The sequence below is a fragment of the Palaemon carinicauda genome, chromosome 22 (genome assembly GCF_036898095.1).
Source record: "Palaemon carinicauda isolate YSFRI2023 chromosome 22, ASM3689809v2, whole genome shotgun sequence".
In the NCBI taxonomy this organism is placed as follows: Eukaryota; Metazoa; Arthropoda; class Malacostraca; order Decapoda; family Palaemonidae; genus Palaemon; species Palaemon carinicauda.
The window spans coordinates 72,683,911-72,744,858 of NC_090746.1; the positions used below are offsets into that span (position 1 = coordinate 72,683,911).

General features: G+C 41.8%; 2 protein-coding genes across 3 annotated transcripts in view; one reads left to right on the forward strand and one right to left on the reverse strand.

Moving 5' to 3' along the window:
- LOC137616543 (transmembrane protein 69-like) overlaps positions 1-10,169 on the reverse strand; it is a 99,216-nt gene extending 89,047 nt beyond the window's left edge. The window contains exons 1-2 of the mRNA XM_068346387.1: positions 10,032-10,169; positions 9,720-9,827 (exon numbers count right to left, since the gene is read on the reverse strand). Of these exons, the coding sequence (XP_068202488.1) occupies positions 9,720-9,822 (103 nt within the window). The 5' untranslated portion in view covers positions 9,823-9,827; positions 10,032-10,169. The remainder of the gene's footprint in view (positions 1-9,719; positions 9,828-10,031) is intronic.
- Positions 10,170-25,455: 15,286 nt separating this feature from the next.
- Positions 25,456-53,354, forward strand: LOC137616544 (organic cation transporter protein-like). Of its 2 annotated transcripts, none has more exons than XM_068346390.1 (13): positions 25,456-25,575; positions 32,009-32,106; positions 32,563-32,746; positions 42,244-42,355; positions 42,496-42,599; positions 46,619-46,773; positions 47,688-47,856; positions 49,981-50,128; positions 50,741-50,826; positions 51,075-51,334; positions 51,458-51,642; positions 52,162-52,307; positions 53,127-53,354. In XM_068346390.1, the coding sequence occupies exons 2-13, from the start codon at positions 32,025-32,027 to the stop codon at positions 53,164-53,166; spliced, it is 1,671 nt and encodes a 556-aa protein (XP_068202491.1). In that variant the 5' UTR covers positions 25,456-25,575; positions 32,009-32,024; the 3' UTR covers positions 53,167-53,354. The 2 variants fall into 2 exon arrangements, with proteins under 2 accessions (XP_068202491.1, XP_068202489.1); XM_068346388.1 differs by having other exon boundaries at positions 25,457-25,604.
- The last annotated feature ends 7,594 nt before the right edge of the window (positions 53,355-60,948 follow it).

Genomic DNA, 60,948 nt, shown 5'->3' on the forward strand with positions numbered 1-60,948 from the left:
GGGAGATGAGAGGCCCTTACGACGAGGCGGACGGTGAGCCTTACGACGAAGGAGGCCAACAGCAACAGAAGAATCCTCTGAAGAGGAGTCTCTATGAGTGTACTCTCTCGCGAACGAAAGAGAAACACTTCGAAGAAGAGACTGGTCAGCCAGTGACCTAAAAGGAGCAATCCTCCGAAGAGGGGCTCCTGCAGTTGCCCAGCCCCTTGAGCGAAACTGCAGGTGTGACCGCTCAGCACCAAGAGCATAGTCGCATGAAAAGAAGGCAAGAGAAGAACCCCCCAAAAGGGAAAAAACTCAAGCCTGGACAGGAAAAACTTCCCTCGGAAGGAAAGTTACCCACCCAAGGAGGCAAGCCTCCTGAGTTCTAAAATGAACTGGAGAGCTGTCAATCGTCACGGGAGTACTTCCAGTAGAAGGAGACACGCCCCTGACGAAAATCCAAAGGGGAGGTAGCAACAGCCGAATCCCCAGGCCTCCACAAGACAGCTCACACCGTAGCCATATTACAGAAACGAACTAGATCGGTAACTGTAAAAAAATAAAAACAAAAAATCAAAAATTTTAAGTAATTTTTATTTTTCCTAACATACTTACCGAGAACTACTTTCTTAGGAGTCGCTGGTGATCTCCTCTCCATCGACCAGAGTTTTGAGTAAGTTACCCCCCCACTCCGCGCTCTAAGTAGCCTTACCCCCGGCATCAAGGAATGTGCCCCGAGGGTAGGATTAAGGTAGTTCGCTTGCTTGCTGGGTCACCTTCCTCATTAAGTTCTATTGAATTATCATAATGCTAGCAAGGGAAGAGAGGCACTCGGGGAAGGAAGGGAGGGCCATTACCCGAAAGTAGTTCTCGGTAAGTATGTTAGGAAAAATAAAAATTACTTAAAATTTTTGATTTGTTCCAACACGAATACTTACCTCGAACTACTTTCTTAGGAGACTTACACTTTAGGAGGAGGGAGTGCTATTCTGACCCACTGACCCGGCCGTGGAGGCCAAGAGGCCTCTGGATAACGGGACCTACTAGAGAGCGGAAGCGAAGGTAACTATACAAAAGTTCACGTTAGTGTCTAAGTACTCACCCTTAGAAAAACTTCTTTTGACGTTCCTTCTCGAAGCGTAGTCGTGAAGAATGTGTTATTTTCTGGGAACAGACGGTACTCCCCGAAGAGGCAAGTAAGCAACTGGGTAGGAGGTAGGAAACCGCACTTGTGCCTACCGGTCGCTAGTCTTGAATGCGCCTGGGGTTTTACCGTTACACCGCTTGGAGGGCGGAGATGACTGTTCCAATGGAGAACCCGTCCAAGGATTTTCTTGAGTAGTCCTTGAGGTAGTGGGCAGTAAAGGTTGACTGGTTCGACCAAGTACCTGCTCGCAGGATTTGCCCTACTGCCATGTTTTTCTCAAAGGCTAAGGAGGTGCTCAGGCCCCTGATGTCATGAGGTCTGGGAGTGCCTGGCACTGCCATGCCATCCTCCTTGTAGGTTCTGGCGATAACCTGTCTCAACCAGAAGGAGATGGTGTTTTTGGAAACTTGTTTCTTATTAATACCTGTGGAAACGAAGAGGCTCTTGATGCCTGGTCGGAGATGCACTGTCCTTTCCAGGTATTTCCTAATTGTTCGCACTGGGCACAATTTTAAGTCTTCTGCATTGCCTGTCTTAGGGATGGCAGGAATTGAGAAACCTTCAAACCTCGGGTCCCAGACTGCTGGGTTCTGAGTCTTGGCCACAAAAGAAGGCACGAACTTGAAGGATACTTCTTTCCACCCCTTTGAGTGAGAGACGTCGTATGACAGTCCATGGATCTCTCCCACTCTCTTAGCGGACGCCAAGGCCAGCAAGAAGACGGCCTTGAGGGTGAGATCTTTGTCTACGATATCCTTCAAGGGTTCAAAGGGGGGACGACACAGCATCTTCAGGACCTTGGCTAAGTCCCACTGGGGCACCCTCCTCGCCTGAGGGGGGCAAGACTGCTCGAAGCTTTTGACAAGCATCGCTATGTGTCTCTAGGCCCCCAGGTCGATGCCCTTCAGGAGGAAGACTTGGCCTAAGGCAGCTCGAACCCCTTTTATGGCTGGAATTGACATTCCTACTTTGTCCCTAAGAAACACCAGAAAATCTGCTATGTCTGGGACAGAGGCCTTAAGAGGTCTAATGTGCCTCTCAGAGCACCACTTCGTGAAGGAGGCCCATTTTGCCTGGTATATCGCGGCTGACGACTTTCTCAGGTATAGAGACATTCTCTTAGCCGTGGGGGGAGAATAACCTTCCTTCTTCAGGAGCCGCTGGATAGTCTCCAGGCGTGAAGACGAAGGGAGAGTGGGTTGTCGTGGAGCTTGAGAAAGTGAGGCTGGTGCAAAAGGTCTGACCTGGCGGGTAGAGGCCACGGCGGTTGACTCGTTAGGTCTTTTAGGTCTGCGAACCACTCCCTCTGCGGCCACCAGGGCGCTACCAAAGTCATCTTTAGGTTTCGGGCGGCCCTTACTCTGTTGAGCACCTGTCTTATCAACGTGAAAGGGGGAAAAGCGTACACATCCGGATTGTCCCACTTGTGCTGAAAGGCGTCTTCTAAGGCTGCTTTCGGGTCTGGTACAGGGGAGCAAAAGACTGGGAGTTGGGCGTTGAGTTTCGTTGCAAAGAGGTCCATCACCGGGGAACCCCAACGCTGAATGATGAGCCTGGCTACTTCTGGGAGAAGGGACCACTCTGTCCCTACTATCTGGCCCATTCTGCTGAGGCCGTCGGCCAGAACGTTTTTCTTCCCGGGAATGAACCTTGCTAACAACACCACATGATTTTCCTCTGCCCAATTCAGAATCTCTATGGTGAGATCGCACAACTCCCTCGATTTCAAGCCTCCCTGCTTCTTTATGTATGCTACTACCGTAGCGTTGTCGCACATCAACGCCACGGTGTTTCCCTTTAGCAGACTTGCGAAGTGTAAGCACGCCTTCTGGACTGCTTTTAACTCCAGGATATTGATGTGGAGTTGCTTTTCCCCTTCCAACCAGGTACCTCGTGCCGTTCCGTCGAGGAGATGGGCTCCCCATCCTTGGTTGGAGGCGTCTGTGAACAGAAGTAATTCTGGAGGGCTGGTCCCGAAGGGCATCCCCTTGAGGGAGTTCGACTGGCAGTGCCACCATTCCAGGGAGGGTCTCGTGTCTGGAAGGACTGGAATTAGCACTTGTTGTGAGTCCGTCTGGCACCAGAGGTTCTTGAGATTCCATTGGATGGATCTGAGCTTTATCCTCCCTTGGGGAACTAGTTTCTCCAATGAGACCAGGTGGCCTATCAGCCTCTGCCAGTCTTTCGCTCTCCTGGGTTGTTCTGACAGGAACGGCTGAATGATGTGCCTGAAGTTCCTTATCCTGTCCTCCGAAGGGAAAACTTTTCCTTGAATGGTGTCCAATGTCATCCCCAAGTAGTTCATTCTGGTGGACGGGGATAGATTTGACTTCTTTGGGTTGATTACAATCCCCAGATCTCTGCAAAACTGGAGGAGACTTCTCCCTTGTTCCTCCAAGAGGGCCTTTGAGGCGGAAAGGAGCAACCAGTTGTCCAGGTATCTGATAAGGCGGATGCCTCGTTCGTGAGCCCACACTGAGACAGTCGTGAAGACACTCGTGAACACCTGGGGCACTGTTGACAGACCGAAGCAAAGAGTCCTGAATTGCAGGATCTGGGAACCCCATTTCACCCGGAGGAACTTCCGACTCGAGGGGTGGATCGGAATTTGGAAGTATGCGTCCTTGAGGTCGACGGTCATCATAAAATCCTTCTCCCTCAAGGACAGCAGGACTGACTTTGGAGTGTCCATCTTGAAGTCCGTCTTCTTGACGAATTTGTTGAGAGCTGACAGATCTATAACCGGTCTCCACCCCCCCCCCCCCGTCGCTTTCTCTACCAGGAACAGGCGACTGTAGAAACCTGGCCCGGGGAGAGGAACTTCTTCCATGGCGCCCTTTTCTAACATGGAGGATACCTCCTCTTGAAGGGCTTTAACGGATCTTTGGGAGCTAGCCATTCCGTCTGGTTGGCCGGAATAAGAGGGGGTGGATTCGTCAGGAACGGGAGTCTGTAGCCCTCCTTTAGGACGGACACTGTCCAAGGCTCTGCCCCTTGAGCCTTCCATGCTTGCCAATGTTGTCTGAGGCATCCCCCAACCCGAGGCTTGGGCGGGGATAGGGGGCCTCCCACTCTACCTTCTTCTAGAGGGGCGGCCTGATCTGCCTCTCCTAGAAGCGGAGTAACCCGACCTGAAGGAGCTTGAGGGCACTGTAGCTCCCCTGCGGGAGGGTTGCGGCGTTGAGGACCAGGAGGAAGAGGGGGCCTCTCTCCTCGTAGCGCTGGAAGAGGCTTGGGGCGTCGCGGCGCTATCCGAGACGGACCTCTTGTATGGAGGTCTCCTCGAAGTTGCCGGTCTGGTGACGTTGGCCTCCTTCTTTTTCGAGACCTTTTCCATTATGGTCTCTTTTAGAGGAAACAGAGACTCTCCCCACAGGGGCAGGCTGCGAATGGCTCGCGCCTCCCTGTCCGGTACCTTCCGAGACACTTTCGTAAAAACAGTGTCTCGCTTACGGAGAACCCAGTTGGCTGTAAGGGCGAGAGACTGATAGGTTAGTAACTTGAGGGTTTTACCCCCGGAGGTAATGAGGTCCCTCATTAGGCCTTGCTGATCAGGGTCCTCGGGGTCGAAGGAGGCTTGAACACCCACCAACGTGGAAGCCCACCAGTCCAGCCAAGAGGAGACGTTAACTAAGTCTCGCGACATCTCCTCCATCATGGAGGCCTCTGCTGGTGAGAAACAGACTGGGGCCGAAGAGGCTCTATCGTCTGAGACGCCTTGTCTCAGAATGTCCACGGCCGTTTCCACTTTACAAGGACCTGGGCGACGTCCTTCGGGCACATAGACCTTCCCTTGGGCTTTGAGGCCCTGGAGCAATTTAGAGGCACTCTGGGTCTTGGGAGCCTCGGCATTGCTGGCCACTACTTTGTCAATGTACTCTTGCCCTAGAACTAGATCTCGGGCCAGAGGGAGTGCTAGGGATGACTTAGGTTGGGAGGGAGTTTGCATGATTCTCAGCAGGCTTGACCTCCAGGAATCTCCATCTGTAGCTGCAGGTTCTGCTATTTCGTGGTGCCTTCTGATCAGGCTAACCACTCTCCTGTAGGCGGAGTCCTCTGTCGGGGAGCCCTCCCCTCCGTCAGCCGAGGTCTCGGCCTGGGGCGGGGGAGCCGGTTTACCGGACACGCAGACTGGACGCCTAGCCCTTGGGGCCAGGGGCGCCGTCCTGCCGAGGTACTGGACCTCATCTGCGGGTAAGACCGCACCAGGGGCTCGGGATAGTGTAGGCACCTCTGGTTCAGCGGGGACTCTCGTACGCCCGAAGGCTCTGGGTGCTGAGGGCGCGGTTCCCGTGGGCTGACCCGACAGCGGGAACCGTTCCTTCCGACCTGAAGGCCGCACCAGCTGGGCTGGTTCGGCCCGGCTGCCTGGTAAGAAGCGCGTTTCCCCCTGCTGGGCGGGGTGAACCGGAGGCCTCGAGGACTTATGCTTTATCGAGAGGTCTTTCCTGCGAGCCAGGTCGCGAGGGTCAAGGCTGTGCTTGGAGGGCGGCCGCCTTGGGGACCGCTCACTGGACTGGTGGTCTGGGGAACGAAGCACCTTCGATTCCCGCGACGTTACGTAGATCCAGGCGCCACCGGGAGATACACCTCTCCTATACTTACAGCTCGGGGAGCGGGAGCGCTTTCTGCTATAACGAGAGCGCGACCTCGACCGGGAACACTCGCTCCTGGACCGCTCCCTCCGACGGCAGTGTTTCACCCTGACCTCTTCCTTTGACGAGGAATAGACGTCCGATGAGCCAGACGACACTGTGTTCACCACGTGTCGGCTGGTAGCGGGGACTGCGGGGGACTTCTTCGGGCGTTGAATGCCAGAGGTCGAGGGTTGGAGGAAGTCATCGGGGACTTCCGTGGGGAGGGTTGGGAACGACTCAAACCGTTCCATGCCCGGGAGCCAGGGATCCAGGGTCACATCCATCCTCAGGGGTGACCTACCCGGCGTCTTCGGGAGCCTCCAACCAAAGGCATCGTTACCTGAAGGTCGAACTTTCCTCTGGTTGTCTCCCCCTAAAGAGGAACCAGAAGCACAGGCCCACGAGAGCGGCGGTGACACCGAGACCGCGTTACTACCCCACAAGGGGTCATAGGAGGAAGCGTGCCCCCCGAGCACAAGGGCCGACTCTCCGGACGCACTACTGGGACCTTCACTAGCCCTAGAGGGGCCCGCTATTGGCACTGCACTAACACTGGGCTCCTGGGAAAGGACGCCTTGTTCATCCACCACACTAGACTTACCTCGTCCCCTACTCTGTGTAGGGGATGGCGAAACCGAGGCCCCGTCGGACCGCTCACTGGGTGACGGTATCGGCGAGGAAACACTAATTTTCCTGGGGAAACGTTTCGCTGATTTCCTCTTTTTGGTACCGTAGCGTACCCACTGTATATCGCTCCAGTCTACACACTCGGGGCACGTGTCTGCTGACGAGCAAACTTTTCCCCTACAGGAGGAACAAAGGGAGTGAGGATCCACTTCGGGCTTGGAGAGGAACGCTTCACACAATTTCCCAGCTCTAGGCTCAGGACAACGGCGAATTTGCTCCATAACGCACACAACGCACGACACAAGCACTAAGAGAATCAATTAAAACACTGGGTAAGCACACGGTTGAAAGGTGAACGCACAGGAACACTTGGGAAAAGCACACTGGAAAACGCAAGTTGCCACGCTGGGAACACGTGGGACACAGAACGCACACAAAGGATCGACAGAGATACGAGAGCGAGGGTGTGAACGCCTCGCGACCAGAGAACTTAATGAGGAAGGTGACCCAGCAAGCAAGCGACCTACCTTAATCCTACCCTCGGGGCACATTCCTTGATGTCGGGGGTAAAGCTTCTTAGAGCGCGGAGTGGGGGGGTAACTTACTCAAAACTCTGGTCGATGGAGAGGAGATCACCAGTGACTCCTAAGAAAGTAGTTCGAGGTAAGTATTCGTGTTGGAACAAACATTAGTACACATTCATTCCCCCGGGAAGGCTCCGAAGAGGAATCCCGAGGGAAAGGAAACAAGAATTACACAACAGGCACGTGCCCTCAAACCACTTACACTCACGGAAGGAGAGCTGTAACCAAAACAGAATTATAACAATTATAATTATGAAACTATGTAATTTAAAAATGAATGAACACTAAAGAAAGAACGAAAACCCCGAAAGGAATCGTTCTACAAGCTGAAAAATTAACAACTACAATTAGATTCATAAACTAATTGAGACAAAACGTACGGCGTAGCAACCCCCCCACACGGGAAGGAAGCTACAAGGGCGTAGTAACACGTAGTAAAAGGGTGAACGACCTCAAGAGAGAGAGAGAGAGAAAGACCGAAGTCAAACTCGATCGCAACCCATAAAATTACGCCGTGGTGGCCTAACTGCCGAGGACTCTACGGAGATATCGTACACTACACACACAACTCTGAAAAGGAAACTTACTGAATTCTATACTCAAATATATATACAAACATGAAAACATGTTTACATATATATTGAGTAAAAGAAAAGTAAGCGATTAAGTAAAGACAAAACAAACAATGGCTGCCAAGCGAGGACCAAGACAGAAATGTCTGTCCCAGTCCGAGCCAAAAGTGAAAGTGAGCATTCACCTGTGTGTGAGGGGGGGGGAGGGGTAGCTAGCTAACACTCCCCTACCCCCCCGCTAACTAGCGCGGGGGTAATACACCCTCGTTAAATTCTAATGGCTCGCCATTTCAGCTGCGCTAAAAGGTAAACCCAATGTAAATAGCGTGGTTTGTATTTCGGTTACGGAACAAACAGAGTAAGTTTCGAGAGAATTTCCAATAGTTCCAGCCAGCAATGGCGGCAGAGAAGATCTGAAGGGTTTGGTATAGTTCTACCTGAATACCGCGAGGGCGCCAGTGTACACCTGGCATATCTGCAATAGCCGCGAGATTTTGAATTTTCTGCCGGGCGTCTAGGGACTTTAGCCATTCTTATATAACCAGCGGGTAAGCTTTATATTTAAAAAGGGTTACTTCTAGATTCGTTTTCTATGACCAGATAGTCAAAAGAAATTTGCCTTGATTACGTCATGCTTCACTGCTAGGAACTGCTGTGCATAATGCAAAACGCTTGATCAAAGCACACAGTCACAACACTTCCATTCGGGAAGGAGGTCTGACGTGCCTTCCTTCTCTGCGATCAGACTCCACATCGCCCGCTCAGTACCCTTATAGTACTTAGTGCTTGTGTCTTTGACATTCATTGTTGCATACTATCATTATTTGTGAGTTTACGAGTGTCCACCTTACAACAATTATGTCGAATATGATGCATTCCAGATCTGAAAAAGATGGTCACCCCTGTAGTACATTTATGAACCGGGTAGAAGTAGATCTACACCTGGTTTGCTCTTCATGTAAGGGTAAAGATGTTCTGTGGAATCACCATGTGAGAACATACCTTTATAAGCGGAACAGTTAAAACTTCATATACCCCACAACAATTACAGTAACTGTATCACAATATTATCTCCAGCACAAGACACAAAGAGAATGAGGATACTCCCTTGAAAAAATTTCATAGGAATTACTAACAAATACAGAATAACAACTAATCTCTGAAATCAAACTAAAAATACACAATCTGGAGGGGGTTAAAACACCAACCCAACAATGTAAAGGCAACAAATGAACTGAAAAGACAAGGGATAGGCAGCGTACCCACACTGAGGTAGTTGCCCTTAACTACTAAATATGACAAATTTGTAGATAATTTGTAATTTTTCCCTAACTAATACAAACCTCCCGTCATTTATACAGCATATGGACATACCTCTCGTCAAAGCTGGAAGGTAGCCAATTAGACTTTTGGTGCGAGGTGGCAATCCTACCCATAACTTGGGTACGGGGTGGCTAGTGGTACCAGCCACCTGAATATAACTCATGGAATAATGAACTAGCCACTTTTTCTTTTTGGCTTACAGAGAGTGAACGCCTTCTCTCTCTCCTCCTCAAGGTTGCCATAGACATTGACAAATACTGTTTTGTGCTCATTTTACGCTTGCTTTCTCTTTTTCAATTGTGATTGTTCTTGGTTGACGATATCATGGGAACGTGCCCCTGTTCCAATCATACTTGCGGGATATTCATGTCATACTTTATTCAAAGGTAAGGAAATGGGAACATTTTTAGTTTTAGGATAAATGTCGATACAGTATCAAACCAAGCTTCAATAGGAGAAGCACTATGAATATCGGGAGAGTTTTGTAGAGATAATAAAGGAGCTTTCTTTCACATGACCCAAATGTTGTTTTACCTTGGTGTTTTGCAAATAAATGTTATTTTATAGACTAAGTTATCTTTCATATCATGATAACTGAAAGAGGTTATTTTGCACTTACTGTAGAAATGGTAAGATTACTCTATTAAGTGTAGTTTTTCACACATTAACTATCAAACTTACAAGGGGGTAAAAGAGATCTGGCTAACCACAATCAGTTATCAAATTTGTAACAAGTTTCCACAAACTAAATTCTACTATTTTGAATGATGGTCTCATTTCAGGCACAAGCACGGATTGCCATATTACTTTATGTACAGCTATGAATATACTCTAGTTGGAAACGCACCTTTAAAACGACCGAGTAGTGGTTTACATCTTACAGATAGACTACCGAGGCTACCCTCTAGACTCCTGGGACAGTTCCTCAGTATCAACTGTAAAGGAATCATTTCACCTGAAAAGTAAAAAAAAAAAAAATTAATACGGCCTATTATACCTATCATACCTAAACCGAACACATCAGGAGACCTTAGGCCTAGCCCTAGGATCAACCGGTATCTTATATTGAAACAACTAAAAGAAACTTATAAAATGTCATTGCATGTGTAAAAATAAACTTTAAAATATATTTTCAAGCATTATAACATTTAACAACTACCTGTATTACGTTATAGGTGACTCAATTTCCATCTATGATTACCGTCCGAACTTGGATTTCGGAATCAGGCAGATCAGTCTTATGTTTACTTTTTAGCTAACTTCTTCAACCGATATACTTTATTAGATGGGCGGATTGATCGGCCATCTTGGTTAGTCTCTCTCTCTCTCTCTCTCTCTCTCTCTCTCTCTCTCTCTCTCTCTCTCTCTCTCTCTCTCTCTCTCTCTCTCTCTCTCTCTCTCTCTCTCTCTCTCTCTCTCTCAAATGATTTCTACATTGAAGAAAACAATAATTCACCCCTATAACAAATTATTCCTATATTGAAGGAATATATGTATACTTCACTCTAAATTTTGCATATATATTGTTTCTAACATATTTTTTAATCACTTGCCCATGGTTGGCACTGAATAAACCCATGTACAGTACAATAAATCAACAACAACATTCATGATTTGATACACCATCAGCATAACGTCAAATCAACCAACAAACAGCCCGTCACCGTGGCCTCATCTACCTGCAGAGGCAATGAAAGCAACAGATCTGACTGTTTTGATATATCTTTTAATTCATTCATTCACACCGTCAGCGATAATGCCAAGTAACTGTGTAGTAATTGGCTTTTATAACGTATGAAAAACTAAACGCTTTAATATAAAACATCACCTTTCCCCAAAAGCAAAGCCTTAAATAGACCATTGGATACATGTCGTGCAGACAGAATTACGCTGTATGCTACTGTTTGCTTGATTGATTTCAAACCATAGGTGGCCCTGCTGCAAGATCTCATAGGCAAATGGAGGCAGTCAATTTACCATCAGTTCGATGAAGGGGATAAGCAGATAAGCATAAAGTAGCCTACTATTATGAATAATATCAAAGGTAGAAGATTTAGGGTATGCTGTGGTAGCAGCGCACATAGGTTCTACAACTTTCCGTAGTTGGAAACAGTTTAACATTGACCCTCTTGAAAATGGGATACATTTCAAAAATCCTAAGGCAGAAAGATAATTTTTTGTGTTCTCAGATGTTCCTCATTTAATCAAAATAGTTAGAAACAATTTTATTGTCATTTTTTTTTCCTCAAGACTGGAGATGATTTGATGGGATTAAAGAAAAAATATGTCTTGTCTGACAATGTTTGTGCAGAGAGATTTGCTATATTCTTCAATGAAAAAATTGATAAAATCTATAGAGGTTTCCCCCAAAATCACTTGGAAGGACAGTCAGCTATGCCAGTGAAGGAGGGAAAGAAGTTAATAAAATTTAAGGAAATAAATAAGTGCGACTTGTTAAAGGTTATGAGAGAGATGAAGAATACATATTGTGGAAACGACCCTTTCCCAAACAGTTCAATAAGTGAAGCTCCAAACAAGCAAGTTGTATATAATATTTACCTGAACATAATTAACCTAAGTATATCACAATCCTGTTTTCCTAGCTGTGAAAAAACTGCGTTGATCAAACCAATTTACAAAGGAAAAGGTGATGTAAACGAGCTAAATTCATATAGGCCCATTTCAAATTTATCCTACATGTCAAAACTTATTAAAAAAGTCATAAGTGAGCAATTATGAGCGCATATTGATGAGTTAGAGGTATTCCCGGAAAATCAATCGGCCTACAGAGCTAATCATTCTACAGAAACTACCTTATGCTCAATAATGAATGATATGATAGGTCTTCTTGATGAGGGAAAGTGTGGAATTTTGTTGATTCACAAAGCACTTACAAGTGATAAGCCTAAATATCTTCGTGATTGCTTGGTCCCCTACCCTGAAGCTACCAGCGCCGCTGTAAGAGTTAGACATGCTGATGACCCACATAGATTATTCGAAATTAGTGTGAATCATGCAATAGGAGGAAGAACGTTCAGTTATGCTGCACCGAGACTCTTTAACGACCTTCCACTCGATGTCAAGAATAGCAATAATGTGGCAGCTTTCAAGAAAAACCTGAAGACTTATCTTTTTAGAAAGTGTTATAATAGTGACCTGAAAACTATTAAGCCTGAATACAAATGCTAGCGAAATAACTGATAATGATACAGAGCAAAATATTAACTGGAAAGAAATTATTTTTCACACACCAAGGCCCGCCTGAACAGACCTTTAGTGTCTGATGGAGGGCGAGAAATAAACCCGTAAAAGTAAGAGCGTATTTCAGATGATGGTATACGAGAAATGCTTACTAAAATCAAACAGAATACGGACTTGCATATAAGATCAATTAATAGCATTTAAATGTAACCGGTCAACAAAGACAGCGCGTTAAATTGGCAGTTCAAATGTTATTTGGGCCGTGTGCCAACTCATTAAAATTGTAAGGACAGTGAGACAAACGTCACCAACATCAACTGATAGTTTATTCAAACATGCGTGGGAATATAATACAGGGTGCGGACGGAAAGGTAGCATGGCGTAGGCGCCAATTCAGCTTGAACTTCCCGCCAAAATATATGTGTTTTCTCACATGAACAAATACACGAATTGCAAGTAAACAGAAACATGTAATGAAATAATACATATGTCAAATTGTAGCTCTGAGGGAGCGGAATACATATATATAGGAAGCCACGGTGTGGCGAAAGGAGAATTTAAATAAATAGACAATTTGTTGAATTTCTGGACGACGGAGGGAGCGGTGTCCTTACAAGTACTCCCCTCCCCCCCAAGACATCGGGCGGCGTAGAGGGCTGATGATTAATCTTCGTATCGTTTTGGGCGTCGGAGGGTTCCTCTTGTTTTTGAACGGAGGGGCGCGTCGGCGGTCGGCATAAGGATCTCTTCCTCTCGTCGTCGTTTGTTGATTTTTCTTTCATTGGGCGCCTTGTTTTGCGGTGGCACTCTGGATCTGCCAGGTCCGGCGGAGGCAGTGTCGCTCCCTTCGAGAAACGCTGGTTTCACGCGGTCTATTGAGACCCAGTCTTCTTGGCTATGCACTTCGAGAAGGAAGGCTTTCGTCGTCTTCTTAATTACTCGGTAGGGGCCTTGATAAGGTCTGGTTAGTGGTTGTCGATGGGCGTCGACACGGACGAAAACATACCCGCAGTCATCCAGGTTCTTTGGCTTGAAATGCTTAGTTCTGTCCTGGTAAATTTTGAGACATGGCCTGAATTTCCTGGTGATGTCCCTAAGATGATCCAGCTGCGTGTCGTCGGTTGATGTGGGAAAGAATTCACCGGGAACTGCGAGCGCCTCCCCGTAAACCTTTTCGGTGGGTGAAGGCTCGCCATCTGCGCGAGGGGCGGTGCGAAGGCCGAGAAGTACCCAAGGAAGTCGTGATTTCCAGTCCCCGTCAGTGCAGCTCGCCATCAGGGATGCCTTGAGGGCGCGATGAGTTTGTTCGACCATGCCGTTTGCCGCGGGGTTTTATGCCGTGGTGCTGTGGAGTGTCGTCCCCATCAGGTTTGCCAGAGCGAGCCATATTTCTGAGAGGAATGCGGGGCCTGTGTCTGTCGTGATGTCATCAGGAATGCCAAATCTGCTCACCCAGCTTGACAAAAGGGCTTCGGCGCATGCTTGAGTCGTAGCTTCGGTCATCGGCGATGCCTCCAACCACCTCGTGGAGCGATCGATGATCGTAAGCAGGTAGCGAGCAGATCCGGAAGGCGGCAATGGTCCTACGACGTCGATGTGTATGTGACCGAAACGTCTTTTTGGTTGGGGAAAATCACCTACCCCCGATTCGGTGTGACGGCTGATTTTGCTTGATTGGCAGTTGATGCATGTCTTCGCCCATTCCCGGGCGTCCTTTTTGATTCCTGGCCAGACGAACTTTTCAGACAGAAGGCGAGCGGTGGTGCGTCCTGAGGGGTGTGAAAGTCCATGGATGATAGGGAATATTTTTCTTCTGCAGGAGGCCGGTATCCAAGGGCGTGGGCGGCCGGTGCTGGTGTCGCAGAGGATAGTTACTCCTGCTGGTCCGAGGGGAATCGCAGTTATCTTGAGCGCGGATGGCCTCGTCAGGTGATCCTGTGCTTCTTGGTCGGTGCGCTGTTCGGATGCGAGATTTGTGTAATCAATTCCCAGGTGGATTGCGTCGATTTCAATCCTTGAAAGGGCGTCCGCGACTGGGTTTTTCTTTCCTGGAACATAGCGTATGGTGTACCCGAATTCGGCGATTGTTGCGAGATGACGAAGTTATCGGGAGGACCATGCGTCTGTCGATTTTGTGAAAGCGTGTACGAGGGGTTGATGGTCTGTCGCGATTGTGAAGGGTGTGCCCTCCAGGATGTGCCTGAAGTGGCGGACGGCGAGGTAGACGGCGAGGAGTTCCCTATCGAAGGTGCTGTATCTTGTTTCGGCGGGTTTCAATTTCTTGCTGAAGAATGCCAGCGGTCGAGGAGAACCATCGATGAGTTGTTCCAGCATAGCCCCACAGGCGACGTTGCTGGCGTCGGTCGTCAGTCGCAGGGGCGTGTTGTCGTCGAAATAAGCCAGGGTGGTGGCTTTCGCGAGGTCATCCTTCGTCCGGGTGAATGCCTGTTGTTGGGGAAAACCCCACTCAAGTTTTTTTGCTTTCCCTTTCAGGACGTTGTCGAGGGGTGTTAGGGTCTGTGCAACATTGGGGATGAAGCGCCTGTAGTAATTGACCATCCCCAGGAACTCCTGAAGTTGGTGGGTGGTTGTAGGTATCGGGAACCTTTTGATGGCGTCAACCTTGGTTGTCATGGGTTTTACCCTGCACGAGGATACGCGGTGACCAAGAAAGTCCACCCCTTCCGTGCCGAACGTGCTCTTGTCGAAACGTACGACCAGGCCGTTCTCCTGTAGGCGTTTGAGGACGGTGCGGACGTGCCTCCGGTGTTCCTCCTTGGTTTTCGAGAATATCAGGATGTCGTCGACGTAACAGACGCAGAATGGTAGGTTGCCCAGAATCCTATCCATTAGTTATTGGAAGGTCGCCCCGGCATTGCGTAGACCGAAGGTTGAGTATGCGAAGGTATAGGCTCCGAATGGCGTCACAATTGCAGTTTTCGGAATGTCCTCCGGAAATACGGGGACCTGGAAGTAAGACTTGATAAGGTCCATCTTGGCGAAATATTTTGCGCCGTGCAACACATTCGTTAGGTCTTGCATGTTGGGCAAAGGGTAGTGATTGGGCGTCGTGATGAGGTTTAGGTGCCTGTAGTCGCCGCAAGGTCTCCAGGACCCGTCAGGCTTTTTTACCATGTGTAGGGGAGATGCCCAGGGGCTCGATGCTTTCTTACAAATACCCATGCGTTCCATATCCTCAAAGGCGCGTTTGGCATCCTTCAGTTTCTGGGGCGGGAGGCGGCGGAATTTGGCGTGAGTAGGAGGACCTGTCGTCGTGATGTGGTGGTAGATCCCGTGCTTGGAGGGGGAACCTGGCGAGTGTCGGAGCTCGGGCTTGAAAACGTCAGGAAATTCTTGTAGGAGGTCGGCATAGGGGTGCATCATTACGGCGGATACGGACATTGTTGCAGGGCCGTCTTCTAGGGCGCGGGACTGGCAGGTTCCTGTGTCGATGAGACGTTTGTTAGCGACGTCGACAAGGAGTCCGTGGTGAGCGAGGAAATCCGCACCGAGGAGGGGGCGATTGACGTCAGCGATGGCGAAGGGCCAAGAATACGTACGGCCCATGATAGATATTTTCAGGGTCCTGGTCCCATAACACCGTATGGGAGATCCGTTGGCGGCGATGAGTGAGGGAGCGTTTTTGTTGGGACCACGGTCTAGGTCGTACTGGGACGGTGGGAATGTTGACTGCATTGCGCCGGTGTCTACCATGAGTCTACGGTTGGAAACGGTATCGTGGATATAGAAACCATTCTTGTTTTGGTTTCCTGCGGCTGCGATGGTGGTAGGTGGATTCTTCTGGCGTCATCTTCAAGGGAAACTGCATGGTGCCCTACATTTCTTGGCATCGCTGCCGAACTGTTGGTGGTAGAAGCACCATGCTGGGTTAGTCCTAGGTTCGGTCGTGTCGGTTGCGGCGGTTTCTTTCTTGCTAGAGCGTTGATCTCGTCGTCCTTAGGGGCCGTTGCTGAGGAGTCTATGGAAGAGCAGCTGCTGAAGGAGGAGAACAAAGACGATACTGATGATGCTCCGAGTCGAGATGCTTTGGAGGCCTCGTGGAGCTTCTGAGCCTTCGACAGGAGTTCGTTCATCGGAAGCGTGTCGGCGTCTGTCAATTGGGCCCTTACGTCCTGTGGTAGGCGTCGAAGGAAGATCTCGCGAGATAGGCTAATTTCATGCTGTTGGCCGTTGCTGTCTGTTTCGGGGAGCATAAGCAGGCCGGTTAACTCGTCCCACGCCTCGACAGGAGAGGTGTCACCCATGGGCTTGCCGGCGAGGTCCAGGAATTTCTGTGCCCTTGCTGAAACGGAGAGGGAGTAGATACCGATGAGTTTCGTTCTCAGGTCGTCATATGAAACTTGGCCGGCCTGGGCGTCGAGCCATGGGGAAATCTTGTCGAATACCTCTTCCGGGATGGAGGTGAGAACAATGTTGGCCTTGGCACAGGAGTCGCTGAGTCTAGCGACTCGGAAGAGTACGTCTGCTCTCAGGAACCAGGAAGCGGTGTTGTGTTGAGAAAAGGGCGGCAGTTTGACTTTGGGCGTGGAGGCGAGGCCGCTGGACGCGATGGGTGTGTTGCTTCCGGCATTGTGGTCAGACGACGAGTCGGCGAAGAGGTGGGAAGTTGATATGTCGGTTAAGCTCATCCTACTGCCTTACATGCACCGAGGTGTGGCAGAACCAAAGGCTGAAGCTCACGCCTAAGGTAACGGAGTAAAGAGAAGGTAGCACGGCCGTAATAAGTCCGTTAATGGCAAAGCCAAAACCGCTGATGCTACTTCAACTCCGGGGTCATCAGTTGTAAGAACAGTGAGACAAGCGTCACCAACATCAACTGATAGTTTATTCAAACATGCGTGGGAATATAATACAGGGTGCGGACGGAAAGGTAGCATGGCGTAGGCGCCAATTCAGCTTGAACTTCCCGCCAAAATATATGTGTTTTCTCACATGAACCAATACACGAATTGCAAGTAAACAGAAACATGTAATGAAATAATACATATGTCAAATTGTAGCTCTGAGGGAGCGGAATACATATATATATAGGAAGCCACGGTGTGGCGAAAGGAGAATTTAAATAGATAGACAATTTGTTGAATTTCTGGACGACGGAGGGAGCGGTGTCCTTACAAAATATTTAGGGGAAAGTTGACTGTTGGTGTGTCAAAATTAGCCAAAAATCTAATTTTGTTCTTTCAGTAAATGGCTGGTTCGACATAATGAATTTTTCATCCATGTATGGAGAGTTTGGTAAGGGCAATCATTTTGGTATTGATGTAGGAAAACAAGCAGGTACACTGCTCAAGGTCATTGAGGTAATGAATACCATGAGAGTTAAATGTTTTAATTAAAAAAAAAAATCTTTTCAAGTTCCAGAAAGAAATAATTTTATCATGTAAATCTACCATTGCTTTGTTTGATATGTTGAAAGGCTCTCATTGTGCTGACTATCTACTCACACAAATTAAACAAGATTGCCTTAAACATTCCTTTAGGCGTAGAAGATAAATGGATGGCCGCCATAATCATCCACATGTTTTGAACTTTAAATTTAAGCTAAAAAAAATGTTGCAACGGAAGGAAATGAAAGTAATAAGTGAAAAATCCTAAAACTCCAAAAATTATGAATATATCACAAAAGAACGGGGCTTAGCATTATTATTATTATTATTATTATTATTATTATTATTATTATTATTATTATTATTATTATTACTTGCTAAGCTACAACCCTAGTCGGAAAAGCAGGATGCGATAAGACCAGGGGCTCCAAGAAGGAAAATAGCCCAGCGAGGGAAGGAAAAATTAAAATTCGGGAACAGTAACAATAATAAAATAAATGTTTCCTATAGCAACAACTACTTTAATGAAACAAGAGGAAGAGGAATAAGATAAAATAAAATCTAAGACAGTGGAAGACCATGGTACAGAGGCTATGGCACTACCAAAGACTAGAGAACAATGGTTTGATTTTGGAATGTAACAACCACGGCTGGGCGCGTCACTCGTTCCCTCGGCGTCAACCAGTCGTTTTTTGTCCCCTCCCCCAAAATTTGCATTTTTTTTATTGCGCCATTGTACCATTGCGTTGCTGGCGGATACGGCAAACTTGACTAATTAATCTAATTATCTAATTTACGTGAAACTCACACACACACACACACTATATATATATATATATATATATATATATATATATATATATATATATATATATATATATATATATATACTGTATATATATATATATATATATATATATATATATATATATATATATATATATATATATATATATATATATATATATATATATATATTAGGTTTTGCCTCTTCACGCCACATTCTACAAACAAATCTTGTAAGTATTCTGGGAGTCACTTCATTTTTTACCAATATCATCTTAGCTGTTATTTCATCATGTCCAGAGGTTTTCCATCTCTTGAGTTTTTTATATACACACACATATGTATATATATATATATATATATATATATATATATATATATATATATATATACATTATATATATATATATACATTATATATATATATATATATATATATATATATATATATATATATATATACACGATATAAAATAATAATATACAAAATATGTATGAGAAATTCTTGACTGTGTGATAGATGTACGTTCTTAATGGTTCTCACACCATTAAGCCATAGCAGATGACATAGGTGCGCAGAAGAGGCTTAAAATCGTTACGCTGTGTGGCTGAGTGTATCTGGACTTGCCCAAGAGGCTGATTACTGTACTGTAATTGTTCAGTGGCTACTTTCCTCTTGGTAAGGTTAGAAGATATTTGAGCTATGGTAAGCAGCTCTTCTAGGAGGACACTCCAAAATCAAACCATTCTTCTCTAGTCTTGGGTAGTGCCATAGCCTCTGTACCATGGCCTTCCACTTTCTTGGGTAGAAGAGGCTCTTAATCTATGGTAAGCAGCTCTTCTACGAGGATACTCCAAAATCAAACCATTGTTCTCTAGTCTTGGGTGGTGCCATAGCCTCTCTACCATGGTATTCCACTGTCCTGGGTTAAAGTTTTCTTGCTCGAGGGTACACTCGGGCACACTATTCTCTCTTATTTTTGATCTCCCTCTTGTGTTTTCGAAATGGTATGTTAGGCAGGCTTAATAGAAAGGCCATGGATGCCTGGTGGTTTATCAAGAAGTTGTCTTTTCATTTATGTTTCTTTTTCTTTTCAAAACCATCCTTAATGTCCTCTCTACAGTTGAAGTGGGTATCCTGGAGGGTATTTAGCCTTGCATGGTGTATCGGCTCTTCTATGTTGACCTGTTTTCCCAAATTTTTGCTATAGTCTATGGGTCTGATCAATCACTTTATTTATATTTCTGTACATATTGTTTTTGTTATTTTTCTTGTTAATTTGGTTTCTAAGCATGATGTATCTTTTTTTATTAACATTAATTCTCATGCTGTCTGGAGACATTGAGCAGAATCCGGGACCAGTCTGTCCTGGATTTCGCCAATGACGTCTAATGTATTGCAATATTTGTGGTCTTCATGCAAATATTCAAGACCTTACAGTCGCGTCCAGGAAGTATGATATTCTTTTGTGCTCTGAAATTTTGGTTTCTATTATGAGGCACTCATCTGAGCTCCTTTTAACTGGTTTTAAGAAGCCAATTATTTTGATAAGGAATGCCACTCCTAGGGCCAGGGGAATGGCGGCGTTTATTAGGACTGAGTATCCTGCTTCTCATAAGTCCTGCTATGAATGTGGATGTCATGAGATTCTAGTAATAAAAGTTTGTGGCAGGAATAACAACTTCTATTTGTGTTCGATCTACCGGAATCCAGACATGGATGATGCTATCTTCGATTGTCTTCTTACCATTATGGCTAAGATACAAGATGATAGAAAGGCATCTTTTGTCCTTTTTGGTGATTTCAATGCTCACCATAGGGAGTGGTTAAATTCTGTTTCTCCTACCGATCGTCATGGCTTAAGAGCTTTAGACTTTGCCCCTGAATCAGGCTGTGAGCAAGTCATAAGTGAAGCTACTCAAAGGTCTGATAACTGCTTGGACCTCGTATACACCGGCTCCCCTGGCATTATAGTAAGTAAGTTTGGTTCTCCGATTGGAACATTTGATCATGCCTTTATTTCATTAATGGTGAAGACTGTGCACCCTGTCTCTGATGTATTATACTCATGAAATCTCAAGTAGACTGGAATGGGATTTTGAGTGATCTTTTGGGCTTGAACATAACTGATAGGCATGTCTCTTCTCGTGTGATAAGGTACCGAGCGAAGGACAAACCATGGTTTAATGATGATTCTAGACAAGCTTATTTGGGGAAGTAGGAGGCCTATTATCTTTGGAAGGGTAACATACCAGATCTGACTATGAATAACTATATTAAGCTTACAGCTTGCGCTCAGAGAGTTTATGGTTCAACTGAAAAGGAATACAATTTAACCATAAAAGAAAGCCTTTTAGGTATAACCCAAGAACATAAGTGGTAGACTACCATTAAATCTGCACTCTTTGGTGTAGATGCAACAGTTCCTCCTTTACTTAAACCAAATAGCTCTCTCACTCACTCTCGAAAGGAAAAGGCTACCCTTTTGGCTGATGTGTTTGACAGCAAGTGGAGTAACAAGAAAACTGATTTTTCTCATTCCTGTTTTCCTGAGACTAAACTAACTAGTTTAGTTTTTCGATCTCGTGAAATTAAAGCTCTCTTGATGGACACAAATTGTATTTTTCCTTTGTTTTATATAAGACTGCAGATTTCTTAGCTCCAAAGTTATGTTATTTTGCGCAATTTAGCAAGAAGAGGAGCTTTTAGCACTTGGAGAATTGGTAATGTTTCTCCACTATGAAAATGTGTTTGTGGTAGCTCAAGTCCAATTGATTACTGCCTAACTTCCATAAACTCCATATTACTGAAGCTTTTGAACATCTTTTGGCAAAACGTCTTAATAGGTTTGTTGAAGGTAATCATCTGTTCTTTAGTTTTCAATTTGGTTTTCGTAGAGGCATTGGAGCATGTGATGTCCTTCTTACAATCTCCAATGCTGTACAGAAATCCCTTGATTGTGGTCAGGAAGTTCGAATGAATGGCCTTGATTTTAGTGCTGCCTTTGACCGTGTTGATCATGAGGCCCTTGTTTTCAAACTCAAAACAGTTGGGAGTCGAAGGGTCGTTTCTTACCCTTATTATTATTATTATTATTATTATTATTATTATTATTATTATTATTATTTCAAGTGATAGATCGCAGAGTTGTTGTTGATGGGCTCCATGGTGAGTATAGGAATGTGATATCTATTGTTCCTCAGGGTAGTGTTCTTGGCCAACATATACTATATAGCCTACACATGACATGTGGTTTGGCCTAGAAAACAAGTTTGTTGCATATGCAGATGATGCTACTCTCTTTGCATCAATTCCATCTCCTGAATGTAGATCTGGGGTTGCTGAATACTTAATAAAGATTTAGCTAAAATTAGTGCATGATACAAATTATGGGGCATGAAGTTGTATCCTAATAAAACTCATAAAAGTATGGTTGTAAGTAGGTCAATGACAGTGGCTCCTTAACATCCGGATCTCAGCATTGATAAAGTTTCTTTAACTCTGTATAACTCTTTTAAAATTTCAGTGTGATTCTCGACGGCAAATATACTTTTGAGAAACACATTAGGTCTGTGTCTTCTTCACTTGCACAAACAAATGCCTTATTGAGCAAGTTTTTTAAAGATTTTCGGTGATCAATCTACACTGAAGAATTGTTTTAATTCTTTCATTCTACCTTGTTTCGAGTATTGTTCTCCTGTCTGGTCTTCAGCTACTGATTCTCATCTCAATTCGTTGGACAGAAACTTACGGTCTATTGCATTTCTTATTCCTGATCTAGACATTAATCTCTGGCATCATAGTTCAATTTGTTCATTAGGCATGTTGCAGGAGATTTTGCATACTTCTTATCACCCTTTACATTCAGATCCTCCCGGACAATTCCATCCTGTTCGTAATATTAATCATGCAGTTAATTCTAATAGCCGGGCCTTCCCCATCATATGGCTCAATACTACACAGTATTCTAGAAATTTTATCCCAGCTCCCAAGTTGTGGAATGATCTTCCCAATAGGGTAATTGAATCGGTAGACCTTCAAAAGTTCAAACTTGCAGCAAATGTTTTTATGTTGAGTAGGCTTACTTAAGTCCTTTTATAGTTTATAAATCAAATATCTATTTAAGTGTTGTTACTGTTTTTAATATATTTCATCTTAGTTGTTCATTATTTCTCAAATCGTTTATTAATTTCCTTATTTCCTTGCCTCACTGGACTAATTTTCCCTATTGGAACTCTTGGGCTTATAGCATTTTGCTTCTCCAACTAGGGCTGTAGCTTAGCTAATAACCTCACTGGACTAATTTTCCTTATTGGAGCTCTTGGGCTTATAGCATCTTGCTTCTCCAACTAGGGCTGTAACTTAGCTAATAATAATAATAATAATAATAATAATAATAATAATAATAATAATATCAGTTTTGTTTTAATACCTCTATGGTATTATCTTATTCTTTGCACAGGTTTGAAATATCATCTGTATTTTCCCAGAAACTTGCTTTTAGTTTGAACATGTTTAATCTTGCTTCCATTATAGTGAATACCCTAACCATATCCATTTCTCCGATATAAAGCTGTGGGCCATTCCCTTCTAAGAATACCAATGTTTTTTTTTTTTTTTTTAATACCATTCTTCTTTTCTTCAATTGTTTTATTCTATCTTTTCCATAATTCTTTGGTAAATTTCTCTTGTCCAGGGTCCTTGTCGGCCAAAACTAGTTTCAGGCTTTCATCTCCGTTAAACTACCACAATAAACCACATGTCATATTGCCTATTATTTAGTGACCTTGATATTTGCATATAATGTTTCAGAGTGTTTTTACTTATTGTTTACTTGTGTTTTTTCCTTTGTTTGTCTTATCTGATAAAAACCAATAGATTTCAAAGCGAAATTAATAAATGTATAATACAGTCTCTCGAAGAATAATTTATATTAGATATTTCCTTAACTTGTAATTCAGTTTGGATATCAGTAGTTAGAGGAATCATCACTAAAAATATGATAAGAGTGCGTAATCTGGGCAGAAAACAACTGTGTAATAACCTTTAATAGAATTAAGTTGAACTTTCATGAATGGTAATAAATAAACGAACCACATTTAACAATTGAAAATTATATTAAGGTGACATCTAAACACGTAGAAATACCTGACGTAATTATAGATCATTTAATAATACTATTGCGTAAGAATACATAAGTCTAGTGTTCGTTCCTGTACCTTCCAAGAATTATTGTGGGGTTAATCGTTCAATAAAATGTAAAATGTGTATTTGTATTGTCGTTATACACAATAATTACTCATGGATGAACGTATAAGAGATGTAAAATATGGCCCTGAATAAGAAGAGGAAACATGTAAGAATAATAGATATTGTGAAAATAATCTGGTTGTGAATAATTTTGGCTAATATGGTACTAAGCAAATATTTACTTTTAATGCATAATAACTAGTCATAAGAAATAGTTATTGTAAGGATTAATTATATATAAACTGAGTATGGTTATTTACTTGCGACTAACAATTTTCGATTTTAGCTTGAAAATGAGTAAAACTTTAAAAAGGGCTGTTGAAATCAATCAAGAATAACATTAACAACAGAATTATATTGCATATTTTTTTTTTCCAAAATAAATCATGCCAATTCTATGTATACCTCGCCAATACTACAAGTTAGTTTTAGAGGACAAATTGTCATTATAATCATATACAGTAGACTAGTGTACGCAATCTGTCATAAATAGCGGCTAAATATCTAAATAAATAGTCATATACATACAACCCCCTCTCACCAGGGTATGACTACTCCTCTCTTTCCTACCATAGGGACAGGGGGAGCCTGGCAGCGAATTTTTTTTTTCCAATCGCAGTTACTGATCATAACTTTAATGAGCTAATTACCCATCAAATCTTAACGCAGCCGTAATGAAGGAGTTACCCTTATAATCTCTTTTATGCGCATGAAGCCCCGCCCCAATCTGCAAACCTGTTTGGGAAAAAAAAAATTCGCAAGCGGGAGTGGCCAGAAAAAAACACACCCACAGGTGTGTGTATATATATATATATATATATATATATATATATATATATATATATATATATATATATATATATATATATATATATATATTGTTATTGTTATAGTCATTGTTAATCCTGTATTGCTGTAAGATAAATACACACTTATTATCTAAATAGTAAAGGAGCTTGAATAAATGAATGTTGTTGCAAAAGCCAAGACTGGACTTGGGTGGAACAGGGAGGCTAAAAACCAGTAAGAGTTCGGTGATTGGACGAAAAACTTTCCTAGTGTAAGATTCCACTTCGTAAATTATTTGTATTCAAGGGCGAAATCTCCGCGTAGTTGTAAGGATAGGTGTTTATGACACAATATTTGTTACCTTTACAATATATTTTCCGTTTTTTTTTTTTATAGTGAAGACATATTTCATTGCTGCACTTAATTTAGTTGATCTAATCACAATGTAGGCTTCTTCATTAAGCATATGTGATATTTAACTTTTCAAATTCGGAAGATATTTTATCTCGGGAATTCGTGAATTCGCAAACAAACATTGATTGATATTTATAAACATTCTTCATATTCAGTATAACTGTTTCATCGCATATCGATTTATTATATCAATTTAAAAGGAAATTAAACATGATTTAAAATTTTACTCAGAACTCGAAGTATGATTTTGACATGAAACAAAGGTGATGTTTGTTGAATTATTTTGGAATATATTCATGGATTTTGCTCACACGACCTGGCGCTGGGGGCCTTGGGTCAATTCAATTTCCATGTACACTACAGGCACACTGCAGTAATACCTACATGGCACCAGCCTCTCTCATAGGATCTAGTAACTTAAATTACGTATAAGCGATTGGAAACATTTGATAAGAATCATGAAACTAATCCAGACAATTTTAAACCGTGGATGAGGAAAATCCTTGAAACGGAGAGAATGCGAGATAAAGATTGGGGTTATAAGTATTGGGGGGAGGGTATGGATATCCAGGGGAGAATAAGTGTTGAGTTACCATCACTTATATCTTTTCATTGTGCCATGGTTTCTCTAAAAGAGCAAGCAATAAGTACGGCGAGCATTGCAACAGGAAAACAAAACATCCTTCATTTCATGGCAATAGGAGGGCAAAACATCAAAACATTAAAAACACGAATTGCAAGCCAGTCAAATCTAGAGGAATGCAGTCCGGGGACTATCAATGGTCCAGGTGGAGGTTATACAATTGCACTAGTCTCATGGAAGGTGTGTGAGTGAGTGCTAGCGTATACGGTACTTGATACAATCGTGCGATGATTTCAACGCGTTTAGACAACAATTGAATGTTTCTTTGAAGGTATTATTCCAGACAAATTTGATGTGAATGTAAGTATAACAGTATAGAATAAATGGTGAAGAGTGATGATAATTCAAGTAAAAACTCTTTAGTAAGAAACTTTAAAGGGGGAGGAGGTTGCAAAGAATGATGGCCATATCTACATGTAAATTAATATCAGTAAAATTGGAGACTTAGGTGGCATCTTGTGGCAACACTGGGCCTGTATAGGCTATTGAAGTATTTATTTTAGTTGGCTATTACCTATAAGATGTGTTATACTTTGGTTACTTACGACCTCCTGTACAAAAGTTTGAGGCTTCAAACTAAATTATGCTTGCTTGAATAGATGATGTACTTATCTAGTCTTTAACTATGTAATTCACTTATTTGTTTCTATGGTCGTCTTTGATTTCAAATTATGAGTACCTGTAGGCCTATTTTCTGACATGGTAGAATTTTATTGTTTAGCCAGTAATGAATTTCACATTTATGGATGATGAAAATGGTTCATGTTTACTTTAGCATGAAAAAAATATAAAATACAAACATACAGGTAGGCTAGATTTGTAATGTCATATTATGACAGAAATGCATCAATAAATTATCGTAACACACACACACACACACACACATATATATATATATATATATATATATATATATATATATATATATATATATATATATATATATATATATATATACACACACACACACGCGGGTGTGGCATTTGTTCAGCAGGGACTAGTAATGGCTGATGATTGATATATATATATATATATATATATATATATATATATATATATATATATATATATATATATATATATATATATGTGTGTGTGTGTGTGTGTGTGTGTGTGTGTGTGCGAGAGAGAGAGAGAGAGAGAGAGAGAGAGAGAGAGAGAGAGAGAGAGAGAGAGAGAGAGAGAGAGAGAGAGAGAGTTTTTATTGTTATTACCTCTGCCAAGGAGGTTATGCGATCGAGTCGGTTTATTACCTCCGCCAAGCGGCGGAGGTTATGTTTTCGGTTCGGTTTGTTTGTTTGTTTGTTTGTTTCTCTGTTTGTCTGTCTGTCTGTGGACAACGTAGAGGCCACATTTCTACACGGAATCACTTCAAACTTGGCCAAGTAGTTCCCCAATGTGTATGGAAGAACTGATTAAATTTTGGTCAAGGTCACCCCAAGGTCAAGGTCACAGGGGTCACTGGTGTCACTATGACATAAGTGGCCATATCAAGAGACAGAAATAAAGCACTGACTTTTGCATAAGCCAACAGGGAAGTCCTAGTCCAGGCGCAACCCATGGGTGATGTTCAAATTTATAAAGGTCAAAGGTCAAGGTCATATTGGTGCATTATATCAATGTCATATTAAGTATCAGTGGCAAATGAACAAAGATCACTTGAAGGTCAAAAGTCAAGCAGGTCACTTGAAGGTCAAGGTCACGTGAAGGTCAAGGTCACGTGAAGGTCAAGGTCACCTGAAGGTCAAGGTCACGTGAAGGTCAAGTACATTTGAAGATCAAGGTCACTTGAAGCCAAGGTCATGTGAAGGTCAAGGTCACGTGAAGGTCAAGGTCACTTGAAGGTCACGTGAAGGTCAAGGTCATGTGAAGGTCAAAGTCACATTAAGGTCAAGGTCACTTGAGGGTAAAGGTCAAACGTTACTTGAAAGTCGAAGTCACATCAATTCATGATTCTAGGACATATGGCGCTCTAGGTCACCTTGGCGGAGGTATGTCCTCTACGAGGACCATGTCCGCGTTCAGGACTTGCTCACTTGTTTATTTGTCTGTGTCTGTGGACAGGATTACGTCAAAACAACTTGACGGATATTGATGAAATTTTCATTGAATATAGACCTTAGGTCATAGTCGACCATATTCAATTTAGGAGCTGATCTGGATCTGGATTCTAGATCCAGATTTGCATTTTTCGTGTCTGTGGACAGGATTACATCAAAACTACTAGGTGGATTTTGACAAAATTCTCACCACAGATAGATTTTTGGTTATGGACAACACCATTAAATTTTGGAGATAATGTGGATCTGAATTTGCAATTTTTGCAAGTTTAAAGATAACATCAAAGCTAATCAACGGATTTAGACGAAATTTTCCCCACAGATAAACATAGATGATGGACGACCCCATTAAATGTTGGAGATGACCCGGATTCAGATTCTAGTTTAACCATTTATTTGTCTGTGTTTCTGTGGACAGGATTACGTCAAAACTACTCTACGGATTTTGACGAAATATCTTACCACAGATAAATCTTAGGTCATGGATGTCACCATTGAATTTTGATGACCCGGATCCGGATTCTTATGAAATTTTCGGCACATTCAGATTTTAGCTCATGGACTACCCCATTACATTTTGGAGATGATCCAGATCCGGATTTTAAAGATAACGTCAAAACAAATTGACGGATTTTAAAGAAATTTCAACCACAGATAGATCTTAGGCCATGGGCAACTCAATCAACCTTTGTCGGAGGTTAGAAATCTCTGATTTCTCTCGTTATTATTATTATTATTATTATTATTATTATTATTATTATTATTATTATTATTATTATTATTATTATTAGCTATGTTACAATCCTAGTTGGAAAAGCAGGATGTTATAAGCCCACGAGCTATAACAGGGAAAAATAGCCCGATAAGGAAAGGAAATAAAATAAATAGACTATATGAAAAGTAATGTACAATTAAAAAAAAATTGTTTAAGAACAGTAACAACATTAAAACATATTTCATATAAATAAACTATAAAAAGACTTATGTCAGCCTGTTCAACATAAAAACATTTGGTACAAGTTTGAACTTTTGAAGTTCTACTATTTCAATTACCTGATTAGGAAGATTATTCCACAACTTGGTCAAAGCTGGAATAAAACTTCTAGAATACTGTGTAGTACTAAGCCTCATGATGGAGAAGGCTTGACTATAAGAATTAACTGCATGCCTAGTATTACGAACAGGATGATATTTCCAGGAAGATCTGATAGTAAAGGATGGTCAAAATTATGACAAATCTTATGCAACATGCATAACGAACTGATTGAACAACGGTGCCGGAGATTAATACCTATATCAGGAATAAGAAATTTAATAAAGTGAGAACAATACACGAAACAAGGTAGAATGAAAGAATTAAAAAACAATTCTTCAGAATAGATTGATCACCAAAAATCTTACAAGACTTTCTCAATAAGCCATTTTTTGTGCAATTGAAGAAAACACAGACCTAAATTGTTTCTTGAAAGTAAACTTGCTGTCAAAAATCACACCTAATATTCAAGTCATACAGTGTTAAAGAAACATTATCAACGTTTTGATCTGGATGTCCGGTAGCACCTGTCCTTGACATACTTACAACCATACTTTGAGTTTTGTTATGATACAACTTCATGCCCAATAATTTGCATCATGTACTGATTTTAGCTAGATTTCTTTGAATGGATTCAGAAACCTCAAATCTACATTTAGGAGATGGAATTGGTGCAAAGAGAGTAGTATCATCTGCATATGCAACGAGCTTGTTATCTAGGCCAAACCACATGTCATGTGTAGGCTATATAGTATGAAAAGTAATGGGCCAAGAATAATACCCTGAGGAACACCAGATATCACATTCCTATACTCACTATCATGCCCATCAACAACAATTCTTTGCGGTCTATTACTTAAAATTTCAATAATGAGGCTGAGAAAAGGTCTACCGACTCCCAACTATTTGAGTTTGAAAAGAAGGGCCTCATGATTAACATGGTCAAAGGCGTCACTAAAATCAAGGCCAATCATACGAACTTCTTGACCACAATCAAGGGACTTCTGTACAGCATTGGAGATTGTAAGAAGGGCATCACAAGCTCCAATGCCTTTATGAAAACCAAATTGCAAACTTCGGCAACTCTATTTAGACGTTTTGCTAAAAGACGTTCAAAAACTTAAGATAATATGGGGGTTATGGAAACTGAGCAGTAATCATTTGGACTTGAGCTACCACAAACTCATTTATATGATGTAGTGACATTGCCGATTATCCAACGAGTTCTAAAAGCTCCTCTTTTTGCCGACTCGTTCAAAATAACAGATAACTTTGGAGTTAAGAAATCGGTAATCTTTATAAAACACAAAGAAAAATACTATTTGGGTCTACATCTCCATAAGCATCAAGGTCCATCAAGAGAGATTTAATTTCACGAGATCGAAAAGCTAAACTAGTCAGTTTAGCCTCAGGAAAACAGGCACGAGGAAGATCAAATTTCTCATTACTCTGCTTACTGTCAAACACATCAGCTAAAAGGGTTGCATTTTCCTTTAGACAGGGAGTGACAAAGCCATCTGGTTTAAGTAAAGGAGGAACTGTTGCATCTACACCAAAGAGTACAGATTTAAGGGTAGTCCATCACTTGGGTTCCTGGGCTGTACCAGAAAGGGTTTCTTTTATGGTTAAATGAAATTCCTTTTCAGTTGAAGCATAAACTCTCAGAGCAAAAGCTCTAAGCTGAATATAGTTATTCCAAGTCAAATCAGATCTGTTACCCTTCCTAAGATAATAGGCCCCATGCTTCTCCAAATAAGCACGTCTACAATCATCATTGAACCATGGTTCGTCTTTCCCTCGGTACCATAGCATACGAGAAGGGATAGCCTACACGCCTATCAATTATGTGGACTAGATTTTCATTCAAAGGAATAGGATCAACACTTCTATTCAAGTGTGACCAATTCAAGCCCAAAAGTTCACTCAAAATTCCATTCTAGTCTGTTTGAGATATTATATAAATCTTACATGAGTCATCAGGGACAGGCTGCTCAGTCTTCACCATTAATGAAATGAAGGCATGACCCGATGTCCAACTGGAGAATCAACTTTACTTGTTATAACGCTAGGTTAGTCGGTGTATACGAGGTCCAAGCAGTTATCTGACCTGTGAGTAGCTTCACTTATGATTTACTCACAGCCTGATTCAGAGGCAAAGTCCACAGCTCTTAAGCCATCGCGACAAGTAGGAGAAACAAAATTTAATCACTCAATATGGTGAGCATTAAAATCACCAGCAAAGACAAAAGAGGCCTTTCTATCATATTGTATCTTAGCCATGATGGTAACAAAACAGTCAAAGATAGAAGCATCCATGCCTGGATTCCTGTAGATCAAACACAAAGTTAATACATTGTAAGTGACACTAGTTTAAAAAAATTGTCATATATGGGAGATTTATAAATAATAAAAAAAACCTAGGTCGTTATTGTGAGTTTTCAGCCATGTTTTTTCTATTAATATGTAGGCCTATATCAACTTATATTATACCTATTTCCTCATTGTTTTCCAACCAAAGGTAAGAGAATGCATTTTTTTTTAACAAATTGGGCCTCTCTCGGGTTCACCATATACTTAGTAAATATTTACAGCTGTTAATTGTCCCAAGTAACTTATAGGCCTACTCAGTTACACTCACTCTACCTCATTAATCTAATCTTAATAAATAAGTATAAGTATTAGTCTTGATCAATACTGGTTACTGGTAGGCTACAGCTGAGGTGGAGATATGGGTGACTTTCTTGTAACTGACCAGTTTAACCGGGTTCGTAAATAGCTACTGGGCAACCCGAGGAAGTTCATCATAGATTAACGTAATCAATTTCATTATATGATTTAAATGTATATTGAGGCCACTGAACTGTTATTTAAGACACTAAAATCTTCATCTTCGATACATGATTGTCTAAATGATTTCTAATGCTTTAAGTCTACTCCATTGTCCATTTAGTCTAGGGAACCAGCACGAGCCTATAAACATTCATAGCACAAGCCTTATATTTATAATTCTAAGCTACAACACAGCGATAAACTTGACCCGAATTCCAACTAAATATTCAAGCACCAATTTCTTAATACACGGAAAATGATAAAGAAAAAAAAGTTTGCTACAAGGTTTAATTAAATTTATGGACATTGGCGTGTGTTTACGAGTTCTCTATAAATAACGGTTGAAGATTAAAAATTTTATTACTGAAACTTTTCACTTTTAGAGAGATGATAAGAACATAAATTATTCGTAGCTATGGATTCAATTCAAGACAACATATAAATAACCAAATTAATATATAAACGAAGCCGGTAAACAACTATAACTAAAGTTATTAGATTGAAAAGCTTACCCTCCCATTACCGATAGATTTTCTCACACAACCTTAACAGCGGTGACACCAGTTTTTAATTTAACAGTAAAAACGTCAAATACCCCAAAACACTGTGGAAATGTATATCTTCTTTTACTTTAGTTTTTCTTAATTCTCTGGCACCAGCGGGATACATAGGCCCTTAATGAATTCACGCTGTTTCTTTCCTGTGCCATCTCTGAGCTCAACACAGCTCTCAGATCCAACCTCCCTGCACTTGTCATCAGCTACGTTTCTCTTTTACTTTAGGCAAATTCGATCGATAATGGACAATAACTTCGATTCCATCCTGACACAACTGGGCACCGGAAAATGGAATTTATTTTATTACTTCGCATTATCGTACTGTAAGTATTATCCAATAGTCTTTTCCATGCACGATATGACAGTTTTTTTTTTTTTTTTTTTTTTAAGAATCCTCGAGGTATACATAAAATTTGCATGATTTATTTTTGGCGATTTTCAAACATTGTAATTCTGCTGTTAGTGTTAATTTTCATTGCTAAAGGATTCCATTTTCTACATAGTTTTACTATTTTTCAATATAAATCCTATATATATGAAGTCCTACTGTCTAATAAACCCTATTTTAACTAAATTTATACATATCTAATGAAACTACCAATCCCTTGTCCTAAATCTATCAGTAATTTTCACAAAGAAACCACTGATTATATAGTCTGAATTTACACAACACATACCTAAAGGTCCTACAGATAATTTAATGTAAAATTCACATCCTATCTCAACATACATTCTTACTCTTGATTAAAACTAACGTTTATGTTTAAATTTCCCATCAGGGTATGCATGTGTCAGCTACCACACACTAGGAGGAGCCTTCTTGGCTCCTGATGTTGGCCATACCTGTCATGTTCCCGAGTCAGCCATTATACCAAAAGTTTCTCTTCCAAGTGATTTGGGGGCAATACATGCTGGTTCACCAAATGCGTCTTATTCAAACAGCAACGCGGAAGATGGGGATGAGTAAGTATCAAAGCCATTCAGAATTGTTTGAGTATAGAAAGGCTTCTGAGTCTATCTTACTACAAGGATACATAAGATTCAGAAGCAACTGGGTCCATCCAAAATTCTTTAACATGCTCTGCTCACAAACATCGTGATTGGTTGCAACCTTCTCACAAGTAATTCATGTAAAAATAAAAATAATAATAAAACAAACTATACATAATTATGATATCTTGATTAGTGTGCAGCACATCGGTGAAGCTTACCATTTGTAAGACCAGAGGAGCAATGAGGTAATGATAATGATTATTTGTGAGAGAAGTGAGGCACAGCAGAGCAGAGATAATTTGAGTGGCAGCTAATCATGATGCTTGTGGGCGGAACATATTAAACGGATTTTGAGCGAAGCGAAAAATCTATTTTTGGGTGAGATAGCCATGGCGTCCTGATGGAAGGTTCCTTTTTGGTAGCTTCCTTGGGTAAATAACTACTAAGATATTCCCAGAGAATTTAACCACAGGTTATCACAGAATTCTAACTTCTGGAGCGAGTATCCTAAAGGTTTCCCTTTTAAGACATCGTATATCAACAGGGGACGCATGTATTAACGCGCCACATAGCTATCTACACCCCGAACAGAGTTAATGCTTCGGTGTGTAAGGGCTGAGAATAGCTGGGAGCCGTTCCATAGCTAATCTCATCCGTGGCTACTTCTGGTACTCGAGACGTAAACAAACGGGCGCCATTGCTTAAATGACGTCACGACCGTCTTCATCCTGAAGCCAGTTGCTTGCCGATCACCATGATACAGCAGAGAAGGGTGGGACCTAAAAACTGGACGAAGTAGCAGGGAGGGTCCATCAGGACGCCATGGCTATCTCACCCAAAAATAGATTTTTCGCTTCGCTCAAAATCCGTTTTTTGGGCTCAAGCCATGGCGTCCTGATGGAAGAATACCAGAGAATCAATGTATCGTGGTAGATTTTCCCCTATTAGTAAGTGCCAAAGGCTTTAACAAAATAGCATAGTAATCTTAGTAAAGAACCGTAGGGAAGAATCTTCCAGCCCCCCTTGGCAGTGAAGTTCCCACGGGCCATGCCGACGTCAAAGTGGTATTGAAGGGCTATTCACCCTGATAGAAGAACTTGAAGAACTTGGAGACGAAGCTGAATGTTTGGCATTCGTATAGGAACATTCTGAAAAGTAGACCAGTGGTGGTTGGACACTGTGTGGTTTCATCTCCGGGGTATGAAGAGTAAGTATTCGTATTGGAACATTACATAATCAGAGTGAATATAAATTAAGAGTTAGTATCTTAATTTCTCCATGAACCATAAGGAAAAGGGGATAATAAAACTATGACAGGCATGTATTTCATAGTAAGTAGGAGCTGATTGAGACGCACAGGTAATAAAATAGAAATTTTATTTCACAAATGCAGAAATTAAATGAATTGCAGCAATAAGTAAAGTTCATTTACAGTAATTATAATGTACATAGTAATAAAGACTTGCTCTTGAATCTGAAAAGGAATTTCAAATTTATTAGTAGGCACTCGTTCTCGAGGAACGTCAGTCTTTGATTAAAACACATCATGCTCAAGGCATGCGGCACTTGTGTGACAACTATGACATTTCACCTGGGATAAGAACAGTTATAAGTGTTTTCGACATCACTATGTATCACTCGAGGGTCAACATAGGCACCCGAAGAGTTAGAGTCCCAAGTAACTCACGGTTCTATGCAGAGTTAGGTGCAGGTTTCATAACACTACCTGCGGCTACCACAAAATGTTTGACTTCGTGCACTTGTTTCGCATAATGTTTAAAGAAAACGCGCGAGGACTTCCAGCCTGTGAAGCTTTTAAGGCTTTCAAAGTCCATACTCTGAAAGAAATTCAGAGATGATGCAACTTTCCTAGGATCATGACCGGCGGGTGTACTGTCAGGATCCGCTCTGCGAATGAAGTAGGTGATTTTCGCTCTTAATTGTTTCAGTGACAGGTCGCTGCCCGATGTTTCTCCTTTGAAGAGTTGGCCTCCACCAAAGTTCGAAGTTCTACAAAGATAGACCTTGAGGCTCTCTACTGGGCATAAAGAGACATCTTCCTTCAGGGGGCATATCCTCCAGGGGCCCCATCTTTTGGTGGGTAATTCATTTTTGGCGAGAAACGTCGGATCAGGGGAGAGGGTAATGTCTCCTGTATCAGTAAACAGGATGTGACCCTCTTCTCTTGATAATGCCACTATTTCGCTAACTCGGGCTCCCGAAGCAAGAGCAAAGAGAAATATAACTTTCTGAGTCAGATCCTTGAGAGGGCATGAATCATTATCCAAGTTGGAGGCGAAATGGAGCACCTTGTCTAGTGACCAGGAGATCGGTTTCGGTGGGGGTGCTGGGCGTAGACGAGCACATGCTTTCGGTAGTTTATTGAAGATGTCGCAGGACAGATCAATTTGGAAGGCATACAGAATTGGTCTGGTCAAGGCCGATTTGCAGGTTGAAATCGTATTGGCTGCTAATCCTTGTCCATGAAGGTGAATGAAGAAGGACATGCAGAAATCAATTGTGATTTCTTTAGGATTTTTTGTCTTGACGAAAGAGACCCATTTTCTCCAGGATGATTCGTATTGCCGTCTTGTGGATTCGGTCTTGTATTCCTCGAGGAAGTCTAGACTTTTCTTCGAGATCCCAAACCTCTTCTTTGCGGCTAGGGAGAGAAAATCATGAGATGAAGGTCCTTGATTTTCGATGATGAAGCGAAGACAGTCGACTTCTGTACTTGTTGGGAGAGAACTGGGCCCGGTAGAGGGATCAGCTTGGGCTGCAGCTCCAGGACCAGGGGGTACCAGTTGCTCCGGGGCCACTTGGGAGCCACTAGGGCCGCTGTCCCTTTGAAGGTTCTCAGTTTGGAGAGGACTTTCAGCAGAAAGTTGGTGGGAGGGAACAGGTAGATCTTGGACCATCTGTTCCAGTCCAGTGACATGGCATCCACTGCTTCTGCCTTGGGGTCCTCGTACGGGGCCACATACCGAGGAAGTTGATTGTTGTCGCTCGTTGCGAAGAGATCTATCTGAAGTTCTGGGACTTGGTGAGAAATGAAGGAGAATGATCTTGCGTCTAGAGACCATTCCGACTCTATCGGGTTTGTTCGAGATAGAGCATCCGCTGTCACGTTGCGGAATCCTTGTAGGTGAACTGCAGACAGGTGCCACTTCTTCTTCTCTGCCAGACGGAAGATTGGGAGAAGCACCTGATTTATCTGGGGCGATCTTGAGCCTTGGCGATTGAGACATTGAACTACCACCGAGTTGTCTAGGGTTAGACGAATGTGGATCGAGGGAGGCGGGGATAGTTTCTTCAGAGTTAGAAGGACCGCCATGGCCTCCAAGATGTTGATGTGGAACGTCTTGAACAGGGGAGACCAGGTGCCTTGAGCCTGTTTTTGGTGGGAGTGACCTCCCCAACCCTCCAGCGAAGCGTCCGTGTGGATGTTGAGTGATGGAGGTGGGTGTTGAAGAGGAATGGACCTTTTCAGGGCCTTTGCTTCCGACCACGGCTTGAGGAGAAGTCGAAGTCTGTTTGGGAGCCGTCTCTTGAGGTCTCTTCGAGCGATGGATGCAGAACGTCTCCAGACTCCCGCGGCATCCTTTAGCTGTGCACGAAGCACTGGGTTTGTTACTGAGGCGAACTGTAGAGAGCCTAGAACTCGTTCCTGCTGGCGTCTTGAAATCCGTTTGGATTTTAGTAGTCGCTTGACAGACCCTGCTATTTCCTTCCTTTTCTTCTGGGGGATGGAAAGGCGGTGTGACTGAAGGTTCCATTGGATTCCTAACCACTGGAACTTCTGAGCTGGAGAGAGGCGAGATTTCTTCTCGTTTATCTTGAATCCCAGGTGTTCTAGGTACTGGGTGACTTTGTTGCAGGATTTTACACAATCCTCGGGCGATGGAGCCCAAACTAGCCAGTCGTCGAGGTAGGCCATCACCTGGACGTTTCGGAGGCGGAGCTGTTGTACTATGGCGTCCGCCAGCTTTGTGAAGATCCGAGGGGCCACATTGAGGCCGAAAGGCATGGCCCTGAAGGCGTAGCTTTTCCTTTGGAGTCGAAATCCTAGGTAGGAGGAAGCGTGATGGTTCATTGGAACGTGCCAGTAGGCATCCGCCAGGTCTATGGAGACCGTGTAGGAACCTCGAGGCAGAAGGGTCCTTATTTGTTGAAGAGTCAGCATCTTGAACTTGTCGTTCGCTATGAACTTGTTGAGGGGGGATAAGTCCAGAATGACTCTGAGTTTGTCGGAGTCTTTCTTGGGGACACAAAACAGTCGTCCTTGGAACCTGGTGGACTTTACCTTCCTTATCACCTTGTTCAAGAGATCTAGGACATATTCTTCCAGAAGGGGGGTTGATTGTTGGAAGAACTGCTGGAATGTTGGGGGTGGTTGAGTCCAACTCCAGCCTAGACCCTTCTTGACGATGCTGTGCGCCCAGGGATCGAAGGTCCAACGATCCTGGAATTGGCGGAGTCTTCCTCCCACCGGAAGCACTTCATTGCTTCTGGTGTCCCGAGGGCTTGCTGCCTCGGCCGCTAGCTCCCTTTCCTCCTCTGCCTCTGGAGGGACGGCGAGATGCGTCTCTGCCTGCACCTCTGTTTGAGCCTCTACCTTTGGGACGAAAGGTAGTCGTCTGTTGCTCGAAAGCAGGGGTGAAGACCGGTGACTGTGACAACACCGGTTGGGTGACCAGTTGAAAGGTCTGTTGTGGCTGAGCTGCCACTTGGGAGGTAGCGGGTCCCGGAAACTGACGTCTTGGTTGACGTTGCTGGGGTTTCTGTTTTGAGGCTTTCCTCTTAGGTTGAGGTCCGTCGTCCTGAGAGGGTTTTCTCTTCTTTGACATGCCCCATTTGTGGAGAAGGTTCCTATTCTCCGTGGCGGCTTTGTCAGTGATCTCCTTCACAAGGTCAGAAGGAAAGAGGTGTTTGCCCCAGATGTTGGAGGAAATCAGCCTCCGGGGTTCGTGTTTCACAGTGGCACCTGCGAACACGAATTCACGACAGGCTCTCCGAGCCTTCATGAAGTGGTACAAGTCCTTCATCAGGGTTGCCATATGGGATTTGGCAAGTACCATGTAGTGGTCTGGTACTCTGGTGTCACAGGCCATAACTTCAAGTTGGACTTGGTGGGACATGGATGCTGCGAGCCTCTCCTTCGTATCTTGTTCCCGACGAAGGAGGTGATCGTTGAGCTTCGGGAGGTCTTCATTAAACTGACGTCCGGCGACGTCAGGATCTAGCTTTCCCACGACGAAAGTATGCTGGATGTCCTTCCAGTGTCGAGCGTCAGGGGGAGTAACTATGGAGAAGGGTCTGCACTCCTCCAGTGCAGGGCAGGCTTTCCCCTCTTCCACAGCTTTAAGGCACGCAGCGAAGGCCTTTTCCATGAATGGAAGTACCGCATCTTCAGGTGCGACGTAGGTAGGGTGCTTCTTGCTCAGGGCCGGAAGCTTAGAGCAGGTAAAACCCCTACTCTTGAACGTGTTGGCTAGCATAGCCTGGGCCTTCGCGAGATCGAACACTATCTCTTCTTTCGGTTCGGTCTCTTCTTTAGAGGCAGGTTCAGAGCGAAGTCGGACGTAACAGTCCGGGTAGGCCTCAAAATTGGGGAAGAATTCCACATCTTCCAAGGGGACCGAGCCGATCTTGTCGCTGACAAAGATTCTGCCGGTCGCTATCACCATATGCTCAGCATACCTCCATGGGTTGGCATGAGAGCAAGCGGGGAGATCCTTAACCGAGATCTTCTTCGGTTCTTTGGATCCTATCATGGACCTGATGAACTCCTGATTCTCCTTTAACTTGTCGTCCATGACGGCTTTAATCAACCGGAGCATTTCCTGAGTGGATGATGAGGGTTCCGGGGTCGTGGAGGTAGACGGGAGAGACACTTCCGTCGGTGTAGGAGTAGGGGCGGAGATGGAAGGAGGAGCGACCTCTTGCTCCGACTCGGCGTATTCCACCTGGTCTTCTTCATCTTCGGCTCCTTGAGCCATGAGGGTCTTCTCTGTACCCTCCGAGACATCCGACATGTGTTCGTCATCATCGGAATCTAGGCGGCAATCGTGCATGGACTGGGCCATGACTACATCAGGTTCCACCGTAATTTGGACAGTGGGGATCAAATCCTTGGGCACCACAGAATCAGGGGAGGCCTTTGGGAACAGCAGTGACCTCAATTCTTCAGTGGCCAGGTACGGTCCGGTGGCATTCTTCTGGAAGCCACGCACCCATTTGCGTAGCTTCTCTCGAGCAATGTCCCTGATCTCCGCTGAGGGAGAGTTATGGAAGCCATCAGCTATGTGAGCCTGGCAGACCATACAGTTCAGCGGGTCCCAGAATTTCAAATCCCCTTTCTTGTTAGCACAAGGGGCGTGAGTCCTGCAAGCCGTATGCCCGTAGAAGTGCGGGCGTTTCACAGCGCAGAAGTCGAAGTCACACTTCATCTGCTGCTCCTGTGGAAGAAAGAGAAAATGAGTATGGGGGGAGTCATAAGAATGGCTCTTAATCTAAGTTAATATTAATCATTAATTTTTAACTTAATGAAGGGTGTGATGCATAGAGATTGAAGTAGTAAAGAAAACATACTCTATGCATCTCGCCCGGCTGGCTACCGCAAGCTTTATCCTTGGATACTCCGAGATGGCCGAAGGCACAGGATAGTATTCCTTAGAAGTCCATAGGGCAATGGAATTCCATGGAAAATGCCAAGGATAAGTTTGGGACCGAGGCCACTCAGTCCCAAATTAGGGGGCTAACAGGTCCCTTAGGGTAACTGCTTCCGGCAACCAGCCGCGCTAAGATACACGCAGCATGCTGGAATTTTGAAGAGTGCAAAGAGACAGCATGATTACTAATAGAACAGTACCAAGGCACTGATCTAAGAGCGTAAACAGGCCATCTGTTTGCAGTGTAGGGCTATCAGTATTCATATGATAGCTAGTAGAAGGGGGTGCAAGCAGTCTTGACGCCTCCGGGGGGGTTCCGGCAGACCTCCGGCACGCCGGAGGCCGCTCCAGCAGAGTTTCTGGCATTAGAACAGACAATATGTAAGTCAAGAGTAATACCAGGGTGGCGGCCGCCGGCACAACGGCGGCACGCCGGCAGGGGAGCGGCGGCTCCGGCAGTCGGAGGATGCCGGATTGGTGACAGGGACAAGGATGGTTATAGCGGAACCAGGTTGCCGGCAGTGGATGCCGGCACTCCGGTGGCCGACCGGCAGGCGGACGGCGAAGCTAGGAGGAAGGAGGAGAGCCATCGGCAGGAGCCGGCGGCGGTCGGCAGTCCCCCGGCACGCGGGGGGCTGGCGGCATGAGGGTAAGGGGAGAGTCACCAAGGTGGGAGGCGGGTATCGCCGACAGTGGAGGCGGCAAGGGACCGGCACCCGGATAGTGAGAGAGACAGGGGGAGGGATGTAAGAAGTCCAGTCATGGACTCCCAGACATCCCCCCCTGAGAGGGTGTACCCATGATAGAGGCTGGCTCTATCACCCAGAAGCAGGGGTCTCAGAGGACCGGGAGCTAGGGTAGCCCAAGGGAGGGCTAGGGGACACCCAAAGAGGGGGAGACCTCTACATGCAGAACACATCCAGTGGCTAACCCCATAGGACACTATGAAGGGTATATGTACCAGAGCGGACTGCACATAGAAGCTCCAGGTAGCCCTATCACTCCACCCTAAGGAGGAGTTGTAGGACAGGGGACAGATGGGTATAGACTAACCTAAGTGTAGGCTAGGCTATACAAGAGATAGGTGGGGAGGGGAGAAGAGAAGAGTCTTCCATGGAAGGGGTTCTGTACCAGAGCGGCCACTAGGGAAAGGGAGGACACTCCCTAACCTAAGATAAGGCAGCCTGGCTGAAACGGTGCATGGGTATAGTTTCAGCAGGGGACAGAATAACCTTCCAAAACCTAACCTAGAGCAGGGCTAAAAGCCCTGAACTAGGAAAGATAGAAGACATATCGCTATCGCAGGACAGTCATAGACTAGTCCTAGCCATAGAGGAAGGGCTAGCCGTTCCTCACTCTCGGACGCAACCCTAAGGGGGGTTCATTCCTTTAGGGAGGACTGAGAGGCGATAATATACTCCGATAGGCGCTTGATCCCTTTACTTAGTAAGGGAATCAAGGCTAAACAGAGGGAATGCCAAGGGCAGGGGGATGAAGGAAGCATATAGGGGTCCTACAAGTAGGTTAGGTTAGGAAGGGAAACTAACTAACCTATCCCCTATATGGTCCCTGAAGGCGAAAAACACTTGCATCACAGTCGAAAGTATTGTAAAATAATAATGCCACTATCTTCATAACTTAGCCTAGGATCACTAATAAAATCATGCATGAACACTGATATAGGCGCTCTGGCCTGGGGGCTATAGTAGCCGACTGGTATGAGGTCAATCGATGACCGATAAAAAGCGTCAAAACACGATATAAAAGTTCCTAGCTATGAAGACTAAATAAACTAATGTTATCGATTAGTAAATGAGGCCGGAAGCGTTGTTGTGGCTAACTAAATAAGGCATGCATAACAACAACGACGCCATAAAATGGCGGGTCCGGTAGAGGCACAGCTCTGCCACAAAACAACAATTATCTCGGAAAGTAATATTTACTTTACGGTCAGAGCTTAACTAAACAATACTGGAACCTTGTACTCAACTTTCCAGAAGAAGGCGAGGCCGAAGGTAGCGACATAACGTAGATGCAAAGCGATAAGTAAGGCACAGGGAAAATCCGTCTAAGTAGGGCGAGCTACTGAACAAAGGATGAAGACGGTCGTGACGTCATTTAAGCAATGGCGCCCGTTTGTTTACGTCTCGAGTACCAGAAGTAGCCACGGATGAGATTAGCTATGGAACGGCTCCCAGCTATTCTCAGCCCTTACACACCGAAGCATTAACTCTGTTCGGGGTGTAGATAGCTATGTGGCGCGTTAATACATGCGTCCCCTGTTGATATACGATGTCTTAAAAGGGAAACCTTTAGGATACTCGCTCCAGAAGTTAGAATTCTGTGATAACCTGTGGTTAAATTCTCTGGGAATATCTTAGTAGTTATTTACCCAAGGAAGCTACCAAAAAGGAACCTTCCATCAGGACGCCATGGCTTGAGCCCAAAAAAGATTATACAAAACCACACCTTGTGTAAGCTACAAAGGATGAAACGTGCCTTGAAAGGTCATTACAAAAATAAGTTACAGAAAACTGCGGGGACATAAACAGAGATCTTTCCTTCCTTATCCAATTTCAACCCAATTTGAATAATAATATTTGAATATCAATTTACTATCTCGATCCCAACTTTGTAAGTCAAACTGGATGACAAAGGAGCCATTGAATAAAAACCTCTAGTCTAGTACAATAGTCAACCATTTGAAATAAAATTTGCTTTATCACTACCAGAAAAAAAATAATGCTCCTTAAAAAATTAATAATCCAGAAATGACAAGTAAATACATCATCTTAGGTCCTCCTGCACCTACCTCATCCAGAACATCACAACTGGGAACATTACTGAAGAGCAGTGCACTTCTTGGGATTTTGACAACACGACTTTCGTCTCAACGGTGACGTCTGAGGTAAGAAATAGTGGAGCAGATAATAAAATCAATCGAAATGAATAAAAAGAATGAATGTGAAAGAACTATACATTTGAATTAATCTTTTTAATTATGTGCACCAGAAACAGGCATAATTTATATTTTCTCTGCAACAATAGTTCGAGCTCGTGTGTGACTGGAAGTTCCTTCGAGCAACGTACCAGAGTATCTACATGTTTGGGATTTTGGTAGGCGCAGGTCTCAATGGCTACATGGCAGACAAGTAAGAGAATTGAAATTTGATTAGAAGAATTTATACTTTTGGCATGTTTAAGTCGACTACTTGGGAAATAACATCTAAATAGTGTCCAATTATTCTCTTTCTATATGTACTCCAGGGAAGACCACAATGAGATTTATTAGTCAGTCTTTGAGGGCTGGAAGGTATGAATGCTAAACTTCTTAAATCTTCTGGAGGCATTATGCAATATCCTTGTCTCACAAAAGGTGAAGCGACCTTAAATGAATGAACTGGAGGCAGAGCATCACAGTTCAAGGATGTAATCTAACAGCCTGGTTGTGGCTTAATCTAAATTCAATGGATCACTATTTGCATCGTTTAATCCCATTTAAGTGATTTTAAGTGGACCCTTAAAGGCAAGTACCTAATGATAATGAATGTTGAAAGTGGAAAATTTCTAATTGGTCTTTAACTCGCTTACAAGGTAAATAAACAAAAGGAATTGAATTCACAAGAGGTACTTAACAAATTATTCTGATTTTAGAATCAATATAATATCAAATTTCATCATTTTGCTATCAATGGATAGAAAGAACTTCAAAAAGCACATATCATACACTCGTATTTATGGACGGTGCATAACAATACAGATCTTCGCCAAAAAGAAGAAGAAATAAAAAAGGGATATTTTTACCCAAGCTTGCTTGTTCCTTTGCATTGCTTTAACTTTTTGAAGATCAACCCGCCCCCTAAAAATAATTTGGCTCTCGTGCCCGGGGGCCCGTTTTTAGACATTTTAGTTAACTTCACTTAGCACAAAAACTATATAAGATAAGACTTGACAACATTTATTATCGTATTGCAGATAAAATAAATTTCTTTCCATGTATATAAAAATGTTAGCCTACATGTTTAGTAAAATGTTCATATCCATAAATAATATAAGAAAGGGAAAACTCGGTAATTACTGGACGTAAATTATGTTATTGGCACAGAAGGAAGGTAGTTTCCACTCGACATGAAATACGTCTTATATAGCTCAAATGGTTAAGCTAACACCACGGGGGGGGGGGGGGGGAAGCAAACAAGATTCTGATATGGTTTCAATGCTTTGAGCAAATCAAATCTCTCTTACAGGAGGTAATATGCATCAATAAGGGGCTCTCAAATGTCACTTGGCTTCATGTCAATATAAACTACATAAAATATACTATAAAAGAAGAAAATATAGAAATAACTGCCAGAGGTAAATTATAGTGTTGCTGGGATATTCATGAGATATAATTGAATTGGTAGCATTTTACAATCATTATAAAGTTACTCTAAAAATTTGAGCATTAGTTTTGTATCCTCTAAAAATCATAGTGGTCAATTCTTACTGCATCAATAGTACTGGAGCAACTGCTAAACATTAGCATACTAAAATTTCACAATAGATAAAATTTATGATTTCCTTTTACTATTACAATCTTCATACCTTTCAACAATATTATTGTTTTTCATTTTTTAAATGCTACACCACGAAGATAAAAAGGAAATTACCTATTTTGGATGCATTAACTTCTCAAGTGACAAATCTCTCTTGTACGAGTAAATCATAGTTTAGGGATGGAATGATCCAACTTGGAGAAAGGCTACTTGGCGTTTTTCATTAATAAAAACTTTAAAAATCTACATATTGAACATATCAAAGATGTAGATTATTAATACTGGGTCTACTGTACACCTTATCATTAGAATCAAGCTTGATAATACATACATTAGTTTTTATACATTGGTGGTTTTAATATGATTATAGAACATCTTTTTCAAAAGCATGTGCTTTTAATGATTTGAATTAGGGAAGTTTAGCCTCACGATCTGAAACAATCTTGTAACTGGAACCACTAGTTATTTAGTTCTATGCAGTATTAGGATGACAAGGAGAAGGAATTATGAGTAATTGAACAGCGAGATAGAGAGTGAATGAATTGAAGTACAGGTAATGGAGAAATTGTAGTGGCTAGGATGGTTGGATAGCAAGATGGTGGAAATGAAGCGACATGGAGGTGTGGTATAAGGCTTTGAAAGTAGGTGCAAAGACCCTATATATAAAAGGATGTGGACCATATGGGCATGCTCTGAGGTAAAAGTTACTAAGCATCAAAGTGCAACTACAGGAAAACCAAGCAGTTGTACAATGAAATAAAAGTTAAAAGTTTTTGGCAAATAGATGCAGTAAAATGGAAAGTTAAAAACTGGGTACAATCATGGGATAAAGAGATGCCAGTAGACTTTATAACAATACATAAATTGCATCTCATGAGGTGCACTGATGGCACTACGACCTATTAGGAAGACTCTTCAGTAATGCCTTATGTACACAAAGTTTTCAAAGTTCTTGCTGTTCCTCGATAGCAAAGTGATTAAATTCTGGATAATCTTCTCAATTTAAATAAATTTGTTATGTACCTCATGCAAATTAAATTACTTTTATTTACCTTGTTTGTAAATTAATGACCAATGTGATATCTTTTATCTTCAACTTTCATTATCATTACAGTGGTTTTAAGGGTCCCCATAAAACCACTCAAATGAGATGAATACTATGTGATCAGTCTATCAAATTACATCCTTGAGATGTGTAGCACTTCCTCCATTAGATAAGAATGTTTTTGCATTCACAACTCCCATCCCTCAAAGACTCCATATTGAAGTTATGCTTTTAATGTGCATCAACTAAATCATGCTATTTTCCTTTACCTCCGCATACCACTGCCCTATTCATTTTAATATTCTTGTTATCATTCTAAGACTAGAGCATTTGTTTGGAACTCATTTATGCATTAATTCCTTTGGTCCTCTGCAAGAAACTAATCACAATCAAGTTGGCATGAGCTCTTACATACAGGACTTGTGTGAAGAAAGGAACTAGATAATTCTGATAATTATTATAATATAAACAAAATAATTTTGGATGTGACCATCCTGAAAATGAAGGGATTATCTATCTATCTATCTATCTATCTATCTATATATATATATATATATATATATATATATATATATATATATATATATATAAATAAATACATACATACACACAAATATATATATATATGTATATATATATATATATATATATATATATATATATATAAATAAATACATACATACACACAAATATATATATATGTATATATATATATATATATATATATATATATATATATATATATATGTGTGTGTGTGTGTGTGCATAAAACACTGAAACTATATGATCTTTCTATTAGTTTATATTGTATCCCATTTTGACTTCTGTATTTTGAGTTTATAATATCTATCTGTCTATCTATCATTATATATATATATATATATATATATATATATATATATATATATATATATACATATATATATATATATATATATATATATATTATATGTGTGTTTATGTGTATACATGATATACATAATACATATGAATACACATACATAAAGTCAAACCTTACCGTTCAAAGGGTTAGGTAACATACATCAGTGAATGCCAAAAAAAGACATGAATAATTGTTACACTCTTACTGATACTTCCAGACCCGCTATTTTCTAATATAATCAGAATAAAATTGGGTATCTCATCCTTCAGAAAAAATAGTAATTATAAAATACTAAAGACAGGAAAGCATTCGCAAGTACATAAAACTATGTAAAACAAATGAAAGACTATTACAGTAAAAGGGCTTAAATACTCACTTATAACAGTGTCAGTTTCAAATTATTCTCTCCTTTTATATAATTAAGTAAGCTGTGCTGCAGTTGGTTTTATATAACTCTTTGCTTTTTGTGTATTTAGTTAGTTAAGGAGGCTTTGGCAGTTATATAAGCGTGAATGTAATTCAACTGAAAAACAAGAAAACAATGGTTTTATATATATACTGTATATATATATATATATATATATATATATATATATATATATATATATATATAAAACCAGGGTAGGGGAGAGGGAGTAGTCATACCCTGGCAAGAGGGGGTTGCATACACTAGCATATAATTATATAATCACTGTCTTTCCTTAGGTATGGCAGGAAAAGAATGATAACAATTGGAGCCACCTGTTATTCTTTCATTGCTGTGATCTCTGCCTGGCTGCCAAATATATCTACCATCATTGTGGCCAGATTTCTCTTGGGAACTATGCACCCCACGTCTCTGCAGACTGGATATATTTTAGGTAACAGGATTAAGGTTTACCTCACTTCTCGATGGATTTGATAAATTTAAAGTATTAGCACTTAGTTTGCCATTACCTCTTGTTCATGAAAAAATCTAAATGGATATGATGTTAATATGTATGTACAGTGGTAAGTATCTTTACTTGATTACTTCACTAGCTCTATGTTTTATTGATACATCAAATATATTAATTACTTTAGTTTGTTTGAACATTGAATGCTTCACTTTTACTCTCCATTTAGGTACTAAATCATACTTTGGTAGTTTCTTGTGTGTTTTCATCTTCTTTGGCATTGGGAAGGCTTGCTTATTTATTCATTTTTGATTACTTCATTTGTCTTTTACTGTTAAAAGAAGTCAATTCACAATTGTGATAATCTGGTTCTCATAAAGTCTTTAATGCAATAAGGTTATGAGGTCCATGCCCTTCTCCATCGTTTGCTACCCACCAAAGTCAAATAACCACCAGGACTCAATTTATTTTTTAGATTAGCAGGGATCCAGCAGATTTTACAGGAAATTGTTCTAAAGTCGGCGGTCATAATGCAAACAGCCCCTCATGAGATCATTCTCAGGTCTATTACTAGTGAAAAGGGGATGTTAGCCGATGACTTTCATTGATAGCCAGGATGTTGACTGATGACTTTCAGTGACAGTCTTATAGCTCTGTTTGGATGACCTTCCAAAAGACTACAAACAGCCCTCTTCACGGATTCGGTTATTCTCTGTTCAAAGATCCGTACAGTATAGCATTAAAACTACCTGAAACACTACCATTTTACCAGATTCCCAATAAGTCTTACCCTAATGTATGCAAACACAAAGCTAACAATAGATTATCATAAATTGTAGTCTATTATACTGCAGCAGACAGCCAGCTAACCTAAATCCTGTATCCTTTCATAATGTAAGGCATGGAAGTGACACAACCCAACATGAGATCAGCCATTGGAATGCTGCAGTTTCTGTCATGGGCCATAGGGACCCTGTTGTGGGGTGGATGGGCTTATCTTATAAGAGAATGGAGGTGGCTTCAAACAGCTGTCTCTCTGCCTTGTTTCCTGTTTCTGCCAACACTGTTGTAAGTGTATTTGTAAATGTTTACATTGTTTTATTCACCAAAAAAAGAAAGAAAAAAAAAACACTCTAATCTAGGTAGCAATAAATAGTTTTTTGGCAAATAAATAGTCCATGTTGGATACTGTATAATGTTATAAAACCTAATAGCTCACACATTTGTCTGTTTTTGCCAACACTATGGTAACCGTTCAGTACTCGTAAATCTTTCCATCGCTATTTTTAACACCCCCCCCTCCCAAACCACTTTAGTTAAGGCAAGAATAAACAACTTTTTGGAAAATAAGTGATGTAAATTTACGGTGTGTTAAATCATAGAATGCAACAGTTCATAATTTTATAATCATAAATGTTTTTTTTTCTTTACCCAAATCCCCACACTAATCAAGGTACTCTAATTATGAAAGTCTTTTGGCAAATACATATTCTATGTTGGACACTGTATGAAGTTATATAATGCAACAGTTCACACATTTTTATCCGACAGTTTGGGGAGATCATGTGACTTATTGTATTATCGTTATTGGCAATCACTCTGAGATACTCCCTATTGTACATCATTATGATGGGATCAAATTAGTGTATACCATAAATGCATAGACATTTTATTCTTTAAATCTATTTTTTTCTGAGAATTCCAACAATACATTAAAATTATTTTTAGTTATCGAAATTAACATTATCTTATTTCTATATTTCTTTCCTGTATAGAGTAAAAAAATAATTTACTGTTAAAAATAGAAAATGGCAAATTGGTGAAATTAGCTAAACTGTGACTCTGCAGTTTTCATTTGATTACATCTTGTGATAGTCAAAAGCATTTCCTTAAGTGGGGCTGTTCAGTCTACCAATGACTTACAACATCACTGTCTTGCAATGCCAATCATCTGTTCCCTATAGGTACAGGGATCTACTGGCTTAGAATATTTAACCCAGCCTTATTAGTGTTCTGCTCAACACCTCTGGGAATGGGGATAAAGCAGACAATATAATCACAAAAGGGGTCATGGCACACACATGTGGCTCTGTGGGAAAGGAAATATGGTTCCAAGACTAGAGCCCTTCCAATATTATTATTTGTATTATTAGCTAAGCAACAAACCTAGTGGAAAAGCAGGATGCTATAAGCCCAAAGGCTCCAACAGTGAAAATAGCATAGTGACGAAAGGAAATAAGGGAACAGATAGATTTGTGTGCCTGAGTTTACCCTCAAGCAAGAGAACTCTAACCGAAGACAGTGGAAAACCATCGTACAGAGGCTAGGGCACTAGAGAACAAAGGTTTGATTTTGGAATGTCCTTCTAGAAGAGCTTCTTACCATAGCTAAAGAGTCTCTTCTACCTTTACTAAGAGGAAAGTAGCCAGTGAAAAATTACAGTGCAGTAGTTAAAACTGCTTCATCATCTACCAATCCAGGATCTGACTTTTGACAGGTAAGATCCAAGGAGCTTCTTTCTTCTGTATTCGTAAGGATAAATAGTATACAGTATACATACTTAAGGACAGGCCCCTTAAACTTGTTACATAACTTTCATCTTCAAGGTTTAGAAAGTTATTGTAAACCACGGCTAGTGCCCGAATCCTTACATTTTGTGTGATTTCTATGGGGAAAAAAAACACAAAGTATTCCACAAAATTTAGAATGCTACCGGCAATTTCCTATTCTGCTCAGAGAAAGCGGACTCCGTTAATTAGAACATGATATGTTTATGTAAAATACCCTGAGAAACAAATACAGATAGTACAAATAAATGACAAAATAGCCACTAATTTGGTCCTAAAAATACATTCATATTACAGGTAAAATAGAATGCTTGCCTAAAGAACAATATGTAACATATAAAGCTGTCAAAACTGAAGCAAAATGTATTTTGATGATGCCAATAAATAAAATCTTCACATAGGAAAAAAAATCACACCTTATTAACCCAAGTTACACAAGATTAATGCAAGGGTAGTTATAGCAACACTATACTATATAGGGATGAAAAGAACCTTTCTATGGTAAAACGGGAGTTATTACCAGAGAAGGATACCAGAACTTCACAATTTTATGCAGCTATTCCCAACATGATTTTAACAAGAAATCATAATACTGTATTGAATCAAACATGAAATACTTTTACAGGATTATGGATGAATCGCCTCGATGGCTTATAGTTATAGGTCGTCATAAAGAGGCTTTGAAGGTCTTACAAAAAGCTGCTCGCTGGAATAAAGCTGAGCTACCAGAAGAGAGAATGTTGTTGAATATGATGAAAGAAATTCATGAACAAGTAAGTAACTCTGAAAAAAAAATGTTAACACAGGATAATAGCAACATTTAAATTTCTTAAATTATGGAAAAATACTTGACACAATTTGTTGATCATTGTAGGACTGAATGAAACATAATGGTTTATTAAATTTGCTCTGCAGGGTAATAAAGTCAGCTAAGATATTTTATTCTAATTGTTCATTACTTCTCTTGTAGTTTATTTCCTTTCCTCACTAAGCTATTTTTCCCTGCTGGAGCCCTTGGGCTTAGATAATAATAATAATAATAATAATAGCTTAGCTAGTAGTAGTAGTAGTAGTAGTAGTAAATAATAATAATAATAATAATAATAATAATAATAATAACTAATTTCTATTCATTTATCCTGTTGCCAATGTTTACCTTTCTTACACAACATGAAAATTTAATTAATTTTCTATCAAAAACTTCTCTGTGGTCCCTTGTGTTTGCTTTGCCAGCACCCATAAACTACAAAATGAAAATCAATCTCGTAATTCCTTAAGACAAAAGCAAGTAAGCATAGTCTTAAATAAATTCTAAGAGCTGCTTGTAGAGATAATGTTCTGGGAAGTGTTTGGCTACAAAATATGAAAAATGTTCCACATTTCAGATGAGAAGTGAAAGCACTCAAGAAGCTGAAACATCAATGAAGATGAAGCTCAAGAGATGGTTGTATGAAGCCACAATCCTTTTCAGGTAACAAAACATTTCCTATTATAAATTTTATCATGAAATCAAAAGGCATTATGTGACTACTTTTCAGATAACAAAAAATTTCCTATCACACTTTTCATGAAATCAAAAGGCATTATGTGAGACTATTTACGCTAATAATAAAAACATTGCTTCTTTTTATATAGAAAACTCATGAGTAACTAGGTATCAAATGATGAATATACATATATAGAAGTAAACTGAAAATACAATTTTTTCTCCCCAACCAGAACACCTAAACTTAGGATAATTACCTTAGCGATGTATGTGGATTACTTTGTGGTAGCAATGGTGTATTTTGGTTTGAATCTAAGTGGTGGATCCTTCACTTTTGATCCATTCCTTTTCATGGTTATCTCAGGAATTGTGGAAATCCCTTCGAATACCGTAACCATACCAATAGTGTCTTACTTTGGACGTAAAAAGCCGCTGATTATAAGCTACTTCATTACTGGCGTGTCAATGCTCACACAGGCAGTAATACCTGAAGGTAATTAAAATAATCTAATTTGAATACAGTATCTATAAACATTAATAAGTCTCAGATTGTTACTAGGTACTTTTCAAGTGCTAGAAATAATATAAAGCTTTCTTTATTTCTGATTCTCAAAAGAACACGTGTGGCTCGTGATAACGATGGTGATGATCGGGAAGTTGGGTATTAGTACTGTGTTCCAGATCTTGTTTCTTTACGCTTCTGAGCTCTTTCCCACGGAAGTTAGAACCCGTGGGATGGGAACGGCTATGATGTCTTCTCGGGCAGGTGCAATGGTCTCACCATTCCTTATGAGTTTTATAGTAAGTAATTTGTGTGTTTTATACAACAGCATTTTCCATATGTAACTTTAAACCTTTATAATGACAGTAATAGCAATAGGAGTGTTGCTGATAATACAGAATTGCATCTATTGTACTCTTTTACCTTGGTCTTGATTTAAACTCTGCATGTATTGACATTTGGTTTTGACAACTTGGTTCCTCATGCATTTACAGTACAGTACTTACTGTGATATTTATCATTGAATTAACAACTGAAATATTACTGTCTTTACCCCTTTCTCTCATAGGTATTGCTATTTACTTTCTTCCTCCTCTACTATGGTCTAAAATAGATTCTCATTTGTTTAATGTGATTTTGCTCTATCATTCTATTGCTCTGTTCTTTTACCTTTTTTATTTCTTCTTTTTAGAGTACTATCTCAATACTATTTTGCTATCAAATAACAAATTCATTATAACTACAATTAGGTTAATTCCCCCCCCCAAATAATGATAAAATGTAACAAAATTCTCAGTTGCTTTCTTATTATTAAATAGGGAGCTGTTTATCCATGGACAACACCAGTTGTGTTTGGACTAGCATCCATTATTGCTGGAATTGCTGCCCTTCCCTTACATGAAACACTGGATGATTCATTACCAGACACAATCTTACACCTGGAAGGATTTGACAATCCTGCATTGTAAGTAGAAAAGTTTCTTTTCAAACTTATCCTTTATATATTCAATTTGGCCATAAGCACTAGATTACAGACTTCAGTAAGAAGAAGAAATTATATTTAAATACTTCCAGTACAAATATGCTTAATAACATAATATATTGCATTGGACTCATGAATTTGGGTCAAATTATCCACCGCTGTGACCATGCCAGCTATTCAAAGGTATAACTTCATTGTTGTGCCATGAAGTAAAAGTTAAAATATGGAAAAAAGGAGGCAGCCAGAGAGGTAAAAATTGGGTGAAGCTAGGGGTAAAAAGAGTATATAACAAGATATGTGTTCATTTCTTGTATAGACAGTAAATTAAGTGGACCTTTTAAAAATTTCATATCACACATTTGGAACAGACTTATTTGTTAATTCTACTGTACACATACTGTATAAGTAACAGACCTCCTGGTTGCTATTTCTACCGGAGCCAATGAACTAGAGTTCATAGCCTTTATGGCAATACAGCAGAAAACGTCCTCATCTTTATTTGCTTATCAAGTGGTCTGATTAACCATTTTCCAAGTAGGACTACATAATATCTTCAATTGCCTTATAGGCTTCTGCCAAATCCTTTAATCCCCAGTTTTTTACCATTTCCATTAATCTTTCTGCCCTGTCATTTAAGGGCTTTCTGAAAACTGTAAATCATAAATAGATTTAATTATACATTTAATAATGTTTCAGAATAGAATACTCTAGATTAAATTAGCCTTAATCCCAATAAGAACTGTTCTTTCTGTTCCACTATTCTAAATTAGGAAATAATAATTAATCATTCTTTCTTTTCAGGGACACAGAAGATACACCAGATAAGCAAGAAATAAGATAAGTCTGAAACTTCACAGACCAATCTTACATAATTACGTAAATGGCTTGTTTTCCAAGGATAGTTCCACATGGATTAAAAAAGATGATTTCCATGTGGCTGCATCCTTTTTTCAACAAAATATCTTGTGTATTATTGGAGCTATTGGCTACTACTTCTAAACTTTTGGTACAAATCTATGAAAACTTAAACGTTTAGAGAACATAATATAGTTTACGTTTTTAATAAAACTTTTGTACAATTTTTTTTCTCTAAATACTGCAAATGCAACCAAAATGTTAATTATAAAGTTGAGAGTTTCTTGAACATAATATGAAGTGGTGTAAACAGAGCAATTCTACCAGATTTGAGCAACCTCCTTGATAATAAAACATTCATCAAGTCACAGGATTTGCAACATTCATAAACAATTGCACAAAGTAAACAAAACGACTTCTGGGAGCGCTCTTATTAGCTTTATATTTTCATGGTTTTGCTGGTGATTCCAAAATGGCATAAAGGATAACACTAATCATGTTGTTACTGTATTATGCTAATTGGCAATTGTTATCTAACAATATTTTGGATATCCTCTAATCTTTATATTTAAATGTACAAACTACCGATTGCATTTGTTCATTCATAAGCATAGTTAGCCTTCAAGTTGTCTGGAATGTTTTAATAACTCAGGCATGTGCACAGTCTTGGCAAAATGGCGGGAATCCCATTAAATATAGTGAGTTCAGAGGCTCATTTGCGAATTTGAACAGAGGCTACGGAGAAATCTAACTGTTCTTGGCTTGAAATACGCGATTTCAATAGTGGTTTTGCAGTTTTCTATGAGGCACATTCGGCTGTAAGCATGACGAAAGGATCGATGTTGTTATTTTTTGTTGATATTCAAATTATTATTGTACAGTGGAATCTCTACACACGAACGTATCTACATCCGAATTTTCCAACATCCGAAGTAAAATTCGAGCAATTTTTCGACTCCACACCCGAATTTCATTTCAACACACGAAGTAAGCAATTTTCGTCGTACCGGTTGTATCCGAATTTTTCGACACGCGAAGTACAATTCGAACACGTTCCTACTCAACACCCAAATTTTTTTTTCGACACCCGAAGTAAACAATACCCGTATGCGTAGATGGTACTCATAGCGCCGGATGTATTTTTTATTTCCGCCGATAGAAGGCAGCACTTCGACCTCGGAGGGACCCTCAATTAGCGTGGCTTAGGTCATTCCTCTGTTTTCGTCGGCTTCGTGTGGTTGTGCGCTGTGCGTTCTGCTATTAACTGTATTTTAATCGTGATTTTTTACGTACAGTACATCCTTTTACGGTTTTTTACGTAAAGCATGGGTCCTAGAAGGCTTAGTTTCGCAAGTGGTAGTGGTAGTGGTGAGAAAAGGAAGAAGGAAATGCTTTCTTTAGAAGTAAAGCAAGAAATTATTGAAAAGCATGAGCGTGGCGCCATGTCTGCGTGAGTAAACTTGCAAAAGAATATGGCTGAAATATGTCGACGATCTCAACAATCTTGAAACAGAAAGAAGCCATTAAAGCAGTGAAACCTTCTAAGGGGATCACCATCATTTCAAAACGTCGTAGCCCTGTCATAGAAGAGATGGAACGACTTCTGCTAATCTGGATCAAGGACAGAGAGATTGTTGGCGACACCATCACCGAAACTATCATCGGCGAGAAGGCGCACGCCATCTTCAATGACTTGAAGGAGGCGAGCTCTGGGGGTGATGCTGGGGAGAGTTCAACCGAACCTTCCTCAGACGATTTCAAGGCATCTCGTGGCTGGTTTGAGAAATTTAAAAAACGGTCCGGGATTCATTCAGTTGTTCGCCACGGAGAGGCTGCTAGTGCGGACACAAAGGCTGCAAGCTGACTTTGTGAAGAGCTTTGAAAGGACCGTGCAGGAAGAAGGTTACGTAGAGCAGCAGGTGTTCAATTGTGATGAAACCGGGTTGTTTTGGAAGAAGATGCCCAGTCGAACCTACATCACCGCCGAAGAGAAGAAATTGTCTGGGCATAAGCCAATGAAGGATCGGTTGACTCTTGCCCTATGTGCCAACGCTAGCGGGGACTTTAAAGTCAAGCCCTTACTGGTTTACCATTCGGAGAACCCTAGGGCCTTTAAGGCACAGAATGTGGATAAGGACCAGCTTCATGTTTTCTGGCAATCCAATTCGAAGGCCTGGGTCACTAGGCAGTTCTTTGTCCAATGGGTTTACCAAGTTTTCGGTCCTTCTGTGAAGAAGTATCTTCATGAGCAGAAATCGCCTTTAAAGTGCCTGCTATGCCTTGACAATGCACCCACTCACCCCCCCGGACTTGAAGATGATATCTTCGAAGAATTCAAGTTCATAAAGGTGCTGTATCTTCCACCGTATACCACCTCTATCCTCCAGCCCATGGACCAGCAAGTCATCTCGAACTTCAAGAAGCTCTACACCAAGCACCTATTCAAGCAGTGCTTTAATGTCACGCAAAGCACAAACTTAACTTTGCGTGAATTTTGGAAAACCCACTTTAACATCGTGCACTGCTTGAAGATCATAGATCAGGCTTGGGTGGGATTAACTCGATGAACCCTCAATTCTGCCTGGAAGAAGCTGTGGGCTGATGCAGTTTCTCCCCGAGATTTCGAGGGTTTTGACCCCGAACCTGATCCTGTGGTGGGTGCAGCGGAAGACGTAGAGGAAATCGTCTCCCTTGGCAAGTTCATGGGTCTGGAGGTCGACGCAGATGACATCACGGAACTCGTCGCCGAACATCACGACGAACTTACTACAGAGGAGCTCAAGGAACTCCATGCTATGTCTGAGCACATGAGTGATGACGAGGAAGGGATCGAGAAGGTAGAACATGTGTTAGGTTCGGCGCAAATAAAAGAGATGTTAGGAAAATATCAAGACGTGGTCGACTTCATCGACAAATACCATCCAAAAAAATTGCAGGTTTGTCGTGTAGTTGCGCAGTTCGATGATGTTTGCCTAACTCATTTTCGAAACATTCTGAAAAGCCGTACCAAGCAACTTTCTATCGATAGCTTCTTTAAAAAAATAGGAAGCGAACTCGTGATGAAGAGGAAGGAAGTGGCTCAAAGAAAATGGCAAAGAGTGAAGAGAAAAAAAATCAATCAATTTTAAGTGTAGAGAGTGAAAGTGATTAAAATTAATCATCAAAAAGAAAAAAAGAAAATGTAAAAAAAAATATAAAATATAAAAATAAAAAAAAATAAATAAGCTAAGTTAGGTTAAAGTTCACTTAGTGTAAGTTAGAATAAGTTACGGTAGTGTACGTTTATCGTAGTCACCCTCTCTACCTCCTCGCCGCCCGTCTGTCTCCTCTCTGCGTAGCAAGACCGACACCTGCGCTGGACTTTCTAAGGTAAAGTGACGCTAAAAACCCGTTTCTTATTTATTATTTCTTGATAATTATTCTTTTTTACATGTCTATTATCTAATTTAGAGTGCATATTGTCATGTGTAATTATGTGTAGTAATTTATTAAGGAGTTATCATAGGTTTTTGGGCTCAACCACGGATTAATCCTATTTCAATGTATTCTTATGGGAAAATTCGTTTCTACATCCGAACATTTTCTACACCCGAAGTCGATTGTGGAACGGATTAAATTCGTATGTAGAGGTACCACTTACTTTAATTCATGGTTTTTTATTTTCAAGGTCAAGTTTTATGAATACTTAAATGCAGTTATATATATACAGCTATAGTCTCTGTCGTCCGGCAAAATTTTTCAAAACTCGTGGCAACCGCCGAGCGGTGGTTGTCCAGTTAGGTGGTTAACAACCCTACAGGGGGGTACTTGGAATCGTTCCAGTTTTCTGTTCCTCAGATCATCTTTGCCCAACCTGTCTCCTGAGGGGAGATGGGTGAGACTTAAAAAGGGATTTTGACAAAGGAAAAATCTATTTCTGGGGAGATACCTGTGACGCCCGGCGAAAAGGGTCCTTCCTTATATAACTGCCAGGTAAGTATTCATAAAACTTTGTTTTATCATAAAAACTTCATTTTTACGAATAGAACTTAACTGCCAGTTATATATATATAGCTGATTCACACATTTGGAGGTAGGTGAAAGACAGCCAACATCGTTGGGAAACAACAAAAAGTCGTAGGAAAAAACACCTTGATTCCTCACCTGCTAAGGTAGCTGACTTCGAAGGTTCCTGCCTCTTGAGTCGCTTTCCCTTAGGAGTGCCAGCCAGGTGGAGACCTGTCATGCTGAAACAACTCAATCGAGTCTGTCAAACAGGGCGAGACCAACAACGTGACTAGACTTCTGCACTACCTATCCCCCTTTTTATAGTCTGCAACCTTACTCAATCTAACCACCTAACCTTGCAGAATAGATATCTTACTATCTAGCTAAACTGAGGGCACTGTACCACAAGTCAGAGCCCTCAGACAACCATAAAAACCAAAACCCAATCACAGGCATACCGTACAAAAGTTAAGGTTGAGGGGAGGTAGTAACTCCTTTACCCAATACAGAAGCAGTAGCTACTCTTACCTCCCTGAGGTAATGCGAAGCGAACACAGAGTTGCTTCTCCAAAACGTTGCGTCCGTTATCTGCTTAACTGACATATTCTTTCGATATGCCAGTGAAGTTGCAATGGCTCTCACCTCTTGAGCCTTTACTTTTAATAGACCGAAGTTCTCCTCCTCACAAAAGAGGTGAGCTTCTCTTATTGTCTCCCTCAAGAAGAATGATAATGCATTCTTCGAGAGGGGCTTTTGTGGATCCTATACTGAACACCGTAAAGAATTGGATGCACCTCTTACATTCTTTGTTCATGATAAATATGCCCTGAGGGCTCTAACTGGGCAGAGGAGCCTCTCCTCCTCTTGGCCCACCACATTGGTAAGATTAGGAACCTCAAATGTCCCCAGCCAGGGTTTGGATGGGTTCTCATTCTTAGCGAGAAAGTCGATCCTTAACGCACATACTGCTCCATCCTGGTTGAAGCCCACCTGCTCCTCAATGGCGTGAATCTCGCTGACCCTTTTTGATGTGGCCAGAGCCATCAGGAAGAGAGTTTTCTTAGTCGCGTCTCTAAGAGTCGCCTGCGAGATGGGTTTGAACTTCCTGCTCCATAAGAACTTCAAAACCAAATCCAAATTCCAAGCCGGGGGTCTCAATTGAGTCTGCTTAGTTGTTTCAAATGACTTTAAGAGATCCTTCAAGTCTCTATCTTGCCTCTGTGCCTAAAGACAGCCGAAAGCATACTCCTGCACCCTTTTATGGTGGATACGGCCAGCTTAGAGTCTTGCCTGAGGAACAACAGAAAATCAGCTATCTCGCTCACAGAGGTTGTGGTTGGAGACACTTTGCGCTGCTTACACCACGATCTAAAGGTCTCCCACTTCGATTGGTAGACTCTCTTTGAAGAGACCCTCCTCGCTCTGGCGACTGCTCTTGCAGTTTGTGTAGAAAAGCCTCTCGCTCTGATAAGCTTCTCGATAGTCTGAAGGCAGTCAGTTGTAGAGCGAGGGGGTTTTGATGATACCTCTCGAAGTGGGGCTGTTTGAGAAGCTTTGGACTTGGAGGAAGGCTTCTCGGAAAGTCCACTAACATTTCCACCACCTCTGTGAACCATTCTCTTGCTGGCCAGAATGGAGCTATCAAGATCATTCTTCCTGCCTCGAGGAGAGCGAATTTCTTGATGACTGGGTTGATAATCTTGTACGGGGGGAATGCATAGGTGTCTATCCCTGTCCAGTCCATCAAGAAGGCGTCTACTGCTATTGCTTCCTCGTCCGGGACTAGGGAGCAGTAGTTGGGGATCCTCTTGTTCTGGTTGGAGGCGAAGAGGTCTATTGAAGGCCTCCCCCATAACATCCACAGCCTCTGGCAAACCTGATGGTTGAGGGTACATTCTGTGGGCAGAATCTGCCCTTTCCTGCTGAACATGTCTGCCCTTACATTCTTCTGTCCCTGCACGAATCTCGTTAAAAGCTCTACGCCGTTCTCCTTCGCCCACAGAAGGAGCTCTCTTGCTGTTTCGTACAGGGACAGAGAGTGAGTTCCTCCTTGCTTCTTGATGTAAGCCAAGGCCGTAGTGTTGTCTGAATTGATCTCTACTATCCTCCCCGACATAGAGTCTTTGAAGGCTTTCAGTCCTAACAGAATGGCCATCAACTCTTTCCTGTTGATGTGCCATTCACTCTGTTCCACTCCCCAAGAGCCTAAGACCTCCTTGCTTCCCAGTGTTGCTCCCCATCCGGACTCCGAAGCGTCTGAGAACAACACTAGGTCTGGGTTCTTCCTGAAAAGGGAGATTCCTTCCCCTAAAATCAACGGATCCAGCCACCAACTCAGATGACTCTTGATTTCTGCTGGAATAGGGAAGGAAAAGGAGTCCTCCTGATTCTTCCTGTCCCACACTCTTGAAAGGAAGTGTTGTAGAGGTCTGAGATGCAATCTTCCCAGGGCGACAAACTGCTCGAGCGAGGAGAGGGTGCCCAGCAAACTCATCCAATCCCTCGCCGAGCACTTCTGTCTCCCCAGGAATTCCTGCACCTTCCCGAGGAACCTGGTCTGCCTTTCTTGGGAGGGAGAAGCCCGAAAACGAACTGAGTCCAGAACTATCCCCAAATAAAGAATCGTCTGACTCGGTTCGGTCTGGGACTTCTCCTTGTTGATGATGAGGCCCAGTTCCTGGGCCATCATAAAAGTCTTGTGTAGGTCCTCCAGACACTTTTCCTTCGACCGGGATCGTATCAGCCAATCGTCCAGGTATAGGGATACTCTTATCCCCTCTTGATGAAGCCATCCCGCCATGTTTGCCATTACTCTGGTGAAAACTTGAGGGGCCGTGTTGAGGCCGAAACAGAGGGCCTTGAATTAAAAGCACTTACTCTGGACCATGAATCTTAGGAACTTCCTTGAAGTCGGATGGATGGGGATATGAAAGTAAGCGTCCTTTAAGTCCAGAGACACCATCCAGTCCTCTGGACGTACCGCTGCCAGCATCGACTGAGTCGTCTCCATGGTAAACTTTGTCTTTTCTACAAAGACGTTCAGTGCGTTGACATCTAGAATGGGTCTCCATCCACCCGAGCTCTTGGGCACCAGAAACAGGCGATTGAAAAACCCTGGAGAAGTTAGTTCCAGGACTGGTTCTATCGCTCCCTTCTCCAGCATCTGGTTCACCAGTTCCAGTAGAGCCCCTTGTTTCATGGCGTTCGAGTACTGCGCCACTAAGGCTAGAGGTGTTCTTGAAAGCGGAGGCTTCTTCAAGAGGGGGATCTTGTACCCCTCTCTGATGACCGAGAGGGACCAGGCATCCGCCCCTCTTTCCTTCCAGGCATGCCAAAAATGTGACAGCCTTGCCCCTACCGCTGTCTGAATGACTTGTGCTTCATTTCCTGGCGCGGGCCCTGAACGACCCTCTGTTCGCTCTACTGCCGGTCTCCTGCCTTCTTCCTCTGAACTCCGTTCTAGTAGGAGCTCTACCCCGAAAGGGCTGCTGAAGTTTCCTCTCCTCTTTCTTCAATGATGACGGAATCACTAGTAAAGCCTTCCTTGCGGAGCGCGACAGGAGGTCTTGCGTGGCCTTTTGCGCTAGCGAAAGGGTAATGTCCCTGACTAGGGACTCAGGAAAAAGGTGTTCCGAGAGAGGGGCGTATAGGAGCTCCGCCTTCTGCGCGACCGTAACCGCTCTGGACGTGAAGGAACATTATAGAGCCCTCTTCTTTAGAACTCCCACAGAGAACAGGGAAGCCAACTCGTTTGCCCCATCTCTAAGAGCCTTATCCATAC

Bases quoted from the DNA above. Each gene is read 5' to 3' on its own strand.
- LOC137616544 (XM_068346388.1), top strand. The intron at 42,356-42,495 runs GTAAGAAATAGT...CTGCAACAATAG, and splicing joins TCTCAACGGTGACGTCTGAG to TTCGAGCTCGTGTGTGACTG. The intron at 51,643-52,161 runs GTAAGTAATTTG...ATTATTAAATAG, and splicing joins CATTCCTTATGAGTTTTATA to GGAGCTGTTTATCCATGGAC.